The sequence below is a fragment of the Taudactylus pleione genome, unplaced genomic scaffold (assembly GCF_031769625.1).
Source record: "Taudactylus pleione unplaced genomic scaffold, aTauple2 ptg000054l, whole genome shotgun sequence".
Taxonomy (NCBI): domain Eukaryota; kingdom Metazoa; phylum Chordata; class Amphibia; order Anura; family Myobatrachidae; genus Taudactylus; species Taudactylus pleione.
In genome coordinates this window covers 9,061,809-9,133,897 of record NW_028284456.1, presented here as the reverse complement: position 1 = coordinate 9,133,897, position 72,089 = coordinate 9,061,809, and the positions used below count along the sequence as shown (strand labels likewise).

Here is a 72,089-nt window from a genome sequence, read left to right as displayed (position 1 = left end):
TATGGAATGTCAGCTGACCGGAGTCATGGAGGACATCACCGGAGCCCGGATCATGCAGGTAAGTGTAATTAAGGGAGGGGGGTTGCGGGGGAAGCCGCAATAGCAGGGGCGGGGCTTAGTGCCAGGGGCAGGGCTTAGTGCCGAGGGGGGGTAGCAGCGGCGGCCGGTCGGCGCATGCTTGGGCACTTGTCAAGCTCTGTTCCTGCAAAGGATTTGTAATAAATCCCTGTGATTTTGCCTGAATTGGCAATGCTAATTCAGTCGGTAATATCACACTACAATCTGCATTCCCAATGCGGATTGCAGTAAATAGAGCCCTTTGAGAGAAACTTTGCATCTCTCATCCATATAAATATTGTTTTTGCGCAGCCCCCACTGAAACCTATGGAGGCTGCAGGACTGTGCACAGACAGAAAAAAAGGTGGAGAAATCAGTGATTTCTCTTCTCACCTTACTAAATAGAAAGAAGATAGGGGCAATCCAATTAGGAGCTAGTTGGTGATAGCAAGTTTGTTTCATGAAACTCGCAAAGATATATGCAAAAGCCTCAGGGGGTATCTTGTGTAAATAGAAGCTTCCTACAGACTCCTCAGACAGTTGATCCGCTGCTGAATCCTCAGACGCAACTGTGGATCAACCTCGTGAACACCAGACATCTAAATAACCCTCAGGTTACATAGGATGTCCAGATAAAACATGGTGCCATGGCCAGTAAAGATGTATCTGAGGACGCAGCCACTGGCTGAAGGACACCCAGAAAACAGGGCCAGCAATCCACCATTTTCTGGAATACTGTTCGTTGCCACCCCAAAGGCCAGCAGCATGTCAGTCATGTGGTGGCTTTGGGGCACTGTGGGTGACATCGTAGGACCTAAGCTACACATGCGCCGTGCAGTTCCTACACCGATCAATAATCGTCAAACTGTAAAAATATTGTTCCAGCTACAACTATGAATCAGCCCCTGTGTCCTGACATGTTTACCCTAAAGTAAAGTTTCCCTACCATTTCACCTGCTCGGGGTGTGCAAGGAAATGCAAAAAAGAAACCTCTAAAAAACCAATGCGAGTTTGCCGTGAGAACAACTCACAGGACCCAACTCACACCTAATTGAATTGACCTCTATATTTTAGACTTTCTCCAGTTTAAATGCTGGAGAAAAGTCTTTTATTAGTAGACCCCTTATTCTATCGGATTAACTTATTTCCCCTTTGCGCTAGGGACCTGGAAGTGACGTGCAGTGAGGGTGGAAGTGTGGTTCCATGCCCATAAAGTACACCTAGAGAAGGAACTTGTGCCCTCGCGGGCTCGCTTTGCTCGCCACAAGATTGTATTCCCCCTCTATGTCCACGTAGATGGTAGGGAATCTAGACACTACCTTATTCTATAGGGAAGCAACACTGAAATATCAGTCTATGGGGCATAACTAATTAGATGCGAGTTTACCAAAAATCTCGCACCTGCTGGGTTTTTCTCACAGGTGTGAGATTTTTGGTATTGGGTGAGAGATAATAACTAATTAAGCAATTGGAAGTTGCCAATTAGCTTAATTAGACCAATAATTACTTACTTTCTGGCAGCGCTGTCATCCGGTAGAGCATCCCCAACATGCTGTGTATACCTGCAGTAATTCAAAATTAATCGTGGGGTCCGCATATTTTTTTAGGCAAAACCTTGCTACCAATTGAATATACCCCTATGACAGCGGCCCATAAACCAAACATTCCCTTAATTTTAGGGCTGGATGGAGATAGTTATATAATAATATAAAATTTAGATTAGTTCTGAAAATGCTGAAGCAAGAAGCTCTGACAAGTTGAAAAGTGTCTTTGGGCAGAATCAGGAGTAATAAGGAGATAGTAGGTGCCCATATACTGTAGCTGCACCTGTTGCTCAACTTTAGATTACTTTTCAAAACCTTTATCCTTTGAAGGGAAAAAGGATTGCTCTATAGTGGGGCACATTCCTAAAATCAAAATCCTAAAATGATGTAGTTAAAACACAGCTTTTATTATGGATTGTATAGAACGTACAGCACTATTGTAGACAGGAACATGAAGGTATAAACACCTACTAGAGGAAAAAATAAAATAGCAGCAGAATCAGGATCTGTGTTGTGTATGTGGGAATATACAAAAGGTGTGTGTGTATTTGTGTAATAATGATAATCAGTAAGAGCGATCACCTCCCACTTGAGGTGATGAGCTGGAGGCAAAAATATGAACAAGGATATGAGTGAAAAGAGACAAAAAATTAGTAAATTAAAATCAACACCAGTGAACAATCATAAATAATTAATTAGTACTCAATTACACATTAATACTCAATACTCAATAAATGGGGAACGTAATAAATAAGTTAATGGACATCTATATAGTATAAAGTGTACCAGTTAAAATAATCACACTATTGAACACAGAGTTCAACACTTCCAAGTCATCCTGGATTAAAGACTTCACAGATAACAATGAATTAGCACAAATAAAACTGCTATATGTCAAACTAGTAAAAAGTGATAATATTAATATACATCGTTATTGGCTATAATTGGTTTAAATAACCCCCCACAGGACCATCAATGTTGAGCATGTCATCACAATAGCTTCCATAACACAACAGCCCAGTGTTAATGCATTTGGATCATAATTAGCAAACCAACATAATAAGGTAAGTACATAACATTTGTAATCACTGACAGATGAGCTGAAGGAAATAAAGAGCTTGTGCAATTAAGTGGGATGTAATCTACTTTCCCCAGTTTGCCATAGGGCATTGGACTGGGGATAAGAGTTGCTGCACCACAAGCACAATGAACATAGAGAAAACAGCATCTGCTGTCAGCGCTCTTCCTGTTGTTATGTCCTGGTGCTGGATGCAGTGCAGGGCAGTTTAACAGGAGAAACTGATGAGAGTGAAGAGAAACAAGACAAATGACAGGGTACCTGATACAATAATACAGTTCCCACAGGAGCAGGGTGAGCGGTGCTGGGGTTTCCCTGTGAGCACAAGACCACCCCCTTGGAGGATACGATGTACATTTTGCCAGGGCTTGATCACCCTGCTATAGAATGTTCCAAAATGATAGTACATAGTACTTTGTAGTGACATTATTACTTTTGTTGGCATGAGCAATACTAACTAGAACTGTAAATGGGAGACATTGCACAAATATTATATATATTTTACAAGTTTAGAAGTAGCTCATGTCATGAGTTTGTTTCCCACTACGGCCGTATGTGAGTGGAGTTGTATATTCTCCCCATGCTTGTGTGGGTTTCCTGTGGTAGTAAATAATATAGATTATAAGATCCACTGGGATAGGGACTGATGTGAATGGCAGGGGCAGAACTATGGGAGACAACGGAGGCACCTGCCGCCGGGCTCCAGCTCTGAAGGGGGCACCTCCTCCATTGTCCACAACATATTCACCCCACTTGGGCTGTAACTATGTACCTGGAGTGTATCGTCACGGCTGCCCAATACATGGCACCCCTTCCCAGCACCTGAGAAGCCACCATACACTAGTGGAGAGCTCCATCAGCTGCTGCCTTCTTCTATCTATAGTCTGTCTGCATGCATAGTGCTACATTACAGTGTCAGCGGCTGTGATGGGGGGGGGGCGGGGCACCAAATTATAACTTGCCTCCGGGCGTCTGCGATGAACTTACGCCACTGGTGAATGGCCAAAATATTCTCTGTAAAGTGCTGCAAAATATGTATGCACTATATAAATAACTGGCAATAATCTCAGTATGCAAACTGCCATACACAGCATCTGCATGGGTGATTATCACAGCACATAATGCACAGCAGCATTTCTACCAGTCACTGTATGGCCCCTCTGCTGTACTTCACACCAGTCATCAAAAGTGGCATCCTGCTCGGGATCAGTATGTATTACCGCCGGCCACATTCCCCCCCTAGTGCCTAACCCCCCCCCCCCTAAGTGCCTAAACCTACCCCCCCCATCCCCGCAGCCTAAACCTAAGTCTCACCAGGGGGGTGCCTAACCCTAACCTCCCCCCGGGGGTGCCGAACCCTAACCCCCCTTCCCCTAGCCTAACCCTCCCGGGGGGGATGCCTAATCCTAAATCCCCCCCTGGTAGCCCCTAACCTAATGCGACTGTCCGCGCCTGCCGCCCGGCTTACCTTCATTCAGTATGCCGGGAAATGGGCTCCCGGCATAGGATAATGATAATGATAGGCATTGGGATTTCAACACCTATTATTAGACCCCTGCTGGGATTAGACAGTCGGGAAGCCGGTGGTCAGCATTTCGACCGTCGGCTTCCTGACTGCATCCCTCCTGCCCATACTGTTTCTACACTATGATTACTGACCATGACATAGGAGTTCAATGTAAAGTTAACTTACATCAGTTTACAAATATTATAAAGGAACAAACTGCATTTCTGTTGTGTATATAAATAATACAATAATTTATTGGCAAGATATTGATTACCAACTGTTGTAAAACAAAATAAATATATCCACATTCTCCTGGCCTGTGTCATGTCACTGGGGTCCTGTAGATTTGGATTGGGACCCCTGGGGTTAGCTTTTAGTAGGAGAGTAGACAATCAGTGACAGTGGTGTGGTCACATGATCAGCTTCCTCAGCTTCTTATCCGTCAGGCCATTCACTTCCATGATGTGCTCCAGATGTTTCATGTACCGTCCTCGGTCTGTGAGGAACAGAGGAATTCTGGAAGTGTGACAGACGGCAAATCGCTTCAACCGAGTTATATCCTCATAAGACACCTTGGAGAAGAATCACAATATTGTAGTTAGATAAACGTACAGTAAGACTTCATATAAAGGGACTAGAAAGTATTCAGCGAGAGATGTGCCTTTGCGCATCTAGCCTCAATATGCCTTACAGCGTGATATGTCTGGCGTGAGTGAGCCGTCAGGTCCTATGCAGCTCTGCTAGCGTTGGACGTCTTTTTGTGCTGAAAATATGCTTAATTCGCATTTTGATGCTATTAGAAAGCAGCAGGAGACTGTGCTGATTAATTTGATATGTGACGCGCTAGCAGATGCTCACGCGACCAGTCGCGCCACGAGGGGTTGTTTGACACGACTGCAGCAAAGATCAGTGAGGACTAGGGATGTGCAGGCTCGGATAGGTTCGAGTTTGCACGTGGAGTTCGGATTTTTCCCTCCAAAAAAACGGAACTCAGAACGAGGCAAAACGTCATCTTACATGGACGAACATCATCATTCCTGGACAAAAGACCAGGAATGATGATGTTCGTCCATGTAAGATGACGTTTTGCCTCGTTCTGAGTTCCGTTTTTTTGGAGGGAAAAATCCGAACTCCACGTGCAAACTCGAACCTATCCGAGCCTGCACATCCCTAGTGAGGACATGTATATTTTGGTATTTTTCACATTTTAATTTCTTACATCAGAAACTTAATACAAATTTACTCTGAGAGGGGTATTCAATATGAAACATTAACTTCACTGTCGAAGTTAACGTTTCATAACTGAGTTTTTACCTGCGTTATACCCGCATTCAATATAAAATTAACGAAAACGGGAAACTCCGAAGTTGGATTTGCATAAAGTTATGAATTTTTCCTTAAAAAAAATTGTAAGACCCCCCTAAAGTAGTAAAAACATGGGGGAACACTATGGGTACCCCCGTTTTAGCCTTTAATTGAAAGTCGGGGATTTAAATAGCCGCAGCAGGTGTTTTTTTCTGACACTGAAGAAGTGATGCAGAAGAGCACTTAGGTTATTTTTTTCATTTTTTTAAGTGGTCCCATCAAATTTGGGGTACATGAAAATGGGTGCTAGCATATTTTGATGTCCCTAAAGTAAGTTTTTAAAAATTCTGCATTTGTGCACCTGCCGCTATAATTCTATTCTAGAAAACACCTGCCGCATACTTGCAGAATAGCCCTGAACCTATTTCCCTATTGTTAAACAATTTTTTCCCAATTTTTTTTTTTCACCCCAATTTTTAAATACATTTTTTGGGGTGTCCCTATTTTTTTTTAAAACTTTTTTTGACACAGTTCTTTTTTAAATGTCATTCCCAGGGGTGCAGGCTATTTTTTTTAAGCCTGCACCCATAAACCCCAATTCTGCACTTTTTTTCGACACCTATTCACTGGTGAAAACTTATCCCCGTTTTTTATCAAAGACTTTTCAAAACTGCGATAAGTCTTTGAAATTGAATACGGTGTAAAAGTAAAACCTGCGATAATGAGGTCATACCTCCGATATTAACGCAAAAACGATGTTATCGCACCCATATTGAATACCCCTGTGAGATTCTTATCATTACCCAACAAAAAATACTCTGTAATGTAAAAACTCTCCTCTAAAACACTTTCTTAATTACCAGTGAGACAGATCATACATAAAAATTCATCCTCTCTATCAATACTTGGTGCCAGCACTTTCAGTTGTGATTATAGATGTGAGTCTATTCAGACCTGCTTTTTATCGCCAATGGACATGTATAAAAGTAAAAAAAAATGTTAAGACCAACAGTGGATTGGCCACAGACTTAAGCGGGAGTTTTCTCAGTGGGTTGTTGACACCCAGTGCACCAAAGAGCCCCCCTGCGTGCATCAAAGGCACACACATCAGAAAAGGGGGCGTGGCCTTGTGGGGAAGGAAGCGTGACTTCACTTCACACCCCTGATTTTATCACTCTGGGGGCGTGCCCAGCACTCCTGGAGATGCCCCCCAGAAACTCTCCCTGCACTGCCAGCTCCTCCTCAGTGATCAGGAGCCGGGCTCTGTACAATAATATCACAGTGCAACACCCGGCTCCAATTCAGTGAGGAGATGTCGGCATTCTCAGACATCCAAACCGCCTGTGCCCCCCTAGTGATGCCACTACAAGTGGAAGCTTGTTAGCAAATATTTAAGCAGGACAGTTGTGGTACCAGTAAAACTAACAAGGGCCTTAACTAAGGATGTGTGAGCAGTGCCGCCACTCATTACACAAGTACACCATTGCTGACCTATTGGTACCTGCACTTGGCTTACAGGGTTTCCTGTAAAAGCATCTTGCAGCCAAGAGATTAAGGAATCTATTGTTTGAACCTCTAAGGTTTATAGGTAGGATATGCTAATTTGCGTACGCAGTCATACAGTAAATAAAGACTTAAGACCTGGAATCTGTGGTTCCAAAGCACAAAGTATTATTCAGGTAAAAGTACAGTCAGTTACACGCTATTGATCCAGACACAATTCGGCGCAAAGGAATTATACAGAGCCAAGTACAGTATACATACGCAACGCATTCTGGTCAAGATGTTAGGCATCAGCAAGAAACCCCTCAGTCAGCATTCAGCAAGAAGACTAAAAACCCAGTGTTTGAGCACACATATTTATACCCCCCAGAATAGACAGGACAATAGAGAAGTTTGTTGCTTATGCCATTGGTTCCCAGGGGGGAAGCATCTGTTACAGAGCGTTTAACAGGCTGGTTCAAATAGACTCAACCCAGCCTCCAACAACTGGGGGTCTCTGCCCTCCCGCCCCATGCAATCATCCTAACAGTTGTTCATATAATATACATTTTGTTGCTTGAAGTCTCTGCGGTCCATAAGTTGAGAATGCATGATGCGATCTCCACACCGATAATACCGGAATTCTGTTGAAAGAGTACGCATCAGTTCAAAACCAAACACGGCTTACTTAGCATGTATAAAACCCTAGTTACCAAATAATCTTTATTTCACAGCATTTATACTAACTGAACAAACTTAAATATTATAGATTTAAAGCTTATTAAACCTTTTATGTGAATATGTAATGTGTAAGTATGTGGGGTGTGATGTAAAGACGCTAGTTAACTTTTGGCAGATGCGTGCACATGAAGCTAATAAAACAGTGTTTTCATACAAGGTCTTATGCATTCGCTAATATGCGACTAGTTAACAGCGCAATTGTGCGTATTAATGTGTGTATGAGGAATGGTGCACTTAAATCTCACTTACTAAGTGAACACCTAGCAGTGTTGAATGCTGAGCCTTATAGTTCCACATGCCCCCTCTCTCAGCAGCCCCCACCTTTCCCAGGTTCAAAAGAAAAGCCCTTTATTCTCCCAGACTCTTGTGTGAATGCAAATTAGCCCAGCTACAAGACCCAAACCTAAGATGACACTCTTGGCTTTGAAGTTATTTAATTGCAGGAAGCCTGCTAATGTAAGGTGTGTATTCTAGCCGGGCCACCTGGAGTGAGAGAAGATGTTATCCAGGAAGCTTATCTACACAGGCTAGATAAGCCTCACGTGGCCATTTGCTCTGTTCTAGCTAAATGCAATATATCCTTTAGGGGAATTATAATAATATGCACTTTATCCAGAACATCCAAACTACGTAAAGTCGTGAAATGGGCTTTTGGTGAATCGCCGTAACTTATGGCGATGGTCACGGATGCAAATGCATGATGCTAATAGTATTATCGCCACATGTACTAAAGTGTGAGTTTATCTAAAATGGTGCTTAGGCGGCCATTCGCAAAATGGCGTCTTGCGGCCAGTCGCAAGATGGTGTCGCTGTGATTCAATTTTAAACTGATCTTGTCTCAGCCAATAATCCAGTTTCGACAGTCCACCCTTTGATAGCGAACAACATGTTATCACAATCTGCTATTAGAATTTAATTTAGGCTTACAGTTACATATTATTTAGTGTTATTATGGGATGGCACAAGGTGGTTCTTAATCCATCAATAATGTGTCTCTAAGTGGGGACATAAAACTACTATTATACGCACACCGCGGATCTTGGAAGATCATGTGAAAGGTGTGGGGATGCACCAGTCTTATAAAAGCAGTCTTGAAGGGGAATTTAGACTTTACATTATCTGAGGTGTTTTAAAAATAACATTTCAAGAATACATGCTATGCATGTCTAAATATAATAAATTAAATGATGGTATTTCCTAGTTCATGGTTGTAATGCAGTTCTATATTTACCTCGGTATTCATATTGTCATTACTGACCACCATCATAGTTTCGTTCTTTCGTTTTACTCTATTTTAAAATTTTCCACACTTCAACACAATAGGAACACACCGGACGCATATGCCAAATATTATGATGACAATTAGTATAAGGATCAAGAATTTGCCTATGCTGGCGATCACTTCCTGGACCCATTCCCCTAGACCTGAGAACCATTTCACTGGGTTCAGCCATGAAACCCATCCTTCTATCTTCTCCCCTACTTCAGCCACTGAAGCGTTATGGTTCTTACGAAACTCCCATTTTAGCTGCAGAATTTCATCCATCCTCTGGTCTATAACCTCCTTAGGGTCGCTGGTATCATTGGTGACATAGGTGCAACATTTTACTCCAAATTGGATGGCTAACGTTACACAATACCCTCCAGTAACAGCAGTTAAATAATTCAACACTAGCCTGTGTTGCACCAGTTCTTTCTTGTATGCTTGCAATTCTCTCCCTGTATACCTGAATGTGTCATCGTACATCTCGGTGATATTATCTATCAATTTAGCAAGTTCCTGAATATATCTAAAATTTTAATGTACCCCGAGCAATTCTGGTGAGATCCAGTGCGACTAAAACTTGAAAGCCAGTTGTCTCACTTATTAACTGAGTGGTTTTATGCACATCACCAGGTATCATGTTTCTTTTGCCTCTGTGTTCATATTGCGTGTGAAGCTATGGTGATGGTGTGATTTTATGTATACCAAGCATTTCAACATGTGTGAGGGTCATAACTTCTGGAAGTATTCTTCCCAAATAACATAACAATTACAATACTAAGATTGGTCAGACACTCCCCTGGTTTGGTATAGCACTCCTCCTCCTGACTCCACTCAATCAGCTCTGCCATCAGCTCACATTTCCTTTATCGGTCCCCCATCACAGAAACTGGGTATCCCCAAACAGATCATCACGACAGAAACTTCTGAAGAAAGAACTAGGATGACCACAGCAGACCACTCCATTGCTGGAAGCACTGATCTACACATTTCTTTAGCTCAGATATCTCACCGTCACCTTTTTAACCCTTCCGGCACAAGCTCGCAATCGACAGGTCCACGTTATCGGCCTTGTCTCCGCCTTGTGTCTCCACCGGTTGGTTAACCTCCCTATAGTGAGTGGGATGGACCCACATATCTTCCTCGGCCACCCTTTGAGGATGTGGTATCGTCAGATACGGACCTTTCCACTGATCAGTCAAACAACCTGAGCTAAGAAAAATGTGGATCATAACAAATTCTCCAGGTTTGACACCATGAGAGTTTGCATTAGACATGTTAGTTAATAACACTTTCAGTTTCGGTTATTCTCATTCATCTTCGTGAGACCCTGCACAGTAACCTCATTATCATATTTTCACATGAGGCTGCCTGTTTGAACGGTATCTCAAAGGGGGGCAAATAAAGGAAAAGACAGTCTGGGATAATCTTAGTGTTGTTACCCATCACCTTACACATGTTCTTGGAAACGTCACCTGTAAAATAAGTCCCCCCATAATTTTTAATAATTCTAGGCATATAGGCCCTCATTCAGAGGTGGTCGGAGGATGCAAGCGGTCGCTCAGAAACTGGGCGGCCGCTTGCATCCTGACTGGCCACCTCTGTTTCGGTCGTTAGGCTGTGGGTTTACACCCACAGCTCTAACGACCGCTAGGGTGATGGTCACGATGGTCATAGACCATCGCAACCATCGGGGCTTACGACGAGACCTTAGGGTAGGGTCTCACTTGTCGTAAGCCCGGAGAGCTTCTGGCTCTGTCAGAGCCGGAAGCTCTCCACTGACATCACTAGTGATGTCAGTGGGGCCTCCCCCAAACGGCAGGCGTTCCCATGGGAACGCCTCCGTTTGGGCTGCCACCCCCCCGGCCCGCCTTCCAAACGGGGCGAGCTGTCAATCAACATCGACAGCTTTCCCCCTTTGGAAAGAGACCCACTACGACTGGCGCTGTCGGTCGTAGCGGGTCTCACGCATGCGCACGAAGGAGCCGGCTCCCTCGTGCGCATGTGCACTGGACAAACATCGAGGTGGACGTGCGGTCGTAGACCATATGGCCGCCTCTGAATGAAGCCCATAATATCTGCATACAAGTTCCTGCAATTAAATCTTGTTATTAATAGCTACTGCTCTAAATAATGCCTGGGCCACTGGGTTGGATAGTATTCCGAGTATTCGACCTTAGCCTGGCATGGCTGCCATTTATCCTTAGCAACCTTGTGTCCTGTGAGTGGGAGATAAAGCACAACAGTTTAATATCATTTAAACATGACCTAAAATACAACAATAAATCGTCCACATTTTACATTATTACAGATACCTTTTGTCAGATTGAAAAGATTGTAAACAGTCATATAAGGCCTGGGAGAAGATACTGGGGTTGCCTATGAACCCATGGGAAACCCGTGTTCATGTGTGGTGTTCTTCACTTTGCAGAACTTACTTATGTGTCCCACTTGGTTGCAGTTAAAACATGTTTTTGAGCGGGGTGGATGAAAAGATTGTTGTGGGATTTGAGCAAGAGGGAAAGGTGGTGGGTATGGGTAAGGATATGGAGAATAAGGGTATGGTGGGAGGTATGAAGTTTGTGGGTAGCATGAGACCTGTGGTTGTGTATGATATGTGGGGTAAGGATGTGTTTGCTGTGGTGTGGGATTGGTGAGGACGTGTAATTGTTCACGTGCAGGTGTGTGTGTGGGTGCAGGTGTGTCGGTTGGCTGTGATGTTACAGACATTCCTTCCAGAGCTTGGATACTGACAGCCATTAGTTTTTTGCTCTGGGTCTCTCTCTTCTTTGTGATATTTTTATCATGTTCTATGGCAGATTCTATGAGTGTATCTATTATGACTCCCCTCCAGCCAGGTTGTGAGGTCTGAACCCGAGTCTTTAAGTCGTCTTTCAGACCGTCCATGAGTACCGTGACTATCATTCCCCTGTGGTGAGTGCTATCTTTAATATCTTCTATCCCAGTGTACTGGGTGATAGCCTGCAGAGCCCAATCGCAATAATCTTCTGCAGTTTCACTCTCCTTTTTGCTTAATTGTGAAAATTTTGTTCCAGTTAACTACTACTGGAAAATATACACCCAATTGAGTTACAATGCGGGAAATGTTACCTTGGTTTACTTGGTCTGTTAAGGGAACATCGCCATCCAGTACACAATCCGTGATAAATATTGTCACGTCGGTATTGCGTGGCAGACAGGCCCTTAACACCACACGCCAATCTTTATTAGTTGGCTCATGAGAACTACCCAAATTCCTCAAAAATCTTTGACATTTGGCTAGTTCCTTATTTGGATCGGGGAACTCATTTATGATGGAATTTAGTTCTGCTCTTGTCCAGGGACAATGCATTACTACTTCCCTCGTGGGCACTACACCGTTCGCATCTGCATTTCCATTCGGAACAGTTATCATCGGATTGGGATGCAGACCGGCAGCGCTGCTACCTCTAACCTGGTTACCTGGCTGGAGGTTTAATCTGCTGCTGCTACGTATGGTATTAACTATGGGTGCAGAGTGTGTTAACACTTCCCTTGCTGTTACCGATGGAGATGGTGGCACCACCCGTGATTGTGGTGATGCAGCATCTATCATTTGCACAGCATGGGAAATGGCAGACATTACAATAGGCTCATCATCCATATAATAAACATTTTCTTTATGGTTGCTTAAGAGAGGGTACAAATTGCTTGTTACATTTTTATGGGTATTTTTGGTAACTGTACTTGCACCTCCATCCACATAAGGTGGGGAGGTGAGCGTGAACTGCTGGCAATACTCTCCACAACGCTACCTTGCCGCACGTGCGAGCCAATTTGCGGCTCGCCCGTATTGCAATTTAGCGTCGCGGATGTATTTTCTGGCAATGCGCTCGCGACGCTAGTTTGCGTCGCTTGCACATTTTTAAGCCACGCATCCCCCTCATGCTGCCACAGTTTTAAACATTCAAAATATTTAACCTTTTTCTCTCGGGAGCGCATCAAACTGATGTGATCCCGGACATTGTCTAACACATTTTTATCAAAACTACCAATTCTGGGAAATGGTCTAACACTCTTCCTCGTCATATTAAACCATAAATCACAATACCTTATTGCATAAGTACCGTACTTGGTATGCATGATATGACGGGCCGATCCGATCGGCGCCTCCATTAGCAGCACATCATTGCCTAACATCTCTACTGTTTGCGTGGCTCCCATTCTGAGACAACTCCTATGCTTTTCAATAAAGATTTAAACTGGTGAAAGACAATCAAGATACTTTCACTTACCTGTGGACGATTTAAGTCGGTGGCGCCCACACACCTGGATAAGATTTAGTAAGGCAACTTCCACACCTGGATAAGATTTGAAAAAGGCAACTTCCACACCCGGATAAGATTTAGTAAGGCAACTTCCACACCTATGAGAGTTTATATGTCGGCTACTCTCACGCACCTCTCTACAACAAAGACAACATGTAGACCTGCTACTGTGTATAGAACGGTAAAGCTGCTTACCGAGTGGCTAGACTAACCCTTGCACCTAGCCCTTAAGGATCATACGATACCCTTAACTTTGTTCAACAAATATTCACTGTTACACACTTTTTTCCTGCGCAGAAAAATACACGTTAACCCAGATATTAGTAATAGAAAAAAATGTAAACCTTAATGGCTTTGTTTAAACACCATGGCAGCACAACCGGAAGTACGTATACGCTATTGTGTGACCAGCCACATAAAAAAAAATAATGCGACTACCACACAACCGTATAATGACTTTTTAACAGCGTACGCAAAAGTGCGTCTTTTCTGTGCGCAAAACTGCGACTCAGCCGCATACTCAATACTGCGGCACCCCTTTAAACGCTAGGTTCTATCAACAAAGGAAAACAAACTTCTAACTTTCTTGTCCCTGGATTCTAGTCAGCTTCCTTTGCTCACACGAAAACGGATAGCGATTTTTCAGCACAAAGTGGTTGCAGTAAAACCCTGCATGTGGCCACTCCACCCTTTGCTGAGACATCGATAGACGTATGTGCCGTGTGAGTAGGTAAGTGACTTCACTCGATGAGCCCCCATCTGTTAATATTAAAATGAACCTCTATATACCCCTGCCTGTACCTTCTAAAATCCTTCCTATAAACCTCTAAGGATGACGCTAATTTGCGTATGCAGTCATACAATAAATAGAGACTCCAGACTCAGAACAAAGTATTATTCAAGTAAAAGTACAGTCAGTTACACGCTATGATCTGTGTACAATTTAGTGCAAAGGAATTATACAGACCCCAAGTACAGTATACATACGCATGCGCTCTGGAGCAGATCCCGGCATTCAGAAAGAAAACCTCCGTCTATCAGCATTCAGCAAGAAGACTAAAATCCCAGCATTTGAGCACACATATTTATACCCCCCCCAGAATAGACCGGACAATAGAGAAGTTTGTTGCTGATGTCATTGGTTCCCAGGGGAGAAGCATATGTTACAGTGCATTTAACAGGCTGGTTCAAATAGACTCTCCCTGCCTCTAACAGCTGAGGGTCTTTCCCCTCCCTGCCCCCATGCTACATCCTAACAGTTGTTCCTAAAATATACATTTTGTTGCTTGTAGTCTCTGCGATCCATAACTCGAGTTTGCATGATGTGACCTCCCCACCGATAACACCGGAATACTGTAAAAAGAATACGCATAAGTACAAAACCAAACACGACTTGTTTAGCATGTATAATACCTTAGTTATCAAATATCTTCATTTCTCAGCATTTAAACTAACTGAACCAACTTAAATCATACACTTTAAAGCTTATTGAACCTTATGTGTGAATATGTAATGTGTGGGTATTCAGGGTTTGATATAAGGATGCTAGTTAACTTGGGGCAGATGCGTGCGCATAAAGCTAATAAAACAGCGGTTTCATACAAAGTCCTATGCATTCGCTAATATGCGACTAGTTAACAGCGCAATTGTGCGTAATGTGCAGTGTTTATGCATGAGATTCCATCTATGATGGACATATATATATATATATAAATATGTTATGTATATACATACATACACACACATATCATTCCTCACTCACAGTTTCAGACTGCAATGCAAATGTGACTTCCAGCTGTGAGACTAAAACTAAAACCTGTTTGGATTCAGACAAATCCAATTGTGTAGATCAATGCCTGGATTATATTACAATTGCCAACAGGGATTCCCAATTTGTATGTAGAACACTCAGTTTCTGGTGCATTGTCTATTCTATTTAGATTATCAAAAACATTGCCATCTGTTCTTAGCTCGTGAGTTGTAATTTAAAGTGACGCTGGTCACAAAATGGCGTCTTGCAGATTCTTGTTTCTAAAATGGAGTCTAGCTGCCATTCGCAAGATGGCGTCGCGCATTCTTCAATATTAAACTGATCTTGTCTCAGCCAATTATCCAGCTTTGACACCGGGGATCCCTGGGATTCATTCCAACCAATCAACTAATTGGATTGTTGGACAGAAAATCTTTACGTATGTATGCAGCTTTATATTACACTGACACCTTGATTAAAGTAAACAGATAGTTTGTCCACTCATAGCAAATCCAATGGAGAAGAAGTGTGAATAATAAAAGGGCATCTCTCGAGTTGGCATTGAATCTGCCTTTCCACTAAGCATGCAGCCATTTACTACCATCTGTTATGCAAGAAGACATCAATTACAGTGCTTTTCATCTAACTCAATGAGACTGGAAAGTTACTATCACATAAGATTATATAGAAGGAAGTATTCAGTTCTATACCCACTATAAGTTTTTAGGAACTTTATTCATTCTATATAAAGCACATATTGCAGACAAAAGTTGAGACCTGGAGGGCGATCTTCATTAGGGTCGGCCTGGATTCCTGACTGAACTTTCCATTTCCTTTGGCTATGGATTTTGCTATAATCCTAATTCTGCAGAATAGGATGTATACTATGTACGAACAGATACATATATGTATATATATTAATGTCTTGTATGAGTTATAGGGCAAAATTTACTAAGAGGCGGGTTCTAAACCCCGGCGGTTTGGTTTTGCTATATGCAGATTTACTAAAGCCAAAACCTCTGCAAAACCGCCATCAAAACAAGTTTTAGAAAATAATAGAACAGGGCTGTCATTTAGTAACCGTCACTAAACCGCCCGGGGTTTAGAACCCGCCGTCAAATTGCCACTAAACTGATGGGCTTTAGAACCTGGCGCTTAGTTAATTTTGACCATAGTGTCACTTTGTTCAGTTAAACTTGAATTTATCCATTGTAACCTGGATGTAAGTCTTTAAATATGGTGAGTTGAAACTGTATATACCTTGGCATATTCATTCAGATAAAGAGAAAGGTTAAATGGTATGTGAAGTTGTATTGCTTACCTGGGGAGAAATGTAAAGTATCCGAAGGTGGTGGAATCAGCAAAGGATAAAGAACAGGTATATTATTAGAACTACTCCATCTTATTAGGATTATTCAACCACACCCTACATTTTAAAAGCACAGTGGAATTCACCTTAAGGTTTAAGAGGCTTACCCAAGCCAGCCTCTAGGGAATATAGCTTCCCCTATCTGTTCAGCTTGGGTGGAGGCCCTGGAAGAATAATAGAAGGTACATCACTTAGCAATAGTGTAAGGGAGTGTACAATAGCTTACATTGCAGTTAGTCCTGGTGTCCCTTATAGAGAGTAAAGGGGGGTTACACTATGATAGGCTGCCAGCCCACAACCTCATCCCCAAAATAACACATAAAAGGGAACCTCTAACATCTTAAAGGAGCGCCACAGAAACAACCTTGTGGTCTAATTTTGCTCTGGCTTATTTAGACATATGCATCAATTCATACACAATACAGTGCTTGTCCTGACAGTATTGTAAAATAAGTTATAAAGTTACATTCACCAAGAAAAAGGAAAGTGTTTATTAAGTTCAATACATATTCATCACCTCTCCTTTTAAAAGATGAGATAAGCGTAAATAACGTGGACGGATGACTTGTATTCCCTCCCATTCATGCATGATGAAGATGAACGTTTTTATTTATTTGTTATTCTTTGTATGGATATGATATAGCGTGTTGTTTGATACTGTACAATCAGTTCCCTCACTTGTTTCCATGTATGTATTGGAGCAAGAGATTTATGATACAGGACCCTATTGGACCAGTGTTATGGCTACTAAAGAACCTGCTGCAGGCTGATATCTTCACACATTCCAGTAGCGATGTACCCTAAAGCTGGCCACACACTAGACCAACTTACATCCAACCAGCCAACTAGTTGATTGGTTGGAATGAAAATCTGGTAAGGAATGAATCAGCAATTTGCTCCCAAACGCTGGTAAATGGACCAAAACTGTTGTTTGAACAAATTGTTTAGATCAAACATTTAACAAACTTGTCTGACGACCATTTTCATCTGTTTTCTGGCATTTACGAGCAAATTCCTGATCATCATTTATTCCCATACGTTACCAGATTTTCATTCCAACCAATCAACTAGTTGGCTGTTTGGACAGATAATCTTTAGATGTGTGGCCAGCATTAGGCTTTCTTTTTGGTCACACTTGGATTTAGGTCCTTGCGTTATTCCTATTTTACCACTACAGAGGTTCCTCTATATGTTCTGCAGGATGTCACTGAGGGGCCTATTCATCATCACTTCATTTTCACACAAGCAGGTGAAAATGCACATTTTTAATGGCAATTGTAAAAATTAAGTTATCGGGCCATTCATCAAGAGGGTAAAGCAGGGCATATCACAGATATCTCCTACTTACCTTCCTTTTGCGGAATGGCCTGCTGTCCCCATACACTAGTATGGGGACAGAATTCATCAAGCTCCGAAAATATAATATTTTCGGAGCTTGACTGCAGGATCATATGGCATCTTCAGATGGTGAATGCTGCTGCTCCGGGATCGCAAAGAGGGATTCTTTGGGATCCCTCCACCCCTGTCCAGCTCCTTTAGCCAGATGTCGGGGCTCTTGTGCATATGCGTGACCTGTAGGTCGCGCATGCGCAGTCCCGTCACTGCTCGGAGCAGTGAAAAGATTCACTGCTTCAAAAAGGAGCAGTGAAGCCGCTCGCGGGGACAGCTGATTTTGCATCAGCTGTCACCACACCGGAGCAATGATGAATTACTCCAGCAGCCACGGCGAGTAAGAATGTTAATTATCGGGGTCCGTTCGAACCCCGATAATTAACATCATGAATAGGCCCCTAAGGGTGTAATAAATTATTAAGGATTTACTCTATCATATGCCTTTTTTGTTTATATGGACCCATGATTGTAACCAGAAAAATTTGTTATTATATTTTACTTCATTCATCTGAATATTTTTGTATGTGGAAAACCATTTTTGCTCCCAGTGCCCTGGGCTTGTTTTCTCCTTGTGATTACTAGTGTTTCTGAGATTACTATAGTGATGTGAATAGATCACAGTACTAACAGTACTATAGTTTTAACATAAATAACAGGAGTGAATCAGATGCAATGAGCCAATCAGAAGTTGCCACTGATTGTTATCATGTTGTTCATCAAGTTCATATTGTATCAGGGGTCATAAACCTTCAAGTGGTGTGTCTCCAAGCAGCAGCATGGGATGCATTTTGCATGAAGATACCCTTAATTTGGCCAATCTCCAACCACTGTCCCAGCCGGGGGTGGTACGATTAATCAACATTTATCATGTCAACGTGCATCAGGTCGACATTGTTGCACTGTCAACATGCAGCTCCGGGGTCCCAGTGGCCATATAATAAGCACTTCTGGTGGCAATGGGTGATGGAGCTGTGCTTTGGGTGACTATTTCTTCCCTAACCATCCTCCTAGTCCCAAACTCTAACCTACCTCACCAACGGCCTAACCCTAACCCTCCCAGGGGTTCCTAACCCTAACCGTCCTCAGTATATTGACATTTCACATGGTGACATTTCAGATGCCGACATTGTGAACATGTCGACATTCTAGGAATGTTGACTTGGTAACTGTTGACATGCTGACCCATCTTAATATTCTATTGCCAACATTGCGGTGTCAACATTATGAATGTTGACATGGTTACTGTGCTGGATTACTGGGTCACTTAATATAAGACAGGGACCCCAAAACCTATTATTGTTTGTCCTGTAGTGATGGATGCATTACATTTTTCAGGCATTTTTCAAATTTGGAGGGTCTACTTATTAAATACAAATATTATTTCCACCTTTCATGAAAATACTGGTATTGACATTAAATAAATTAACCTAATTACTCTCCAAGTTTGAAATATGCCTGAACAATGTAATGCATGCATTTCCCCCAAACAGACCCAACATTAAAACATCCTTAAAGCCACAGACAGACTGGGTACTGGGAGCTTTTCTTTACCCATCAATCTTCACTTTAAAATGCCTATTTTGTTGTACAATGTATGGTTGATAAAAAACTCACATTTCTATTTGTATTTGTTTCTGATGGTAATAATGACAACACTGTAGGACATTAAAGTGGTGACTTTACTTTTAAAGGCTACGGGTGGCAAGTCATTGTAGTATCTGTATAACTGGCTGTGGCCGGGTCATACTTACAAATAACTGGTTCTATAATTTGTAATACACTTCAAGTTTCACCAACACCAGGATAAATTCAGTCAGATAGTGTCATTAATACACATACTCACTAACATACACACGCTACCAGTACTTACATACTTTCTTACCTTCCTCCAGGGCAGACCCTTTCGGGGACTTTTTCTTTCTGGCTCCAGCTGTCCAGACGGAACACAGTCACATCCAGTGCTGCCAAGAGAAATCCTAGGCCCCGGTACAGCAACCTCCCAGGGCCCCCCCCTGGTGGGGGTGTGGCCACAGCATTTTAGGGACAGGGCTGCACCTCTTTGGGGGCATGTCTAACATGTGAGAAGCACACACCCACAGGAGCATGACCTAGCTACCAGCAGCTGGGACATAAGTATTCACTATTACGATCATACCTCTCAACTTTGGTGATTCAGTGGTCGGGACATCTGCGCGGCCCAAAGAGGGGCGTGGTATTATGGCACGCTCCCGTTACAATTGATGTTGTCCTGAGGTCCCAATAAATCACCCTGGCATAGGGTTCACTTTTTGATTGAAAAGACTCTGAGTGCCGCCTTTCTCCATATATTGCTATATATATATTTATATACAGACATATATTTATACACACACACATATATATATATATATATATATTTATATATATTACATAGACACATAAATTATATAACACACATTTAGATATAACTATTATATAAATATGATATATATATACACACACACATATAAATGTATATATATATATATATATATATATATATGTATACATATATATATATATATATATATATACATATACACACACAAACAGACACAACATATATATATATATATATATATATATATACATATATTGCAACCATACCAATAGTTTTATTAGATATATCATATTATTAATATGATATATCTAATATACACTGATGGTGGTGCATTATATTTATTTATCATATAGCATCCAGATTTCCATTTTGCAACAAGATCTCAGTGTCAAAGTCCACTTACACAGATTCACAGTGTCAGCCTTGCAGCCAGTCAGTGACGCTCTCGCTTGGCTCTTCCCTTCACAGACAGTGACAAGCTTATTTCGACTCACTGTCTGCTCCCATAGGCAAAACTAGCCATTTGATAATGGGTGGTCCCAGTTCCAACACCACAACTTATGTTAACTTTAGTGGAGCAAGTTTGAAAATAAAGGAACATGTAGTGTATGCGCGCCCGTCAAAAAATAGGTGTGGTCACATGTCATTAGAGGTGTGGTCACTGGAAATGGGGGCATGTCATCATGACACTCCACCCATTTCTCGTCACTCTGGGAACATTCCTCTCCATTCTGTTTCAAATACACCTTACCTATATGGTGGTTTCTCTGCAACGTAGAACCTCTGAAGAAATTGATCCTCCCTGGGCAGACGTGGTCTTCAGTCAGTATTCACTCTTCATGTTGGAGATCACATGGTCCCAGAAGATGCCTGTTTGTGTAGGAATATAACCATGTCATCATCGTACAACAGAAGTTCAACCAGACTTGTGCCCTGTATCACCTACTGCCCCCTGTATCCCCTCCATCCCCAGCCCTTTTTTTCTAATACCTATCATTTTTTAAATTACAAATTAATTTGTTAATGTATGCTTTATACAGATATACAGGGGGCGATTCAAATGTTTAGCGTGCCCCCTGCTGGGTGTCTAAACTAATAGGCGTCTATCAGAGCAAATAAATTGTTACTCAAATTAGAAACCCATTAGTATTTACCGCGCCCAAAACAGGGTTTAGCAGCTGAAAGCAGCTAAATATGTCTAAAGTCCTGGTTTGGGTGTCTGAAGTCCTGGTGTGGGTGCCCAAACAATGGACTTTGCACACATTTCTTCTTACATCTCAGGAGGCTCAGGAGGCTGCGAGAAGAAACGTGTCCCCCCACCCCGCAGCTTTAGGCATCCAAACAAATCTACAATTGTATAGACAGCCAGCAGGGGGCACGCAAAACATTTAAATCACCCCACAGATTCAAAAATATCTGTATAAATTAAACATTAAAAAAATTATCTGAAAAAAAGACAACATAAAATAATAATATAGTGTTGGAAAGGGTTGGGTATGGGATCCCGGCGGTCGGGATGCCGGCGGTCAAAATACCGACAGCAGTATCCTCACAGTCAGACCCCAACACCATTAGGTAAGTACCCTAACGCTAACCCTTACCCCTAACCCTCCCCGGTACCTAAACATAATCTCCCCCCTAGTGCCTAAACCTAACCTCCCCCTCCAACCACCCTAAATTTAACCCCCCCGTGCCTAAACCTAACCTCCCCCTAGTGCCTAATCCTAACCTCCCCCTCCCTGCACGCTAAAGCTAACCCTCCCTCCCCATTGCCTGAACCTAACCTCCCCCCTAATGCCTAATCCTAACCCTCCCCCCTTAGTGCCTAACCCTAACATAGTGCATATTCCTAACCTAAAACCTAACCTCCCCCTCCCTGCAACCTAACCCTCCCTCCCTGGTGCCTAAACCTAACCCTCCCCCCCTTCGTGCCTAACCCTAACATAGTGCATATTCCTAACCATAAACCTAACCCTCCCCCTAACCCTAACCCCTGGCGCTCCGGCTTCTGGAGACAGAGGGCCTGACTCAGAGTCCCGACTGCTGACCGGTTTTTTGAACGTCGGCATCCCATCTGCCGGGATGCTGACTACCTCCCTGTTGGAAGATGCAGAGTTTAAAAACATATATTCTTACAAAGTTACATAAAAAAAGGAGAATGACTAAAAATAGGTGTTCCCGCGGTATACAATCGGGAAGCCGGCTGCCTTAATACCGGCAGCCGGCTTCCCGGCTGTAACATCCCGGCGAGGGATGAAATGCCGGGCGTCTAGATGTTAACGCCTGACATTTCCCCGACGCCGGGAGACAGATGCCCGGCATCCCGATCGAAGGGATGCCGGGTGCCGCGAGCGGACAGCCGCCGGGGGGGGGAGGGTTAGGTTTAGGGCAGCCGGGGGGACTTAGGGTTAGGCACCACCCCAGGAGGGGTAGGGTTAGGCTAGGGGGAGGGAGGGTTAGGGTTAGGCACCCCCGGGGGCAGGGGCTGGCTGGCAACTTTTAGCCTGGGGGGCAAATGCATGCAGGCGGCCCTGGCAGAGGAGTAGCGTGTAGCCAGGGTGCCCGGAAAACGTGCGTGCTATGGCGCCCCCCCCTCAAGTGTTCCAGGGAGGAGGCGGGTCCATATGGGATTAATGTAAAGTAAAAATAAAGATTAGGGACAGCCCCGTCATGGTGCCCATATGCAGTGCCCCCCTGTGCCCCAGGAGAGGACCCCCTTATGCAGGCCTCCAGTAGTGCCCCCAGTAGTGATGCCTCCTATGCAGTGCCCCTTATACAGTGCCTCCAGTAATGGTCCCCCCTGTGCAGTGCTCCTTATATAGTGCCCCCAGTAGCAGTCCACACCCCATGCAGTGCCCCTAATAGTGGTAACCCTTATGCAGTGCCCCTTAAATAGTGGCCCCAGTTGTAGTCTCCCCCCTATGCAGTACCCCCAGTATTGCCCTTTTTATAGAGCCCCCAGCAGTGGTCCCTCGATGCAGTGCCCCCAGTGGTAGTCCCCTCCCCCCTATGTAGTGCCCCTAGTAGTAGTCCCCTCCCCCTATGCAGTGCCCCTAGTAGTTGTCCCCTCCCCTTGTAGTGCCCATAGTAGTAGTAGTACCCCCCTTGTAGTGCCCCAGTAGTAGTCCCCCCTTGTAGTAGTAGTCCCCCCTTGTAGTGCCACCAGTAGTAGTCCCCCCCTTGAAGTGCCCCCAGTTATAATCCCCAGTAGTGGTCCCCCCTTGTAGTGCCCCCCTGTAGTGCCCCCAGTAGTGATCTCCCCCTTGTAGTACCCCCAGTAGTGGTCTCCCTCTTGTAGTGCCCCCAGTAGTAGTCCCTCCCTCTTGTAGTGCCCCCAGTAGTGGTTCCCCCTTTGCAGTGCCCCCAGTAGTCCCCCCCCTTGTAGTGCCCCCAGTAGCAGTAGTCCCCCCCTTGTATTGCCCCCATTAGTAGTAGTCCCCCCCTTGCAGTGCCTCCAGTAGTGGTTGCCCCCTTGTGGTGCCCCCAGTAGTGGTCTCCCCCTTGTAGTGCCAGCCCCCCCCAGTAGACACACATAGTAAAAAAAAAAACAACCATTTACCTGAATCCCCGCTCCCGCCGTCGCCATCCGCTCCTCCGTCTGTCCTTCCCGGGCCGGGCCGCTCTGCATTATGGGAGAGACGTCATATGACGTTATGACGCCTCTCCCGTTGCCCACTGCAGGAGCCGGAAGATGGAGCGGCTCCTGCAGTGGGCACAGCAGCAGCTAATGAGATTCTGACAGACTATCATTGGCTGCTGATCAAAACAAACACACAGCTGCCCCTGGTCACACCTCCTGACATTCATGCCTCAGTGGTCAGAAGAGGAGAGGTGAGGAGGGACAGTGCAATCCACAGCTAAAGCAGCAATACTGCTGGTCCCTAGAGAGGCACCAGTCCATCAATGAAGTGATCACCACATTTCGTGCGTGCCAAGTGCTCTCAAGCTCTGTGCCTCTTGACTGAAGACTAATGAGCCTATCCAATTGGCTGAACAGGTAATGTGCAGAGGCACACTCTGCTGATCCAATCAATGGCAGGGGGCCCTCTGATTGAAAAGGGTAAGCCTCTTCTGCCCCCCCTTCCTTAATCCAGCATTGGTCCTACCCGTAGTTGCCTACCCTCCCGATTTGGCCGGGAGCCTCCCGAAAATTGGGTGCTGCTCCCGCCCCCCCGGAAAGGCAGGCAAGCCTCCCAGCCCCAGCAAGCCGGCTGTATTAACCCCGGCAGAGGGGTGGCCGGTGATGCGATTCGCGCTGAATCTGCATGGGACTGGAAGTCTGATACAGAGCCGGACGCTATGAGTGTTTGCTCGCTTGCTAAAAAGGGCCGGCTATTTAAATCATGTACTCGCACTGCGTCGTGTAAAGCCGCCCACTAAGTAATAGCGAGCATTCGCATTATGCGCTCGCACCTGTATACAGGCGCCCCTTTGCCTTTCGCAACACACGTCATCTCCGGCAGTTGAAGGATTAATCAGAACCATCGAGAGCCATCGAAGCTGCTCGCAGTGCTTGTGGTTGCATCTTCCTACCATAACATTGCGAGCAGTTCAGGCTAAAATACAACCTAGTCACGTGTGTAATGACTCTACTTTGCTAATTATGCACACCCATTAAACGCCCTTCTGACGGCGGGCACGCCTGCGTTCGCACAACTACACCCCCGTTTTTAAGTACCTTCCCCTGTTACCACCCACAAACGGCACTATCTGTCACTCAAAATAGCGGCCCAACTGCGGGCTACGGGCGAGCAATTTCCGAACGCATTTACTGGTTCGCGCACGCGCATTGCGACTCGTACGCATGCGCAGATTGCGAAACATCGATCAAAGCGAGTGAGCACAGCATAGCGTCCTGCTCTGAATCAGGCCCTGGATGCATAAGATTATATTATTATGTATGCACAGTTGAAAAAAGTACATTTGCAGGAGAACAATGCACAATTTGTGCTAACGTTTAACTACATGTGCCCTATTGTGTCCACAGTATTTCTCAATATTGCAGAGTCAAATGGCAGTCCTTTTACATGTATAATAAAGTGCCATATGAAGCCATAATCAGTTCTGTTCAACTCACTGCTCCCTCAATCCATTTACCCCTACATTTTTACCTCAGTAGTACATTAATGAGTACCCTCCCACGTCAGTAAATCAGCACATCTACTCCTCATTTCTGCACTAGTTCACTCATCTCCAGTACAACCAGGAACCGATTACTCCTCTCTTAGATATACACCAGTCACTACTCCACATATCTGCACCAATAATTACCCCTTCATGACATGAATCACAATATTTTCTCCTTAAACCTGCATCTTAAAGACACAGGGCCTGATTCAGACCCGCTCGCAAGCGCTATGCGCTCGCAAGCAGGTCGATGGCCGGGCAGTGCGCACGTACGGCGTGCGTCAGCCCCGGAGTGAGAGAGAAATCACTTGCTCCTTCGCTCGCATCCAAAAGATGCGGCTGTCGATGTTGATCGACAGCTCGCTCCGTTTGGTAGGCGGGTCAGGGGGGTGGCTGGCCAAACGGACACGTTCCCGAAGGAACGCCTCCCTTTGGGGGCGACTCCACTGACATCACGTGTGATGTCAGTGGTGAGCTTCCAGCTCTATTAGAGCCGGAAGCTCACTGGGGCTTGCGGCAGACTAGACCCTTCCACAAGGGTCTCGTCGCAAGCCCTGATGGTCGCGATGGTCGAGACCATCGCGACCATCACTTGGCCGCTTGCTAAAGCTGTGGGTGGTCACCCACAGCTTAGCAAGCGGCCAGAAGGCTGGTAAAAAAAAAACGCCCTTCAGACCTGCGAGCGGGTCTGAATCAGGACTAGAGTGAGATATCTCTCTCAACTGTGAACCTGAACAAACCATATGGCAATGCAAGGGTGTAAATACATGCTTGCTTTTTTACATGTGGGGTAAATACTGGCTTATTTTGCATGTAGCCCACAAATACTGCACAGCTTTATTATTACTCTACAATTTAGATGTCAGTTTGGAAACACTCCTCCCAAATCTAAGATGATCAGTTGAGAGAGATATATCACTCTATTCTCAAGTCTGAATAAGCCCCACAGCCCATAACATTAGACCCCATTTTTCCTGCTCAGAATTCCCCACTTGAATTGGATCTTGGTCCCTGTAGTGGCAAACACAGGATTTCTAGAGGGGGGTTTCCAAATGCTTGATTTTAGAGTGGCCTGTCCATGAAGGGGGCATAAATAGCACTTATCCACCTTTAATATGTTTCATACAAAGTTTATTGTGTTGCATAATTCCAGCATATACAGGATCAGCGATCACAGTAATACCCCTTTTACACCAAAATCCCGAGTCCGACCCTGGAATTTGAACACTGGTCAATCCCAGGTCGAACTCTGCTTCAGACCCCGTTTACACTGCAACTCGACCCGCGTTATTCCCGGGTTTGCCCCGTTTACACTGAACCCGGGATGCTTTTCCCTATAGATGTCATTAAAAATGGTCTTTTTTCAGGGCTGACAAAGATGAGGTCACAAAAAGCAACAAAAGAGAGGGGTAGGAACAGGCTGTGGGTCAGGCTGCTGTTATAGCTGTGTGCAGGCTGTGTATCAGCCTGCGTTTTGTGGCAGTTGGTCAGGCTGTGGTGCAGGCTGTGTGCAGGAGGTTAGGCAGGCAAGTGATGGCTGCGTGTGCGTCTCTCTGCAGGGAATTGGTATGAAATACCGTTGGCCGCATAGCCGGCGGTTCGATTCTCATCAGCGGCAGCCCGACAGAAGCAGAGTGCGACGCAGCGGAAGCCCGACAGCGCTGGAAATCCCGATCGTGGATAGGTAAGTATCCACTAACCTAACCCCCCTAACCCTAACCCTCCTTAGGGGTGCCTAACCCTAACTTCCCCCCCAAGTGCCTAACCCTAATCCCCCCTCTAAGTGCCTAACCCTAACCACCCCCTTCCCCGCTGCCTAAACCTAAGTCCCCTGGGGGGGTGCCTAACCCTAAGTCTCCCCCGGGGCTGCCTAACCCTAACCCTCCCTCCCCCTAGCCTAACCCTAACCCTCCCGGGGGGTGCCTAACCCTAAGTCCCCCTCGGGAGCCCTAAACCTAACCCTCCCCCCCCGCGGCTGTCCGCTCGCGGCGCCCGGCATCACTACGATTGTGATGCCGGGCGCCGGTCTCCCGGCGTCGGGGAAATGCGGGCGTCTACATCTAGACGCCCGGCATTTCACCCTTGCCGGGATAAGACAGTCGGGAAGCCGGCTGCCGGTATTTAGGCAGTCGGCTTCCCGATTGCCTCCCCTCTGCAGGGCACTGACAAATGACATAATCTGCCAGTGCCCCAGAAGCTCCAATCAACAATAGCGGAATGTAGCCGGGTCAAATAATCCGGGTAGCACCCGTTCACACTGCCGCATGACACGGGAACAACCCATTTTCAACCCTGCTCTCAACCCGAGTTATACCCCTTTTACACCAACCGAATAACCCGGATTATTGCCGGGTCGATGCTCTGTGTGAACGGCTCCCAGAAAAATTTCCCGGGTTGATTTACCCGGGAATCTTACTCGGGTTGAGAGCAGGGTTGAACACGGGTTGTTCCCGTGTCATGTGGCAGTATGAACGGGTGCTACCCTGCTTATTTGACCCAGCTAGCTCTGAAAGATGCTGATTGGAGCTTCTGGGGCACTGGCAGATGATGTAATTTGTCAGTGCCCTGCAGAGAGATGCACATGAAGCCATCGCTTGCCTGCCTAACCCCCTGCACCACAGCAGCCTGACCAGCAGCCACAAAAGCAGGCAGGCACACAGCCTGCCACAGCCAGAACAGCAACCTGTAGCAATGCTGTAATCAGTCCCCACCCCTCTCTTTTGTTGCCTTTTGTGACCATCTTTGTCAGACCTTAAAACAGACCATTTTTAATGACTTCTATAGAGAAAAGCAGGGATTACCCGGGTTCAGTGTGAACGTGGCAAACCCGGGAATAACCCGGGTCAAGTTGCAGTGTAAACGGGGTCTGAAGCCGAGTTCGACCCGGGATTGACCAGTGTTCAAATTCCAGGGTCGGACCCGGGATTTTGGTGTAAAAGGGGTATAAGATTGCCGGGTAAATCGTCCTGGGATATTTTTCTGGGAGACGTTCACACAGAGCCTCGACCCGGATCGACTCGGCAATAACCCGGGTAATTCAGTTGGTGTAAAAGGGGTATTAGTCATCAGATGCTGCAGTAGGTCCATCCGGTCTGAGCAGAATGTTTTTTTTCAGATGTGGGCACCATTCCTGAGCATTGGAGCAAGTCTGGGAGTCTGGCTGAGCTGCAGAAGAGCTTAGCACTGCCCTGGACATATATGTACATATCAAGGCTCCAGGAATGGAAAGCCTTAGTGGAGAATTTTATTGAATCCTCATATACTATGTTGCCACCTTTAACCCAATTTTATAATGCCTTAATGTCCAATAATTCTATACCTTTAAACTTTAATGTGGCATTGATTCATGTATTACCTAATCCAGGGAGATGTCCAGAAAAACAGGCTTCTTATAGGCCAATATATCTCTTATATTATGACTACAAACTCCTCTTACCAGAGAGACTAAGGGGTAAATTTACTAAAGTGAGAGTTTTTAAAAGTGGAGATGTTGCCCATAGCAACTAGATTCTAGCTATTTTCTTCTAGAAGGTGCTAGTTAAATGTTAAGTAGAATTGTGATGCCCCTAGCTTTGGGGGTACCACTATTGAACCCTAGTATGGGTATCTTCAAACTGTTATGTATGGCAGCCTGAGCCTGTTCTGGATGGTACATGGGCATATTGCACTGATATTTGTGTGCCCTGCACTGAACCCCGAGGGCAATTTGTTTCCCCTGGGAATGTGGACTGTTCCCTCGGCTTGGAGCTATTGATAATGGCGGGACACAAGGCAAGGAATGCCCAATCACGCCGAAATGGGGAGCCCTATACGGGCACGAGCCCTGCTAACCCGCGAGGGACCAGCGGGAAGGGAGCCGGCGCGTGCTGGTTACCCGGAGGAAGGAGATAAAAGGGGCTGCCAGTGTAATGATTGCGCTGGTATGCTGAGGTAGCAGAGGAGTGAGCAGAACCTACGCACTTACCTGAAGGCGGAGTTCGGCGGACGCCAGACAGAGATGAGACCGCGGCGGAGTGCCGGGCACGCTGCGAGAGATGGCGGACCTGCCTAATCAAGAGGCGGGCAGGGGGCGGTAGCCGGAGATTGGAGGAGATACGCAGAGGGGAGGCTTCCAACAGCTGACGCGGTACTGCTGGAGAGGTCTGCAATTAAGCACAAACCACCAGCAAACTGTGTTAATGTACAAACACCCAGCAAGCAGACCCCAGTAATACCTCATTTCCAAGAAAAACCCAGATCCGACCTGGGTTTTTGGACATGGTTCCAACCCTGGTCAGACCCAGGTCAGATCCATTAATACCCCTTTTACACCAGAGCAAAAACCTGGGTTTTTGCTGGGTCTACCCGGGTCACAGCTCAGTGTAAAAGGGTCCCTGAAAAATAACCTGGGTCAAGTGACCCTGCAATCCAACCCAGGTAGCTACCAGGGTTGGACCCAGGATGGACCCAGGTAATGGTGCAGCGTAAACGGTGCAACCCAGGTTATCTGACCTGGATCATGCCTAAAATGAGCGGATTGGTGGTTGTCGAGCTTTCACCTCCCACTTTTTATGACCTCAGAGGTTTAGCAGGGCAGACCTGAGTTCAGTGTGAACAGGGCTGACCTGGGAGTAACCCAGATCAAAGGTGCAGTGTAAATGGGTCTGACCTGGGTCTGACCAGGGTTGGAACCATGCCCAAAAACCCAGGTCGGACCTGGGTTTTTGGTGGAAAAGAGGTATTACACTGCACCTTTGATCTGGGTTATTCCCAGGTCAGCCCTGTTCACTTCACACTGAACTCAGGTCGGCCCTGCTAAACCTGTGAGGTCATAAAAAGTGGGAGGTGAATGCTCCACAACCACCAATCAGCTCATTTTAGGCATGACCCAGGTCAGATAACCCGGGTTGCACCGTTTACACTGCACCATTACCCGGGTCCATCCTGGGTCCAACCCTGGTAGCTACCTGGGTTGGATTGCTGGGTCACTTAACCTGGGTTATATTTCAGGGACCATTTTACACTGAGCTGCGACCCGGGTAGACCCAGAAAAAACCCAGGTTTTTGCTCTGGTGTAAAAGGGGTATTACATACCTAGCCCCAGTAGGAAAGTAACAGCAGTCTAATCTCACCCTTAAGCACAGTGGCAGGCAGCTTTTGCAGATCAGGAAGTCAGATGCTATGGACAGCCACAGTCGCAGACCCTAAAGCATAACTTTACCCCAGAACTTACTGGCAGCCTCTGCTCAGTGATCCGCTAATTTAGTGTCTCACTTAAAGTAAAGCTATTAGACGCAGCTGGCACCCCCAACACTCTTCAGGCAGCATATCGTCCTGGTGCAAATCATAAATCCCCAAATTGCGTGCACAGAAGGATTATCCCTCTTGGTCTCCACGCTGTCAGCATTTAAAGACCCCTGTTGAGCCCCTATAGATTACCTAGTCCCATTTCTCTGCAGGAGGGAAGACACCTCAATTCATCCACATACGTCATTCTACCGCCTGTGCAGAAACGATAATTAATATTTAAGGAGACATTTAGCAACAGTGTTGCCAATCTAGCACAGGAGTGTAAACAGTGACTACATTGACAGCATTCAGCAAAAGGAGCCAGTGTCTTGCTGTGTAGGCAGATTGCAGAGGAAAAAATAGACAAGTGCTGCAGAGAATAGTAGGATTTATGCAATTTATTGACTCTAGTTACCTTTACTATTGAAAGAATAATAAACTTTCACAGAGACAAAGGACCTCATTCAGAGTCGGTCGAAGCGGCCGCACGGTCGTACGGGAAAAGGGGCCGGATATTCAAATGATTCCCTCGCAAGTTGCGTCCCTAAGTTCGGATCGGTAGTTGGCCGACCAAGGGGAGGAAGCGGTCGGAAGACAAAAAAATACGCCCCATTCTCGTACGCATTGCATGTCATCTCCGGGCATATAAGGATTAATTGAGACCACCGGGAACCATCGGAACTGGTCATAGAGCTTAAGGTTGACCATACCTTCTCTTAAGCTCTACAATCATGTCAGTGTAAAAACCTCCCATGTCACATGTGCCATGACGCTACTTTGTTAATTATGCACTCCCATAATCCGTATGCACTCCCATAAAACGCTGTTCGCATAATGAGGCACGCCTGCATTCGGATCTCCACCCCGTTTTCAAGCACCTTCCCCTGTTACCACCCACAAACACCTCCATCTGTCACTCAAACTACCGACCTGGCTGTGTTCAAGGAGAGAGAAATTTCTGATCGTAGCAGCTAGTTTGCGCACGCGCATTGCGAACTTTACGCATGCGCAGTATAGCGAACATCGGTGGCGTACGACCGTGCGACCGCAACGACCGACTCTGAATGAGGTCCAAATTGTGCACCAACGATTTAATATTAAGCTGGCCAGCCGTTTCTTTATAATATGATCTAGTAACTGTTGAGTTATTTATAATGTTTGCCATAGGATAGTTCTTATTGATTGAGGCATTTTGTTGTTGAGCTTTTGCAAGGGCTATTGTAAATGTAATTTGTATTGCAGTGCATTGCTTTAACCAAATTTCTTTCACAGATAGACGACAGGGCCACTGTTCTAGGTTCCAGAGAAATAAAATACTCTCTTTTTCTGTGTCATTTACCTGAAGTGCACTTAGGTACAATTGTTGATTGCAGTAATATAGCACAGTATTAATTTGTGACTGTTAGCACAGTTTTCATTTGTGACCATGCATATTTGTCAATAAACATTAATAACTTGCTGAATACCAATTGGTGTGATACTTTGGTGAGTTGTCAAAGAAAGTTACAAGTAAAACTACAGCCAAGAACCACCACCAACGCTGACAAAACGTATCCTCAGGTTGAGGGTGTTACAGAATCTGATTGGTTGCTATGGGTAACATCTACACTTCTTTTTTTTTATAGATATTATTTATTAGAAGAATCACATAAAAAATTACAGATAACAGAGACCATAGTAATCAGTAATCTCAAAATGATCACTTAAAAAAAGATCTGTGTCTCATAAAATAAAAATAGATATTGTGATCCATTTTTCAATTTAACACCAAACAAAAACTAAACATATAAATCGAACATTACTAAATAAAGAAAAAGAAGATACAAAAATAATAATAATAATAATAATAATAATAATAATAATAAAAAAAAAAATTAAATAAAAATAAATAAATAGAAAAATAAATAAAAAATAAAGAAATAGAAAAAATCCCTGGGGTGGGACCCAAAAACCAAAAATAAACATACACATATGGATATACAGATCTTATAAATACATATAGAAACTCATACATATGCTAATATAAATAACGTCACAGAGCAAAAGGGGAGGGAGCAGAATGAGAAACTAACCATGGGCCCCAAATTTTATCAAAAGATTTAGAGGAATGGTTAATGATACTAGTCATATACTCCATACGATAAATATACCAAATACGGGATAAAATGGACTGCAGGGAGGGAGAATCAAGCTTTTTCCAATCTGAAGCTAGCAGACATTTTGTTGCATTAACAATATGGCGCATCAATTTGGTGCCTAGTCAGCGTGGGAAGATCTAAAGGGAGAAGAATATATTTAGGGTCATAAGAGATGGGTATATTGAGCAAGCGATGTACAGGGCCAATGACTTCCTTACAAAGACCTACTATCTTAGGGCAAGCCCACCAGATGTGAAAAAAGGTGCCCTCAGTGGTACAAACTCTCCAGCACCTATCTGACGTATCAGGATACATTCTGCACAATCGAGAGGGAACTCAATACCATCTATATAATAACTTGTATGTATTCTCTTTAATTTTAACACATATGGAGCTAGACGCAGCATTATCCCAGATCTCGACCCATTCCTCATCATCTAAGGAGATACCCAAGTCCACTTCTCAAGCCCTTCATGAGAATCACGTTGTGGAGACAGCTCCCACACAAGCATTGTATAAAGGGAAGAAATTAGACCTCTAGTTGAGGAGCGTCCCAAACATAAAACCTCTAAGTTGGAAAGGGGTCTATTAATTAGACGGTTTCACCTTTGAGTGGAAATGCCTAAATTGTAGAAATTGGATGAAAAAATTGGAGGTAAGAGCTATATCCTCCTGAATCTGAGAAAATTGGGGAAAGCTTGAATCTCTTGTGATATCATTTAAATAGAGAATGTTCCTCTCCCTCCATGGATAAAAAGAAGTCTTGTTTTTACCCAGAGGGAAATCAGGATTATAAAAAATTGGGATAATAGGAGAAGGACTGGGGGCCAGACCAAATTTCCTATTCGCATAATCCCAAACAAATAGCGAACGGGAAACAATCGGATGAGAAGTGACGTTCTTAGGTCTACGTGGCCTTGGGAGCCAGAGGAGAAAGGAGACCGTGGAAAGACCCAATTCAGCAGCCTCAATAGCAACTCAGACCTTCCCAGCACTAGGATTACACCACTGCACACATTGGGCAAGTTGCGCGGCTAAATAATATTGTTTGAAGTCAGGTTTACCCAACCCTCCACTATGTGTGGGACGTTGCAAAAATTTCAATCGCACCCAAGGATGTTTGTTTGCCCAAATGAATCGTGAGGTATGGAACTGTAAATATTTGAAAACATAGGGAGGGATGAATCATCTACACTTCTAAAATCTCTCACCTTAGTAAATTTACCCCTAAAGATTATCCTGCCTGATATCAGTCATAAAGACCAGACGGGCTTCACTTGGGGGTGGAACTCAGTGACAAATGTTAGAAAAGTGTTAAGGTTGATACACCATTTACAATCAGGGACTCAACCCCTGGAGTTCACTTGCCTTTAGATCAGTGGCGGAAGTACGGGAGACAATGGAGGCGCCTGCCGCCGGACACTAGCCCTGAAGGGGGCACCTCCTCCATTGCTCCAACAGCCAAAAGTATGTGCTTACTGCTGACCACAAGTTAGCCAGCCCATACACTAATAGCCTGTCCGGTGGTAGTGGTGGGGGGTGAGGGCTTGGATAGATCACCTGCTGAGCCGGTGAACCACAATCAAAGATCAGTGCATCCAGACAGGGGGCGTGGTGTGGGTGGAGCGGCACGTTCAGAGCCCCTGTCCCTGCATGTGCCGGACAGTACATACCGGCACTATGATCGCATTTTGCAATGCGATCATGGGCGCCTGCATGTGCCGGACGGTACATCCCGGCGTCCAGATCACATTGCAATTAAGATCATTAATAAATAGGGTCCTTGGTCTGCAAATAGGTATCATGATTAAGCATCCCACAACTCATCGCAATCATAGGGGTGTTTACTAATGCCATATGCTTGAACAATTGCGGCTAAAATTGCAGAAGACAGCTCTCCTGAAAAGTGCCATCCTTTGCGATAGAGGGACTTCAGAGTTTATGACTTAGAAGTACCTCTGTGCATGCATCATATGACCTGCGCGCCAAGGGGGACACTGGGAGAGATCCATATTTATTATCAGGTCCTAGTCCTGATAATTAATTATAATTCCTTATTGCCGCTATTTGGGCGTGTGTGTATATATAGATGGATATATATGCACCATATTTATTTTCCTTTTTTTCGGGTGGGGGCTCATAACTCTAACTTGCCTCTCGGCGACTGGGATGAATTTATGCCACTGCTGTAGATGCTGAAACAGCTTTTGGCATAGTAACATGGGACCATTTTTTTGAGACTCATGGGCAGTTTGTGTTACTGGATGACTTTATCAATCTGCTGAAAACCTTTGAATTTGAATCCGTATACACAAGTTCTTGCAAATGGTTATTTTTTGTCTACTTTATTTGTTGTCCAACGAGACAGGGATGTTCTTTATCCCCTATCATTTGCCCTAGCATTGTAGTCATTGGCCATAACTTTACGTGACTGCCCTGAGTAACCTGGTTTACAATTGGGTGCTCAAGAGTGCAATGCCCTTTTCGCAGATGACATGTTACTACTAATTTCTCGCTCCGAAGTGTTGATCACAGCTATTCTCCAGCATAACTTCCCCATTATACCCTGCCCTTTACTGTTGTTACTTGCCTTCTTCAGGTGAAATAGATCCTAACATTTCCTTAAAACCAATAATTATAAAATTAAGTTTTTATATACTAATCTCGCTCGAGTTATATAATCTGACCCCTGGCTAAACACATGTGCAGTGTGGGGTACCTTGATTCTGTACCTCACTACCTCTGAGGTACTATTAAAATATCATGATATGACTTTAAAAATGTAAATTATATTCCCCTACCCTATTCTAAATTCATATTAAGGGGTCTATTCATGAAGCAGTGAAAAGAGTGGAGTAGTGTGCCAGTGGAGAAGTTTCCCATGGCAACCAATCAGCATTGAGGTTGCATTTATCAAGTACATTCTTTAAAATAATAGGTAGGAGCTGATTGGTTTTTCATCCCCAGTATCTCCTGGCCTCCCCTATCTCTTCCCTGGCCCTTCCTCATGAGGTAATTCCCCCTTTTTGGGTGTATTATGTCCCTTTGAAAAATGAGGGGGTCGCCAATGCTCTTTCTGGCACAGGGCACCAAAAAGTCTAGCTACGGCTCTGAACATAACTGTTAATCATTAGTAAAACCGCCAGTGTCAAGAGAGAGACTGGACTCGAGTGGAGTCTGAAGGAAAGGACAGGTAACCATGTTCCACACAAAATTAGAACAGGTATAAGCCAGCACCCAGTGGCGTGTCTATGGAGGGTGTGCTTGTAATGGGGCCAAGCAATCCAATGCTCCGTGTAACCTTTCCCCCCCTCCCCCACTGTTTATTAAAACTCTGTGGCAGTAGAGCGGGCTGCCGTGCAGTGGTGGGGAAGGGGGGGCTCTTAAAGACACTATGCTTCCACCCCTGTCCCTCGACGTGCCACTGAAGAGCTACTGGGAAGGTCTTGCAAGATGACTAAATCATAATCTCATGAGTCTCTATCCTCTTGGCGGTGGCCAGGGACTGGGAGAGGATTGTGTGGTGCAGCAGCACTGCAGTAAGCGAGGAGCGGCGTCGAGACAGTGCGTTAGTGACTGTCTGTCACTGTCAGTCTGTGAGTGAAAAACTGGTGCTGCAACCTGCTCATTCTTTATAAATATATTATGCCCATTAGTATTTATACAGTAATGTAAATTATGCACTTGGAGGAACAGGTCTTTGTGGGAATTGTTTTAGGGTGCAGATGATGGAGGGAACACTACAACACACAAAACAGCAATATATACGCCGCGTCACTCGTCAGAACACACACTTTGTGAAATATTCAATATAATTTTTACATTTCATTAGAAAAAATGCAGGGTTTTTAGACAACAGGAAAAAAATTTGTTTGCAATTTTTTTTACATATAAAGTATAACTGGGAAAAAACAAAACAAAGAGGTCTAGGGGTGCAGCAGCGTCAGACACAGTAGAGGTGTGTATATATATAATAATCTGCATTGATATATTTCTTAGGAAAAAAAGTGCAGGCTCACTTTAACAAAGAAAAAACAATCCACCACACACAGACAGTAGCTTGTTTGTTTGGACTGCAGTGTGTGAGTATGCATTTAGTGAGTGTGACAGATTAAACAAGTACACTGACAGGGTTGGACTGGCCCACAGGTGTACTGGGGAAATCCCTTGTGGGCCCCACTGCCTGGAGGCCCCACCCCTCCTCTAGGGGTCAATAACTTGGAGCAGGATTATGGAAGAACTTGGGTGCTTGGTTTGTTTCTATGAAAACTACACCAAGATTAGCCCTCCTGTCAATCAAAGTGGGTAGCCCTGACACTACCCTGTCCCATCCTTTATAAAGGGCTCGGTTCTTTGCATGTCCTGGCTAAAAGTTGGCCAAGTCCCTCAGTGGTGGCATGGGCCCCCACCACTGCATTACCTGGTGGACCCTTCATACCCCAGACAACACTGCACACTGACAATGAGGATGCCTGAGTCATCCTGTCCCTTTCTACAGGTACCTACTCCAGCTACTTAAAAAACGATTTGCACTCCTACCTACTCCACCCTGATGGAGTGCTAATGGTTTTTTATATAACAGTGCTCAAGCCTACAGTCCCAAACCACCTCCCTCCATTCTCCTCTGTGAAATGGCGCCCGATCACGAGGGAGGGACTTTATATGCAATCCAAAACATGTGAGATCCGACACCAGGAAGATGGCGTTTTGTCTCGTTTTGGTATCTGAATTTGGCGGGAAGACCCGAGCCGGGACTCGGAAACACTCGTAACCCATAAGTTCAGGTGTGTTCGGTTTCCAGGAAAACTAAACCGCTTATCTCTAAATAACAGTAATTGAGTTATGTAAGAGGGAAACTGAATTACTATTATTATAACTTTTGCATGCATTTGCATTATAAAATACAAATAGTTAATTACAAGATTTAATTAAAAAAAATAAGGTAAAAATAATATATTATTTTGTCAACTTCAGTGTAATATGTTCTGCTGTTGGTTTTTCCACTAATTTTCCAAATTTATAAAAATGGTCTGCATTAATTATATTATATAAGCAAAAACCTTCACCCGAGGTTATCATCTCGGGATGATGTGCAAACATTTAAGAAGTATTACAGTCAGTGCACAATTACTATCCAACCAGATGAGGGCGCTGTTTGTACCCAGTACCCGGATGTATTACTTTCGTCCTTCTGCAATACGAGTGGGAGTTTTCCGATTTGTCTAAATGACTGCAGCCATTTTAGTGACGCCAAATATCAGAGGTCATATTGGTTTTCTGTCTTCAAGAAAATGGCCACTGCTATACATATCTTTATATAGGATAGGGGACACGTTTGTAATGGTCGGTTGGTTCATATTTCATTTTGGTATCTTGTTTTTGTGGGGGACGTGTATTGTTGGGTAGCACAACATCCGCAGCGGAGAGGTCTGTGTGGTGACTGGTGAGGTGATGTGTGGCTACTGAGCACAGCCGCCTGTAAGAAGACATTCTTATCTTTATATGACGCTGTTAGCTGTACTGCATGGCCATCGGTCACTGCTGTGATGGGACATGGAGTTATTACCTAGAACCCTCACATACGTAATCAGTGTTGAGGTCATAGCAAGTGTTTTTAAATATGTTTTTATGGTTACATTTTTGCAGATATTAATATGTAGGGGTTCGTTGTCACTATTCTCCCTATTGACTTTGACACTTTAGTTAAATACATCAGTTTTCCTACTCATTATTCTACCTGGCTCTATTAAAAAAATATTTCTTATCCATTATATTTCCCATAAAATAAAATAAAAAAATCAAAGTAATGTGTTAAATCAAGTTATGACGGTGCCATCAAAATAATTTTGTCTTATTGTGATATATTTTTTTTTTTAATCTAATATTTAATTGTGAAAAACCTTACCCGAAGGCCCCCATACATCAGAGATTGATTGCAGCAATTGTGCAATTTGCAATCAATTGTGTATAAAAATCTTTCCCTTTATCAATCGATTGCAGAATTGCCACAATCGATTTATAAAGGGAAAGATTTTTATACACAATCGGTTTCAAATTGCACGATTGCTGCAATCAATCTCTGATGTATGTGGGCCTTAATGTGTGGGGGTTGATGAAATGATTTATATATTACAGGGTAAAAATTAATATTGCGCTATGGATAAAAAAATCTTATTTAGCTGTACAGTATAGCTAGGCTAGGAATATAATCATTCTTAATGTCCGTGGTTTCCGAACTTTCTTGAATCACTGCGCCATGAGTATCCACATTTTTTTCACGGCACCCCTAGGTCAAAAGTTCTTTATACCAGTTTCACATATAAATTCCCGGCTTCAACCCGGCTCAGACCTGGGACATCGAGCACAGGTTGATGCCGGGCGACTACCCAAGTTATTCCCAGGTCGTCACCCTTCACACCGGAACCAGGTCTTCTAGCATTCCATGGGCACTTTGAGATGATCTCATGTCCAAGCGCCACTGTCCCAGCCAAACAATTTGCTAGCGAGCAGGGTCGCAAACCTAGGACTGTCATCCCGGGTCGCACCTTTCAGACATATTCTTGACCCTGGTTCATGCGCGTGGACCACCAGCCCATGGCACCCACTTTTGGGAGCCGCTGTTTTATGAAATGTTTGATTGGCTAGATACCTGTTCACCCACTCCCCCTTTTCCATTGGCAGTTATGTTTTACAAATAAACTACACATTGCATAGAGACAGTCTCATTGCCACACTTTATACTGAGGCATATATGGCTGGAAACAAGGATGTATCTGTCCAAAAGTACAGCTGGCAATGGGAATGTGTCTGTGCAAAAGTATTGCTGGCGATGAGAACTGTACAATACTTCATTCCATTGCCAGGCTTTACATTACACATATAGTAGCTACCCTTTCTGCATTACTTGCCATAGGCCTACATTGCATGAATATACCTCTATCACCAGTAATATTTTGCACAGAGATTGACTTAATACCAGCCATATAGTACACAGTTAATTGTATTGTTAGATACTTATTGAATATTCATAAAGTTAATTGCCAATCACATACTGAACAAAAATAAACCACACTGCTGACCGTATGCTGCACATATATCTCTCTCCCATGGGGAATACAGATGTGTCCTTATACACATCCATTTTGCGGCATAAGGCACGATTCCAGCGCTTTGCAGTTACTCAATTTTGCATCTTAGGGCCATATTCAATTAGAAGAGAAAACCCGTTTACTGCTGAAAAGTATCGCGGATCGGGGTTTTTCGCGTGGTTGGAACTTATCTCCAAATTCAATTCCAGCCGTTTTTCGCCTACGCGGAAAGTCAATACAATGTAATAGGCGAAAAGAAGTGCAAATTTTTTATTTTGGTGGGCAAACCACTCAGAATCCTTGGGACAGTCCCCCACAGGACAACTGTGTAATAAAAAAAAAAAACGGGGAAAAACATAACACCCCAAAAAAGTGCTTAAATTTTGGGGGCGAAAAAGTACAAAGTGGGGGGGAGAAGAATATAAACTATCGAAATAGACTTCTTGGGGTGCTGTAAGGAGGGGCCAAGTGTTTTTGGGATTGCAGGTGCATGTATGAGGGTGGTTTTTCACTTTTTTGAAAAGTTCACTTTAGAGACATTAAAATATGCTAGCACCCATTTTTCAAGTACCCCAAATTTGATGGGGCTACTTATTTTCACCAAAAAATACGGCTTAATGCCATTCTTCACCACTTGTGCAAAGACGCTAATAAGAAGCTACTGAAACAACTTAAGTACACAAACAGTTTTATTAGGGCTATTCGAACACGTCTACATTGATCCCCAATGTTAGTGCATCTTTTTGGGGGGTTCAGGCTGATTTCCCCAATTCTGACAGCACTTTCCGCCTGTTCTAATTTCGCCTCTTGCCGTTTTCGCCTGTTTTGTAATTGAATACGGCGAATAGCGGGGACGCGCACGATAAGTTTCTGCGTCCAAAACATGCATTGTCGGCGTAAAGTCGGGCAGGCAAAACTTTTCTGCTCGTGCAAAACTAATTGAATACCGCCCTATGTTCGCATATAGTGTACAAGGTACTTAGGATTCTTTTTTGTTTTAAAGAAATTAGTATAAAGTCGCAGCTGAAGTATAAGGATGCATGGCGCAGGTAGCACTATCAGACTTTCCTTTTGCCTTTTTACAGACTGCATACTTTTTCTTCAATTTTGTGTCTTACTTTGTTTATAGTGTACTAGATACTTAGGATTAGTACTTTTGTAGCAAAGTAATTGTTATAAAGTCACAGATTAAGCACAACAATGCATGGCATGGGTCACTGGTATTGGACCTGTCTTTTTCCTTTTTTACCCTAGATTGTGTACTCTTTCCTCCACTGTGCTACGGTTTCCTCAGTTTTGCTATTTTTTCCTAAATTTTGCATCTTATGACAATTATAGTGTCTTTACCAGCCCAGTAAACGTGGAGGCCTTAAAAGCCACAGTTAAATCCACGCTGCTAATTTATAATCAAGAGGACACTCTTCAGCTCAAGTCCTTCAGCTCCACGTTTGGCTCTTCAATTGGTGCGAATCCAGTCTTGTGCCTTCTCAGCACATGCTACACTTGGGGGCTCTGTTGGATACACATTCCCGGAGGGTCTTCCTTCCCCGGAACAAGATGGTTTCCCTGCAAACCCTGGTACAGTCACTTCTACAGTTGTAACATGTGTCAGTACACCTTTGCATGAGGGTTCTCTGCAAGCTCCATCGACCTGGTGGAGTTTGCAAAGTTCCACTCCAGGGCCTTACAGTTGGAAATCTTGGCAAGGTGGAACAAGTCACACTCAGATTCAGTTCCAGGTCCTGACTTTAATGCTGGATGCACGTTACACCCTACTGTGGTGGCTAAAGACCTCTCACTTAGATAAGGGTCATCCATTCCTGACTCAGGATTGGACTCTACTTATAACAGACACCAGCCTCAGGGGAGCAGTTATTCTCGCCTCAATTAACCAGGGCTGATGGACAGTACAGGAGTCCCAGCTTCCCATAAACATCTTGGAGCTCACAGCGATTTAACTGGCCTTGTGCCAGACAAGAACCCTTCTGCAAGACCATCCAGTAAAGGTCTGTTCAGACGCCATGGCGGTAGCCTACATCAACCATCAAGGTGGGTTAAAAAATGGGAACTTACCTCTTTTGAGAAACTCTGCGACTCCCCCTCCAACACGATATTTGTCCTTTACTAAATGCTATTATCCGAACAAAACACACAAGATGTATGGGAGGTAGTCTAATTAACAGTAATTTTATACTTGATTAGGCTGCTGCTCCCTCCAGGAGGAATTGCTACCCTCCAATAATACAATCTGACAACACAAGTGGAAACGAAAGAATCGTTTCACCAAGGAAGCACTGCTAAATCAATAATAAATGTAATCACATAATATAAACCATAGAAAGATAAATTACAATAGTAATTAGTGGATCCACAATAATTAAAATCTATAACTTAATGATTTGTTCAGTCCCATTGAAGAGTACTAATGCAATTTCACCAAGGAGCTATATTCAAACATGATCCAGCATTCATTAGTGCTGTGTATTAGAATACAGTCTAACTATTGTAATGTAATTTATCTTTCTATGGTTTATATGTTTTATATTATGTGATTAAATTTATTATTGATTTATCAGAACAGGCGCCCTCCCTCCCTCCATGGCATTCGGTATAGCATCCCAGCTGCCGCATGACCGGCAGTTCAATTCCCGGCTGCGGCAGCCCGACTAAACAGCAAAGCCCGGCAGCGGAAACCCGACAGCGCTGGAAATCCCGATCGTCCCTAAGGTAAGTATAAACTAACCTAACCAACCCCCCTAACCTTCTTTAGGGGTGCCTAACCCTAACCTCCCCCCCCCCCAAGTGCTTAACCCTAACCCCCCCTTCCCCGCTACCTAAACCTAAGTCCCCCGGGGGGGTGCCTAACCCTCCCTCCCCCTAGCCTAACCCTCCCGGGGGTGTGCCTAACCCTAATTCCCCCCCGGGTGCCCCAAACCTAACCCTCCTTCCCCTGCGGCTGTCCGCTCGCCGCTCCCAGCATCCCTTTGATCGGGATGCCGGGCGCCTGTCTCCCGGCGTCGGGAAAATGACAGGCGTCTAGATTTTAGACGCCTGTCATTTAACCCTAGGCGGGATAGAGGATTTGGGAAGCTGGCAGTCGGGATTGCGGCCGCCGGCTTCCTAAACGTATCCCCCTCCATGGACAAGACGTGGGAAAAAGATTAAGGCCTCTTCCTTTCAGGATTGTCAGAATATTTTCATTAAGGCCCATTCCAGCTCTATCTGTACTACTCTAAGGGAAACACAATATAAGATTCTAATGCTATTGTACCTCCCTGCTTCATGCCATGTTCCCATCTATCTTCAACACCTGCTGGAGGTGCTCCTCGGATTTAGAATCTTTGCAGCATATTTGGTAGGACTATCCTCGCTTATCGACTTTCTGGTCTGATGTTATTTCTATTTCCCAATTAATTTTAGGCTGCCCAATGCCAACAGATCCTGCTTTTTGGCTACTTAATCACTTCCCAACCCCACTTTCCAAAATGTAAAAAAATCTCTACTTCGTCACCTTCTTAATGCAGCACGTTCCGTTATTCCAATGCTGTGGAATTCTGATTAATCCCCCTCTCTCACAAAGACTGGTTCCATAAAATCGATTATTTTAGGTCTATGGAAGATATCTTAAGCTCTTCACTAGACAAATCTTCTGACTTCACCAGTATCTGGTTTCTCTGGCTAGAGTACAAGTCCTTGGACAATTTTAAGAAATTACATGTCATCTTTACAGCCTACTACATAACTTATTACCCTCATTTTCCTTATTTTTGAGATTTCTAGGTACCCACCTGGCACATACGTGATGCATTTTTAGTTCAAATGAGATGCCAAGTGAAGCTGAAAGTTTGTGTAAAGTTAACCTTTTATTATTTTGCAACAACTCCACAGCATTGGAATGTTGACATCTGTAACCGCGGTGGATGGTCTCCCAGAACACTCTTCGTTAGTCACTCGCGTATTACCCTCTTTGAAGTGCTTCCACCACCGAAATACTGCAGCACGGCTACTTGTCTATCCACCATATGCTTGCCGAAATATGAGTTTTATTTACACTTTTTTCAAGATTGACACAAACATCAATCGCGCATCCTTGATGTAATCTCAAAGACACGTCTTCCTCATCCGCCATGACGAAACTTACAAAGATCTTCCACTCTCTGTGACCAAATAAAGAAGACTACGGCAGTCCAACTGCTTGTCCAGACACATTAATGTATGAGCTCCACAATAACCAGGGTAAGATTGCAACGTCTACCTATGGGACAGAAAAACAGAGACAATCTCGTTACTTTTCAGTTAGCACTCTTTTATAATGATAAAACCCTGTATACGTCACGTGAGAATATTGTTAACATACATTCGTAGCATCAGGACTGTATGCTTTGAGGGACTGTATACATGGGACTGTCATAGTGAATATATATTAGCGGATGGAAGGGGAGTTGTCTGCACAAAAATTACATGTTATTAAGTTTCCCTAATCTTGTTTCCTATGTCTCAGTGTTGTGAGTTGTAGTGGTATCTAAGAAGATACAGAGATGTCTCATAGAGAGAGACCAGAGAAATCTCAGGAGAGGCACAAGCATCACAGGAGGAATGAGGATGACTCTTTGAGTCCAAGAGAGGGCAGCAGTAGCCGTCATCAGGGAAAAGATCACAGTGATAGGAAGAGAAGAAGAAGCAGCAGTAGTAGTAATCATACTACACAGGAAATTCAGAAGATCAAACATGTTGAAATCTTGTAAGTATATGCAGCCAAAACACTACTGTTCTAGCTACACCATGTATGTAAAATTGCTGCTGTCTTTTGAACTGTGTCTTTATGAACTTTGGGCCTGATTTAGCAGGTCATGCGTTCCCGGAAACAGGGGGGGCGACCCCCCCCATTTTGCCGGAAGTGGCAAGGCCGGGAACTGCGTCCATGGATCCAGATTCCCGGCCTCGCATGCTGGCCAGCCTCTGAAAGTTGAGGCTTACTCAGCTGGCCGTGGTCAGCACTGCCCAACATCGTGACCGATGGTCGCAAAGGTGATTCCAGACTGCGACCTCAGTCGCAGCGCTGGGATCACAGATGCAACAGGAGGCGTCGGACACCTCCTACTGCATTTGCATTTTAGCAAGAACGGAATGGCAAAGCTGCTTTTGTGTGGCTTTGCAGTATTGTCCTCTGCTGAATCAGGCCCTTTATACAGATCTGGTTATAAAAATAAGATTTGCTGGAGAGGAGACTGCAATTAACCAGTAAGAAATTGATGAAGATTTAGGGTAATTTAATAAGGTAAAATGTAATCATTATCACATTAAAACAAATGTGGATAACATCAGGAACAGAAGAAATTCATCACATTAATTATTATGCAGCAATATTCATAAACGGAGTCCCATAGCTTCCAACCTTCACTTTATATTGCACTTAGGGCCTGATTCTGCAAGGATCCTAATTGCAAAGCTGCACGCATATATGCAGATATGGTAATGCAGAAGGAGGCATCACGCCTACTGTGCATTACCGTATATACTCGAGTATAAGCAGAGTTTTTCAGCACATTTTTTGTGCTGAAAAAGCACCCCCTCGGCTTATACTCGAGTGATGCCCTCATGGTATGCAGCTGAGTAGCGTACCATGCGGGCCGCGGTGCAGACTGTGTCTCTGTGACACAGCTGCACCGCGTGTGTAGCGCTGACCGGACGAAGTTCGGTCAGCACTACACAGTGCCAAACACACAACCGCCGGAGACGGCAGCTGTGTGTTTGTTGTAATCAGCAGCCGATGAGAGTTTGTCAGACTCTCATCGGCTGCTGCTGTTCCCACTGCGGGAGCCATCTTCCGGCTCCCGCAGTGGGTAATGGTAGAGACGTCATGACGACGTCTCTCCCATAATGCAAAGCGGCCGGAGAAGCTGATAGCAGCGGCAGGACCAGAAGCGGGGTTTCAGGTAAGTGTTTTTTTTTATTTTTATAAGGACAACTGGGGGCACTACAAGGGGGGGATTACTTCTGGGGGCACTACCAGGGGGGGATTACTTCTGGGGGCACTACCAGGGGGGGGATTACTTCTGGGGGCACTACCAGGGGGGGGATTACTTCTGGGGGCACTACCAGGGGGGGATTACTACTGGGGGCACTACCAGGGGGGGATTACTTCTGGGGGCACTACCAGGGGAGGATTACTTCTGGGGGCACTACCAGGGGGGGATTACTACTGGGGGCACAACCAGGGGGGGATTACTACTGGAGGCACTACCAGCTGCTGCATTTCCCACCCAAGGCTTATACTCGAGTCAATAAGTTTTCCCAGTTTTTTGTGGTAAAATTAGGTACCTCGGCTTATATTCGGGTCGACTTATATTCGAGTATATACGGTACTTATCCGAGCTGCGTTGTCAAACGCAGCATCGGATATTCTGCGCAACATCGGCCGGCTGCGGTGACCCATGGGGTCCTGCAGCCGGCCGCTGCAGTTTAGAGGAAGAGGCCAGGAAATCTCCGTCAGTCGACGGAGATTCTGGCTTCTTCCCTCCCCCGCTACGGCGGTGACATGCCTGTTTCGGCAAAACGGAGGGCATCGCCGCCCCCTCCACAAACAGCAGCAGACTGTCAATCACTGATAGTCTGTGAGCGTGTTAGCAGGACCCATTCTGCACACTCGCAGAATGGGGCCTGCGCAGATTCTGGAACATCAGGAATCTGCGTTCAGCATTGTACTTGTGTGACTCAGGCCCTTAATCCAGAATTGGCAGATAGCATCATCTTTTGCCAATCCTAGACTCTCCTTATCCAATTCGGAACTCCTAGTCCTTGTGTGGCCTTCTCCAACCAATATTCTGAGTCCCATAAGATGTCAGTTAAATACCCATCGTATGCAAACGTTAAGGATATTCAGTTGGTTCATAACCAACTTGCAGTGTTTTCTATATTAAATAGTAAAACCCCAGCAGTTGAGGTACCTGTATGCACTATGCATCGCTGTAATCTCAGTCAGACACAGCTGGTGTTCGGACACCTGCAAGTGAGTGCAACATCCTTAGATATACAGGTTACAGAGGGTTTAGCAATTGATTCCTATTGACAAGTAGGAGGGATTCAACTGTGAAATGCTGCTCTGCTGGTGATAGTCCGTAGGCTGCTGCCTTTCATCCACTATGCACACTTTTCGCATCTATACACATAAGATTGCAAATACAAGCAAGCAGTATCAGAGAATTATGTTTATAGTTTATTTAACGCCCTTAACCCTTATAATGTCAGTTTATAATATTTTTTTTTTTCCTTTCAGTTATGAGAAACCTCCCCCGGGGTTAATTAAGGTACGAAAATAATATATATTGTGGCCCTATATGGTTCACACATTTATGTGCCACACACATCTGTACTTTCTGTAAACTCTACTCATTATCCACCTACATTACCTTACATCAATAATTTATACACACTCTATTCATTCACCTGCACCAAATCTATGCTTCATAGATACTACGAGGCTGGTTCAATAAATAAGGTAACAAGACCTCTCATTGCGTAAATTTATTCAACTCGTACATACAATCAATAATATGGCCTTTGTACATATCTACATAGATCCCATATTTGTCTAATTATTTGTTCCAACGGTACACCAAGGCATCTATTCTGGCATAGAAGAAACTGAAACTGAAAGCAAATAAGCCAGCAAAAATATCTAAATCCTATACAGATTATTATATTGAATTCAGTGCTAGATGGGTTATGTAGCTGAAAGACACAGCCTATGTCTCATAAATACAGAATCAATATATAATTGTGCTAGTCACCAATAACTATAAATCGGTAAAAATAAATTACTTGTTATATGACTAGATGAGGGATTGAATACCTTTAGTCTGGTGAGACTGGATGTGCTGGAGACAGGTGCTAACGTGTCCATTGTGCTGCTATGTCACAGCAGACTGAGAGATGTGCGTTTCGCCTAGTCGGCTTGGTCACATGATCGTTTCTGGGAACACATGCCGGTGCCACCAACTCCCCGCCCCCAAACATGACATGCTGCGACTTGGGGTTACTGCGTACTAACACGCAGGGCTCTCTCTGCACATGCACAGGACGGGGCCTGTGCAAACCCACAAAAATCGAATATGTACCGGGTTTGGAAATATACAATAGTAAAGCACCTCTGGCACTAGTGACGTAAAGAAATAAATTATACTGTACTTGTCTAATAAACCTGTACCAGAGTTCCGTGGAAAATAGGCGTTGTGTTGTAAACAGGAGGTTCCTGAATTACCCATGTGTGGCTAACAGTTTGTGGTGACTCTGGATCGGGTTTCTTCCAAGAGCATGCAGCAGTCCTTAACACAACTCCATAACGGACACCTTTTATTCATTCTTTCATATGAATGTTGTGCTATCACAGCCTACATTCATTTACATGCCTTCTTACCACTGCCGGCTAGACAAGTACAGTGTCATTTATTTCTTTATGTCACTAGCACCAGAGGTGCTTTACTATTGTATATTTGTAGGTTCTTATTTATTGGGGCACGGTAGACCCTCAAGATTAGCACTTCCGGGCTGCTTGTATATTTTGCACACCTGAATTATTTAGCATATTTGCCTTTTACATGTACCGGGTTTGATTCAGGCCCATAACTCATAATATTTCACCTATGACACATTCATACAACACACACACTTTCACACAATTCATAGGGAAATATAAGTACATAATTGGCATGTTTTAAGCCTGGCTATAAAGTACAGTCAGATCTTTGTATTTTTCCATCTCTAGGAAGATGAGCCAAAACCAGAAGACTGTATACCAGATTTGCCTGGGAATGAGCATGCCAGGGATTTTCTTGCCCATGCTCCAACAAGGGGACTGTGGATGCCATTAGGAAAGGAAGTGAAGGTTATGCAGTGTAAGTTAGATATTAACTATTTGTAATATTTCTACTTCAGGGTCCATAGGGGGTCCACAGGGTTGACCTTGGGGTATAGGTTGGGAACCAAATCCGGGCACCACGCAGTTAAAGCTTTTAGCTCCCAGGATGCACTGGGTCCACTCTCCCTATAACCCCACCCCCAAGCCAGAGGCACCTCAGTTTAAGTTGGTGCCCGGCCGGAGTCGGGTCACCGTTAGCGCAGGGGGAGCTGATTAGCAGCCCCTAAGCTTATTTTATTTTTTTAGGGACAAAGTTTTTTCCATGGACTTTGGACTCTTCAGAGCGGCAGCGTCGGACTGTCCATAGGACGTCTAAGCTGCCGCTCCGTCACCCCGCTGGCGCTGAGACGCCAGTACAGATCTGGGGATCTCAGCGGGACCCCAGAGTCTGTACTAGCCGGACTCTGTGGGCGCCCAGGACTGCTGCCGGATCCACGGGGAGCAGGTAAGGTCGCGGATCACCGCTTGCGGTGATCCGCGCATTTCAAATGCAGTCCTGTGCCTCCGGTCTCAGGGGACAGACCGGAGGCGCCGGCAGTGGCGGCGGGCCCCCCATACCCCGTGTGTCCACTAGACCACCAGGGACTTAACGATCGGTGCAGGGAGCCGGCGTCCCGGGGGTTAATAGCCGGCCAGGGGAGGCAGCCTTCCCTGTTACAGCGGCTCCTCCCCTCAGCTCAGCGCGCCTTTCAGTATCCATAGTCTGGCGTCGCTGAGCTGCTTCCTCCGCGGGCCACGCTTCCTCTGAGGTCTCCAGCGGCCATTTTATCTCTGTGGTGCAGCAGAAATCTCGCAGGATGGCAGTTGGTCCAGTCCCCCTGCGTACCTCACCATCAGGTCAGTGTACACAGCGCTGTAGCCTTCCCAGACACTGAATCTGGGCAGTTGAATGCAGTGTAATAGTGCAGTATATTATATGACATGTTTATGTATATATGTATATATCTGCATTGTATGTGACTTATGCTAGTGCTGACTGTACTTTATTCTCTCACCTGTCAGTGTATATCTATCCCTTTTCTTTATCTGCCCTAATACAGCTGTACTTAGGGTGGTTCTGAGACCTCACATTTATATACTTGTTAATATTTGTGTGGTTTGTCACATACTGTTGCGTGCTGCACGTTGCCATATTTTAGATGGAACTGTGTGTTGCATACGCTGAAAATGGGTCCCTGCAGCTAATTTTTGGCATCAGTCAGGACCAGTATAGTGCTGCTTAATATTTCCGCCAAGATTGGTCAGATATGTCTGACCAGGAGATAGAGCGTTATACTGCACCCATTTTTACTATCCTGCAAGTCATGTGCTGCAGGTGTTAGTGCGGAGGATTTGACTCATAAAGGGTTCTGTATGTGGCGTCATCTGGTGCTGGCCTCTTTCACGACCCCCTTGGGCGGTTTGTTTTCTCGGGATCCTCTCAATTGCGGATCGCCGGGCGGGCCACATTGTTGTACCTCACTTGGGGTTACTTCACCATACTGCCCTTTTCATCTCAGGGTATCTCGCAGCTTCTTGCACTCTTCCCCTGTGACACAGACTACCGCTCCCTGCAGGGGTTTTTCGCAGTATATGAATTCCCCCTGGTGCCACAATAGTCTGTCATTCCCCTTGCAGGGATTACCACAACAGCCACCCTGGGTGGATGTCGTTTTCTACGAAACGCTAATTGGCATGGTTGACGCCCTGTGGTTACTTCCCAGTTGGCTCTGCCGTGAACTGGGTACTGTTCGGGGCTCTTTCCCTCTTACACGGGGGGAAGCCTATTTCAGGTATTATTATCCCTGCTTTAGGGCTGGTAGCAGGTCCATTCTGGTTAGAGTGAATGTTGACCTGCACCTGTATCATACACCCTCAGTATTGCGTGCCTTCGGGTTCCCTGTTGCTGACTAGCGGGTGGATCGCATAGCGGGACTCTGGCTGTTGCCAGATAGGAGGTGTTACAACAGTGTTTGGCCTCCTGTCCCAAATTCCCTGAGGGTCATCACGAGCCCCTCCTGGGGGGGATGGGCGTGTTACTCGTCTGATTACAGACGTTACTACGCCTCCCATTCCTGCGTGGTCGGATTCTTCGGATCCGTAGGTGGTAACTCTGCCTGAAATCAGTATACTTGCTTTCAGGAGTTGTTACCCATCCTACCATGGCTATAGCATGGTTGGTTAATACTATTGCATATTGGGTTGATGCATTTGTAACGTTTTTTCCCCTCCAACACGTCGGGGGTTCAAATGTATTTGGTCGCTCACGTAATATATGCTGTTGTCATAGGTGGAAATTGCCTATATTGGATACCAGTCTCCTAACTTTCAGAGTTCCGGCTGCGACTGTATCCTCCGTAATACCCTATGGCTGCGCTCTGGGAATGCAGAGGTGCAGATACCATCTTTAGGGTTGATATTGTTTGGTCCTGACCTTGACAAGATTGTAGTAACATTGGCAGTATTACTAACGACAAGTTTACCGCTTTCAGCTATGCCCACTACAAGGCCTCAGACTAAGTCTGTTAAGTCTTTTTTGTCCTCTGGGTCAGCCTAAAGGTCTGTTTCTTCGTAGACTGTCGGCATCTACAAGGGCCGACATATCCAGTACCGAGCAGGCCTGGACTGCCAGCCGATCCTGCTTCTGAACCTACGGATATCTCTTCAGCCTGACGGGACAGGCCTACAACTGGGAGATACCGATTTTCTCAGTTCGCCCGGTATTAGTGTCAAGTTGCCGCGGCTACGTGGGTAGGAGGGTATGCCCTCTTTACAAGGGCCTTACAGATCCAGAAAGCTATGCAGTTGTTGCGGTAAGCGGAGCTAATTAGGCCATCCCCACTATCTCAGTGAGGGACTGGTTGTTCTGTTTTCTTTCTGGTGCGGTGGCTGAATGGTCCTCTTTGGCCTATTCTCTGTCTCAATTCCCTGAACCAGTTCCTAAAGCTACCTGGGCTCAGGAGGAAATCCCTATGCTCCATCATACGATGTTTGGAACCTGGGGACTTTATGGTATCACTGGATATACAGGACGCGTGCCTACGGGTACTTACAGAGACCTTTCCTCAGCATGGGCTGAGGTTTGCTGTATCACAGCAACACTTACAATTTTTCGGGCTCTGCCTGTTGGGACTGTCCTCAGCCCCACAGGGGTTTACCAGCGTTTTGGATTTTCTGACAGTTCTTCTGTTCAGTATATCCCAATGCTCCTGTACCTGGACGGCCTCCTGCTCTTAGCGGGATCACCGGGGTACTTTACGGCCAGATCAGGATGACTGTGGCTTCTTCAGGGTGCAGACGTTTAATCAACGGGGAAAAAGTCCTCCCTGCATCCCTCTCTGGGTATTCTTCATCTAGGATCCCTGCTGGATTCTCAGAATCTGAGAATTCTTCTGGCGTAAGACGGAATCTCCTCTCTTCCATTAGGAGTACATGGTTGTCTGCGCAGTCGACAGATGTCTTTACACTCTGGGATGCATGGTGGAATGGGCTCAGTTCCATTCCAGGCCTTTCCATAATTGGCTCATCTCCAGATGGAACGAGTTTTTTCTGTCGGATAACTGTTCAAACGATGATGCTCTCTCCGGAGGCAAGTCGGTCCCTGTCTGGGTGGCTATGGCCATCTCGTCCAGGGTTTTCTTTGCTATGGACAGTGTCTGGATCGAATCCTTTTCAGGCAGTTGGACGTCTGTCGATTCCACCCTGTCAATTAACTTACTCTGGCATAACTCTTGTTTCCCGGTGAACTTGAAAAGGTTCAGTCCGACAGGGTCAGGACAGTGGCTTCCTTTTTAGCAACACTGTTCGTTGAGTGGCAATGACAGGTATGTCACATATTCGGACATAGTCCGAGGGTCTCCTCCCGACCATCTCGGCAGCGTTCATTTCAGGAGCTCTCCATTGGGAAGCGGGAGTCCTCAGCCATCACGACGTGCATCCCGGGGACTAGTCTCTTCCCCAAGAGAGGTTTCATCTCCTGGTGAGCAGGGGGGGCCCCCTGAGGTGACCCTCATGGCCTTCTGACTTTATCACACTATGGTGTTACAGTTCAGCTCTGGGGATTCTGAAGCAACCTTCAGCGACTCTTTGTCGGTGAAGTGGTCCTTCCACTTTGTGTACCTGTGTTCTCCGGTCTCCCTTCTTCCTCGAGGTCTTTGGAAGTGTTTTCAATCGAGACGGAGATGCTTTCCTGCTGGTGGCTCCTGATTGCCCCAGATGTCAGGGGTACTTGGATCTTCGGAGTCTCTACATCGATACTCCATCCCTGATGCTTCACTGCCCGGACCTGTTGTCTCAGGGTCCTTGGTTTTGCCTTGGACCTGGGTCGTTTGTCTTTGACTGTGTCCTTACAGTGGTCTTACGGCTTCCCTGGCTTTGTCATCGTTGGAATGATTAGAGCACATGGATCAGCTTTTGCTGGGACCTACCACAAACTGTGGCAGCCATAAATCTTATGGTATTGTACCTGTCGATACAATCCTCCGGTGTCCAGGATTTCCAGATATTCTGGCATTCCTTCCGGCTGGCTTGGGTTTCACACTTGGCCTGGTCTTCCTGACAGTGCGGATCTCTACACTGTCAGTATGGTTAAGATATGGAATTGCTCCACTCTGGTATCCAGTTCATCCTTTGGAGTGTTTTCTTGATTATGCCTCCATTTGTCCTCCCTAGGGACTCCTTGGGAGTAAGTAGTGGTTCTTCGTTACCTCCGGGGACAGTCAATGGAACCGCTGGTTGTGATAGCCATTACATGGTCTATTGCTTAGGCTCTCTCTTTCTCTCAGGGTGTTTATATCAACCAGGAGAGTGTCTGAATTGGGAGCGTTCTCATGTGGCTCCCTCTTCTGGAGGGCATCATGTCAGGGTGGGAGTTGCTCTCGCCCTGTGTTTCTTCTTAGTGGTTTTCAGGTTCCATATTATTCTGGAACTTATGGTACGGCCATTCTGTCCCCAGTCCTCTCGGCTGGTGTGGCCTCATTGACTGTGGTCTGGCCTCTTTGGATTTATGTGATCCGTTCAGGTTCCTTACGGAAATCGGACTCCTTATTGGTGGTCTGAGATTTCTGGTTTTCACAGGAAAGGATGGCCGGCCTATAACCAAATGTTGGCTGGATGGCCTCGTAGGTCTTCCTCAGGGGCCTACCCATGGGTAGGCCTTCCTGTTGTTGATGCTTGTTTTTTCTCGGGCCATGTGACCCTCGTGTGCGGCTCGCTGTGGCGCCTCGGCTGTTTTGCCTTACTAGGTGGCCACGTGGTCTTCTGTCCACACCTTTTTAAGGTTCTAGGCATTGGTTTCCTTTGCCTCTCAGGATGCTTCCTTTTTGGCGACGGATTCTCCTCTCAGCACAGGAGCGTCCCCACCCTTGGTTGAACTGCTTTGGGACATCCCCAAGGTCAACCCTGTGGACCCCCTATGGACCCTGAAGTAGAAAACAAGAGATATGGTAAGAACTTACCTTTGTTATCTCTGTTTCTACGAAGTCCATAGGGTCCACAGGGCGCCCGCCCTGACGCACCTGGCTTCATATGGGCTGTGTGGCTGGTCACCGGTTTTCCGTCTCCCATTTCGGTGAGTATGGTTATTGAGTGTTCCAGTTTTCTCTCTCTTTTTCTCTCCTCCTCCGGCCTTTGGCTACTTACAAACTGAGGTGCCTCTGGCTTGGGGGTGGGGTTACAGGGAGAGTGGACCCAGTGCATCCTGGGAGCTAAAAGCTTTAACTGCGTGGTGCCCGGATTTGGTTCCCAACCTATACCCCAAGGTCAACCCTGTGGACCCTATGGACTTCGTAGAAACAGAGATAACAAAGGTAAGTTCTTACCATATCTCTTGTTTTTCTGCAGTTTTTTTTATTTTCATATAGTAATATTTATCCCTAAGTATTGCATGATATTGCTGCTTATTAAAGTACATATTAAACCAATTCATGCCATATATCAATGTAAAGGATTATGAGAAGATATTTACCTATCGGCTATACAGTCTGATAGTTCACTAGGAACCAATGACATCACAGAGACACTTGTGCCTTATAGATGTGTCCTTTTCCATCTTCGCCGCATCAACGGCAAACGTGCCCGCGGGTCGTGGCATGCGAATTGGCCCGCACCCTCAGCTCAGTACGCCAAGCTGCGGCATGGATTGCACCATGCGATCCTGTGGGAATGCTGGTGTGAACACCGCATAGGCTAGCTGGCACTTATTTGCAGCATTTCTACCGTGGCATGCTGCAGCACCGGCCAAGATGGAAAAGGACACATCTGTACTTGTGTACTATATAATCACCATAGAGTGTTGCATTTACATGTGTACCACTCTTAAATTGTACAGAAGGTATAAAAGTCAATACCTCCATATATGAACTGGTATACCTCGTGTTCCAAAGTAGTATCTTATGGGGAAGTTGTCTTTAACCAGTTTTCTGATGTAGTAGCATCAGATGCAATCACGCCAAGCTGGTCCTTTCATGACACTGTCGCATCTGCTCAGATGGTGACAGAGACACCTGCCGGCAGGTGCTGGTAGGTAATCTTCTACAGCCGCCGGACTCGGCACACCCAGCCAGGACCTCTGTTGCTGTGGCAACCCCCAAGTCTTCTCCTCCACGCAGCTGCAGGAAGTCTACCTTCAACTCAAGCTTTGGGGGCTCAGGGAAGCTGCGGATCCAACCTCTACTCGGGTTGGCTGCAATCAGCGATCCTTATAGGATCACCTACCAGTCTGTGTTGACTGCACTGCAACAGCCCCGCCTCCCTCGGGTTTCTTCCCCTGTCCCAGGCAGGAGTGATGAGCGATCTTCAGGAATGCTGCTGGCTGCTCTTCTTGCAGGACTGTCAGTAAAATGTTATTTTCATGTTGAACCTGGGGGGGTGTGGTGGGGGAAAGCCGACTTCAGTTGCGGACTACTGGCATCAAACAACAACAGATGCCTGGGTCTGAGAAGTGGTCTCTCAGGGGTGTGCCCTCACTTTCAGAGGCATCCTCCACAGACGTTTTTTGCACTACACCCCCATTGGATTCTATCAAGACATTGGCTCTACAGGAGGCCATTTACTCGCTGCTGCAGGCAGGGGTGATGATCACTGTTCCTGTGTTTCAACAAGGAAGGGGTTATTATTTTTTGTTCAGAAACCGAATGGGTCTCATGGTCCTATTCTATATCTGAAAACCCTAAACAAGTTTATCTGTGACCCTAGTTTCGTATAGAAACTCGTCAATTATTTTGGGGATGGAACCTGGGGATTTTATGGCTTCCCTGGACATTCAGGATGCGTATTTGCACGTGCTTATTACGCCATCCCACCAACAATTTCTACGGTTGCTGTCCTACAACAACATTACCAATTTAAGGCAATGCCATTTGGTCTATCAACGGCCCCTCGGGTCTTCACCAAAATAATGGCGGTTATGATGGCCTACCTCAGGCATCAGGGAATCTGAATACTACCATACCTGGACGACCTTTTGATATTGGCACAGTCTCCAGCTGTTCTAGAACATCATCTCCAACTGAACATTGCCTGCCTACAGACGCATGGCTGGATCATCAATTGGAAGAAATCCTCTCTTTCTTCAACACAGCGGATGGTACATATGGGGGGCACTTCTGGATTCTCAAGCACAAAGAGTGTTTCTGCCAGAGGACAAAATTGTGGCCCTATCGTTGCGAGTACGCAATCTAAGGGTATCCATTCTATCAGCCATGCAATTCCTGGGGTCAATGGTATCCACCTTCGATTAAGTATGACTATCTCTCAGGCTTACACGCAGGCTGATTCCCCTGTTCCAAACACGGTGACAGCACATTCTACCCGGTCTTTGAGACCATCGTGGGCGTTTCATTATGTTGCCTCTGCTGAGCAATTATGCATGGTAGCCACTTGGTCTTCTGTCCACAGTTTTCATAGGTTTTTCTACGCCTTTTGATACTTTTGCCTGTCAGGATGCTTCCTACCCTAGGGGGACTGCTTTAGGACATCCCCATGGTATCCCTGTGGATCACTATGAACCCTGAAGACGATAATAGGAGTTATGGTAGACTTACCTTTTGATAACTCTCTTTCTTTGAAGTCCACAGGGCACCCACCCTGACGCACATGGTTGCATTGGGTAATTTTTCATTTGGTCACGGATTCCCTAATTTCTGAGTGTTTCTGGTGTAAGATTGTTCTTCCTTCTCTTTTCTTCTCCTGCCATGGGCTTCTTTTACAAAACTGAATGCCTGTGGAAAGGGGCGGAGTATATGTGGAGGAGGACCTGGGGCATACTGGGAGCTGAAAGCTTAACTGGTTGGTGCCTGGATCACTCCAATCACATTATCCCCTTGGTATCTATGTGGACTCTATGGACTTCGAAGTCATGACTCGGTCTCCAATATCCACTCCCACAAGAGACTTCACTTATTCCAACTTTTACATTAATTATGCAAAATACTACATTAGGGTTTGTCATTTGTGGGGCTTTGAAGGTTTATGAATAAATATTAAAGAACCCTGCATACATCAGTGAGACGCCTGGGAACATAAACCACACATTTAGGAGCCTATGTACTAATAATATTGGACCAGCCGCAATTATTATCTATCCATATCGCCGGGAATAGTTTAATTTTTAATGACAATAATTCTGCTTTGATGTACAAGTGGGAACTCGCATAGACAGCGGTTGTGGAAATCGCTGTCCCTGAGAGTTATATCCCCGTCAAATTGTAGAAGTCTTTTACAGCAGACTGGCGGGGGGCTGCGGGGGAGTGATCGAAAGATCTCTCCCCTGCCCCTGGAGCACCCATAGGCTTGTACTAGTTTACACCATCTGAAGATGGTTTAAACTACCGGGGCTAAACTCAGAAAAGCTTAGCTTTTTGGAGATTAGTACATAGGGGTCAGATCTAGTCCTCATTGATAATAATGGGAACTGCAATATGCAGCGCTAATTAGCACTTTGCCAGAGATTTCTGTTAAATCTCCTGCATTGTGCTTTTAGTACAATACATACAATTATGCAGAAACTACAGTTTCTGCATAATTTTCTGTAAAAACAGTTTGATACATATGCCCCTTAGTGATATCGGATCCACTCACATGGCCTAGTGATTTGTATACATACATTTTATGTCAGAATAGGCACTTGACATTTTGCTTGTCTTGCAGGTTGGAGATGTAAGCAGTACGGTCACAGAACTGGCGACCGCGAGTGTCCCTACTTTATAAAAGGCAATCATAAGATTGAGCAGTTCAGAGTGGTAAGCCAAGTCTATCGATCGAGATACAGTATATACACACACACATTGTGGTCAAAGTGGAAATTAGAAGAGGTGATATGCAATTTAAAATTGGCATTGTGGAAACTTTGTATGGCATATTTTGCTATATCTGCCTACTTGGAGCAGTGTACTACATAGTGCAAATATATAAACAGTAGAAATGGTATGCCCACAGTTTAGTTACACTACAAATAATTTTCTACCAAAACAAAAATTTTCTACCAAAACAAAGTTCGAGTCTGGTAATATCAGTTACTTTATTATGTCTGGTTGTCTCCATCCATTCTTTTTTTTTTTTTTTTATTATAAATTCTTTATTTTCATATTTGTTTTTCAATAAACATATACAATAGCAGAAAAGCGAAAAAGAAATACTGAACAAAGTATGCCATTCGATATAATAAACAAGATACACAAAAAGATACCAGTGCGACATCCAATTTGCATATATCCATAAAACTGCAAAAAATAATACAATCAAAAACATAGACATAATGCGAGACAAACAACATACACAAGGGAAAAAAGGAGGAAGGGGGGGGGGGCATAATGAATAATATATAGCAGAACACAGATATCCAATATATAATAAAAATAAACAAAAGTATGTGGCCATTCGAGGTCTAGTTGGAAAATGTATAACCAAAGCTAAATATTATAGCTTATGAAAACAGTTACTTATAATTGGTCTCGGGGTATCAAATCCCTGTAGGAAGAAGAATATTTAAAGTCCATCCAACCAGACCATAGTGTCACATAATCAGAATGCTTTTTGGGGGTCGAATAAAAAATGTAATCCATTGACATAAAAAAATCTATGCGTTGGAACCAATCATAGGGTGAGGGAGGTACAGAATAGCGCCAACGGACTGGTATCACCGCTCTGGCTGCATTATTCAGATGTTTGAGTAAAGACTTTTTATATTTAGAAGTGCGATGAGCCAAAAATCTGGCCCAGAATCTCTGATGCCAAGGCTATAAACTTTCTCCAAAACGGGACAATCAGTGGGCAGTCCCACCATATGTGGAATAACGAACACCTATCCTGGTGACATCGCCAGCAGAGCGGAGACACTCCTGGAGAAAATTTATGTAATGTAACCGGGCAACGATACCACCTCCACAATACATTATATTGTGTTTTCACAACTTCCAGACTTGAAGAACAGGTACTAGTAGTCTGATACACTTTCTCCCAATTAATCTGTATACCACTAGAATGAAACTCCCGTTCCCAAACATCTTGGAATGCCGGACTATCAGGTAGATGGGATGTCAGAAGTATTTGATATATGCCGGAAATTACATGAACAGGAGCATTAGGATGAGAACACATGGGGCCAAATGTAATAGGGTGTGAGTTTAGAAAATTTGAGAGTTTAGCAGTAAACTCTCACATTGGTTGAGTTTTATCTTCAAAATGGGAAAACATCTGAATGAGATTTTAAATCGGGAGAGTTTTTTAAGTCTAAAAAAACATGCAAGTTCGCGCTGTTACTTTGTTTTTGGACTCTATTACATTGGCAAAGTTTAAAAACTGTCAGAAACTCTCACTTTTCTAAACTCTCACCCTATTACATTTGGCCCATAGTCTCAAAAGGAGTCATGTCTATTGAATTTAGCAAGACCTCCCAGAGAAGAAGCAAAGTGGCGGATCTGTAGGTAGAATCAATAATCGTGAGTGCCTAAATTTGATTCAGCCAGCAAATCTCTAAAAGACTTAAACACACCACTCAAAATCAAGTGGCCCATTCTAGTAATACCTGCCTTTGACCACGTCTGGAAATCCCAGGGGTAAAAAGGGGGTTATGTACAATGGGTGTAAGTGGAGACACAACCGAGGAAACACCAGGTTTTGCGCGCAGCGTCCTCCACAGTGATAGAGAGGACCCACTGTTGGATGGTCCGAGTGAGACACCTTAGAACACCACGGTAGAATTTGTAATTGGAGATTTGTGGAAAAAAACTCCAAATCCACCCACTGTTTTTCCCCAGGACTCCTGGTCCAGTCCAGGATTCTGCTTAACATTGTCGCTTGATGGTAAGCAGAGATCATAGGAAGCAGTCTGCCACCCTGGGATTTCTGTCGAAAGAGAATCTGGTGTTTAAACCTAGGTCGTCTGCCACCCCATACAAACTCACGAATAACATTATGTACAGTACATTGGACAGAAAGCGAGGTGGGAGCTCTATAGGAATTGTTGCAAACAGATAAAGGAGTCTGGGGGGCACATTCATTTTAATTATGTTAATCCGACCTAACCATGAAAATGGGAGCCATTGGGTCAAGTCCCTGCGAAGCTTGCTAAGCATGGGGGTGTGGTTTAAAACAAACAGCTGATTAAGTCTGTTTGGTATCTGTACACCTAAATACTGTATATGGGAGGGCACCATTTGAAAGGAAAATAGGAGCTAAGAGCTGAAACAGTCTCCGCGGAGGCTGTGATATTAAGAGCCATCGATTTTGAATAATTTATTTTAAAATTAGACAGCTGACTAAATATTTGTTCTGTTTACTCTATTTATATACCCAGATTTTGCTGTTTACTACCCAAGCATGTACAGCCATGGCCAAAAGTTTTGAGAATGACACAAGTATTGGTTTTCACAAAGTCTGCTGCTTCAATTTTTATGATGGCAATTTGCATATACTCCAGAATGTCATGAATTGTGATCAGATGAATTGCAGATAATTTCCATGTCCCTCTTTGCCATGACAATGAACTTAAGCCCCAAAGCATTTCCACAGCATTTCAGCCCTGCCACAAAAGGACCAGGTGACATCATGTCAGTGATTCTCTCATTAACACAGGTGAGAGTGTTGACGAGGACAAGGCTGGAGATCACTATGTCATGCTGATTGAGTTAGAATAACAGACTGGAAGCTTTAAAAGGAGGGTGGAGCTTGAAATCATTGTTCTTCCTCTGTTAACCATAGCTACCTGCAAGGAAACACGTGCAGTCATCATTGCTTTGCACATAAAGGAATTCAAAGACAAGGATATTGCTGCTGGTAAGATTGCACCTAAATCAACCATTTATCATATCATCAAGAACTTCAAGGAGAGAGGTTCAATAGTTGTGAAGAAGGCTTCAGGCACCCAAGAACGTCCAGCAAGCGCCAGCACCGTCTCCTAAAGTTGACTCAGCTGCGGGATCGGGGCATCACCAGTACAGAGCTTGCTCAGGAATGGCTGCAGGCAGGTTTGAGTGCATCTTCACGCACAGTGAGGTTAACACTTTTGGAAGATGGCCTGGTGTCAAGAAGGGCAGTAAAGAAGCCGCTTCTCTCCAGGAAAAACATTAGGGACAAACTGATATTCAGCAAAACGTACAGGGATTGGACTGCTGAGGACTGGAGACAAGTTATTTTCTCTGATGAATCCCCTTTCAGATTTGTTTGGGGCATCTGGAAAAACGCTTGTCCGGAAAAGGAAAGGCGAGCGCTACCATCAGTCCTGTGTCATGCCAACAGTAAAGCATTCATGTGTGGTTGCTTCTCAGCCAAGGGAGTGGGATCACTCACAAATTTGCCTAAGAACACAGACCTGAATAAAGAATGGTACCAAAACATCTTCCAAGAGCAACTTCTACCAACTATCCAAGAACAGTTTGGTGATCAACAATTGCTTTTTCAACATGATGGAGCACCTTGCCATAAGGCAAAAGTGATAACCAAGTGGCTTGGGGAACAAAACATCGCAATTTTGGGTCCATGGCCAGGAAACTCCCCAGACCTTAATCCCATTGAAAATTTGTGGTCAATCCTCAAGAGTCGGGTGGACAAACAAAAATCCACAAATTCTGACAAACTCCAAGCATTGTTTTGGCAAGAATGGCCGGCCATCCGTCAGTATGTGGCTCAGAATTTGATTGACAGCATGCCAGGGTGAATTGTAGGGGTCTTGAAAAAGAAGGGTCAACACTGCAAATATTCTCTCTTTGCATAAACTTTATGTAATTGTCAATAAAAGCCTTTGACACTTATGAAATGCTTGTAATTTTACTTCAGTATACAGTACCATAGTAACATCTGACAAATAGGCCTAACAGCACTGAAGCAGCAAACTTGTGAAAACCAATACTTGTGTCATTCTCAAAACTTTTGGCCATGGCTGTACTATTTATATATTTTGCTTTAAGATGGGACATTTGGTTATTGACTGTTGTTGTATGGGTTTATTGTTTTTGTAGGCTCATGAAGACCCAATGTATGGCTTAATAAAACAGAAAGAGATTCAAGAAAAACAAATGAGGTAATACAATATTTTGTTACATTTTGGGGAAAGGTGAACTATACTGTATAGGATTTGTTATAATGTTAGGAATACTCTTAAGAAGTTTATTACATACTGTCACACAGTCCATACTGTCTACCTATTTAGACTTCTACCAGATTTATGTAACAATGATAATGTTTGGTTTCAGCTTCTTGTGTTTTGTATAATATGTGTGATGCAGCAAAGGTTTGTGCAGTGTCCCTTCCCATTTGGTTTTCAACCGGCACTTTGTGCATTTGTTTACTGCCTGATGTATGTACACCACCAACAACTATTCAGTTTTATTTTTTTTATATAAAGTCTCTCAGCTGTTAGCATGCTACTCAAAAACAGTCATTGTGCATTTCTCATATGCACCAAGCCCTGAATGCATCACATGGAAGCGGTGGGTAACGCCATCTTCAGATGGCGATACCCTATAGAAGCCTATGGGCTTCTATAGGCACAAAATGTGAGGGGGATGCAACCGGATCCCTCCCATCTCTCCTCGCGACACGCGTGCAGAAGGACGCCAGGGGGACTTCTGGGTCATAGACCCGTAAGTAACTTACTCGCAAACGACAGCTCTTACCGAAAGTACCAGCATAATTAATGCCAGCATGCTTGCGATGAGTGGCAGGATGCATCGTATGCATATAGCGATGCGTCATGCATCTCGCCCGCAAAGCTGAACTAACTAAATATCTGAAAATAGATTGTACTTAGAAATAGACATTAGGTATGGTAGAAAATGTTGACTTTTAGTATGTTGACATTGCCAGAATGTTGACCATGCAACCTAAACCTAACCCTAAAATCAAAAAAATTGAATGTTGACATTGTGTCTGTCGACAGTCACAATGTTGACACTATGGCCCTGATTCAGAGGTGGACGCTAAGCAGTAGCAGCTGCACCTTCTGTCGCAGCCACTACTGCAAAATTATGCGAATGCTGCAGCCAATGGGCTGTCTGCAGAAATGCCCACGGAACTCCATGCATTTCCCATCTGTGTCCGACGGCTTTAACCATCGGGACTCATGCGCATTGCATCTCGGAAGCATGTGCAGTGTTTCTGTGACGCATGCACATAAGTAAAATGTTGGGCACTTGTGCCTGATGTTTTACTTGCGTCCACCCCAGGCCCTATCTCACGTGTGGATGTTAACATGTTCATTGTCGAACTCCCGTCAATGTCGATCATCTAGACATCTCATTATTGTGGAGTAAGGTAACTTGAGGGCCTAAAGCTGGGGACACACTTAACAATATTTTGAGTGATTTACCCGATTCCGACGGATCAGAACGACAAATCGTTCAAATCGTCTAGTGTGTACCCACTATGTCGGCCGTGGCGCACTTCCGCGGGATCGTCAGCCACATCGTCATGTTGTCCCTACATGCAGCTCAATCCGACGATCGAACTGATGACTCCATGCAGCGGGATGCGGCAGGGGCCGATATATCGGGCACCAGATCGTCTATTGTGTACTGGACACCCGATATGTCGGACCATCGGCGGGAAGGGGGGGGGGGGCTTGTCAGTCGGATCGCTGGGTACACACATTGTTTAGTGTGTACCCAGCTTTGCACAATTCCAAAACTGTTTTTAGTCTAGAGCAAGGCCACCAAACTTGTAACCTGTCACCCATTGAGTTTCGACATCTCTAGTGGGCTGATTTTCCTTTCCGGAGTTTACAGTACACCAAATTAAGGAATGATTCTGAATCTGATTGTGAACAACTTTATATGGATCATATATTATAGCAAGCAACAGGAAGATATTTCTACTGACTAAGCAAATGCAAATTGCATGTTAAGCAACTCTGTGGGCTTGCTAAATGGCAATTAATAAGAAAAATGTTTTCTTCTTCAGGGTCCATAGGGCTCCACAGGGAGACATTGGGATGTAGGTGGGACCTGGAGACCGGACACCAACAGCAAAGCTTTTCAATCTAAGGATGCTCCGGTCCTTCCCCCTATACCCCGCCCACAGCCTGAGGTCACTACAGTTTTGTTGGTGTCCGGCAAGGAGCTGGACCACCATTATAACGGGGCTGACTTATGCAGCCGAAGCTTTTATTTTTTTTATTTGATTTATTGCTGGACGTCTGTGCTGCCACCCCATCACCCCTCCGCGGTGCTGTGACACCAAGCATGCGCTAGGTACTCCCGGCGGGGATCTGTTGGGGACTAGCTAGCAGGCTCCCCGGCCCCCCTGACTGCAGCCCGGAATCCAGGGGACAGGCAAGGCGGAACCCCGTTCGCAGGGACCCGCGTATTAGTGCAATCTTGTCTCAGGAGACAGACCGGAGGCGCTGATGTGGACACTGGCTCGCCCACTACTCCACTAGACCACCGGGGCATTAACATACTGGCGCAGAGGCATATTATTAAGGCCAGAGGACCCAGTGGTTAAAGTCTGCCAGGGGATACGGCTCTCTCCCTGCAGCCCCTCTCCCAGCTCAGGGCGCCATTCCACTGCGGTCCTGGTGTACCCTGGGCTGCTCCTCCCCCACCCTCCGCCCACTCAGAGACGCGCGGCAGCCATTTTAGGCAAGCAGTCACACAGCCCCAGGTCCCTCAGCCCTGGTGTCTCTCCCTCAGGAACCACCCTGGGTGGCCTTTTCACAGATGCTGGCAAAAATTACAGAACAGAGAGCGGTCCCCGTAGTGGCTCCCCCTGTGGGATGGCCACAGCAGGTACTCCCTGCAAATCCTTTGCCTCCCCTATGGGCAGACATGCTGTCTACCTCAGTACAGAGTTTGGCTACTACCTCTACAGCCTTGCCGCAAATGCTAAAAAGGGAAAAGCCTTTACCTACTAAATCCTCTAAACGTACTCCGTTATCCTCCCAGTCCACTCAGTTATCTGATTCTGACATCTCATCTGGGGAGGCAGAAGACAGACCTCTCTCACTCTGACTCCGTCTCCGGAGAAGAGGGGCTACCCCTAAGCTAGAGATACCTGCTCTTGTCAGAGCTGTAAAATCTATTTTGCAAATAGAAGAGGATGAACCCGCTCCTAAGAATGCACTTTTTAAATGACAAAAGGTAGTTTTACCAGAGTTCCCTCAATCCAGACCAGCTATCTGATCACATGAGTGAAGCATGGATCATGCCTGGAAAAAGGTATCAAATTCCAAAACGGTTCAGTTCCTTTTACCCTCTTCCAGCTATTGATTGCGCTAAATGGGAAGTTCCCCCGGCAGTGGATTCTCATGTAACTCGTTTGGTTAAAAATGCCACGTTACCCATTCATACTGCTAACTCCTTGAAGGAGGCTACAGATAGACATATAGAAGCTTATCATAAATCTATTTAGTCTCTTTCAGGAGCTATTACTCGTTCCTGCTAGGGCTACGGCCTGGGTGGCAAAAGCCATTGAGAGTTGGGCAGAGGCCCTAGAAGAAACACTTCACCCTGATGCTTCAAGGGAGCAACTATCCTATGTATCTCACACTAGGGATGTAGCCTCCTACTTAGGCGATGTAGCCTCCTCTTCAACTTCCTCTACGAGTAGACCTGTTGTCTCAGGGTCCATGTCTACATCTGGACCTAGCCGGTCTGTCTTTAACGGCTTGGCCCTTGAGACATCCCTCCTAACGGCTAAGGGATTCTCCAGCTCTGTGGTCCAGACTATGCTCAGAGCACGTAAACCGGCCTCAGCCAGGATTTACCACAGAATTTGGCATTCATATTTCCAATGGTGTGCTCCACGCAACTATGACTCTCAGGTCTTTAAAGTTTTTTTAATTGTTCCTTTCTTTAGGCTGGACTGGATCTAGGCCTCCGCTTAGCATCTCTCAAAAGTGCAAGTGTGTCTATTTGGTTTCAGTGCAAGATTGCTTCTATACCGGATGTCCACACCTTCATGAAATGTTTTTTATGAATACAACCTCCCTTTGTCCCTCCTGTGGCTCCATGAGATTTGTCAGTGGTGCTCAAAGCACTTCAGGAACCTCCATTTAAACCTCTGGAATCTGTGGATATCAATTTGCTCACTGCGAATACTTTGTTTCTTATGGCTATAGCATCTGCCCGTAGGGTATCACATTTAGGGCCACTTTCATGCCACTCCCCCTTTTTGATATTTCATCAGGATAGGGCTGTTCTTCGAACACGCCCAAGCTTCCTTCCCAAGGTGGTTTCTTGCTTCCACCTGAATGCAGAAATTGTAATTCCAGCCTTTAATTCACCAGACCTCTTGGCAGGTGAGGCATCTTTGGATGTGGTCTGTGCTCTAAAGATCTATGTGGCCCGTACTGCTTCCATCAGGAAATCGGACTCCCTCTTTGTCCTATATGTGTTCCACAAGAAGGGATGGCCAGCTAACTAACAAACTCTGGCCAAATGGATTCGAATCACTACCTCACAGGCTTATATGCAGACTGGCCTTCCTGTGCCGACTACAGTCTCTGCTCTGTGGATTCCTCGTGGGCAGCCTGAAGTGGCGCCTCAGCTGAACAGCTATGCAAGGCGGCCACCTGGACTTCTGTCCACACCTTTCTTAGGTTTTATGCCTTTGATACATTTGCCTCTCAGGATGCTTCCTACGGGCGTAGGGTTCTCCTATCGCCGCAGGAGCATTCCCGCCCTTGAAATACTGCTTTAGAACATCCCCAATGTCTCCCTGTGGAGCCCTATGGACCCTGAAGAAGAAAATTAGTGTTATAGTAAAACTTACCTTTGTTAACTCTCTTCGAAGTCCATATGGTCCACAGGGCACCCGCCCTGATGTACCTGGGTTCTTTGGGTTTCTTCTCTTGGTCACTTGTTTCCTTCTCTGTGTGAGAGTGTGATTCTTCAGTGTACCAGTCTTCCTTCTCTCCTGTCCTGTTCCTGCCTTGGGCTCGTTAACAAAACTGAAGTGCCCTCAGGCTGTGGGCGGGGTATAGGGGGAAGAACGGAGCATCCTGGGATTGAAAAGCTTTGCTGTTTGTGTCCGGTCCTCCAGGTCCCACCTACACCCCAATGTCTCCCTGTGGACCCTATGGGCTTCAAAGAAAGAGTTAATAAAAGTAACTTTTACCATAACTCTCTCATTTTTGTTGCTCTTTCAGAGATCAGGTTTACAGCTATAGCTTTTATCTTTTTTGTATGCGCTCAATTATAATTCTCATTCACTTTTCAGGATTGAGCAACTGAAAAAACTCCTTGAAGATTCAACATCTGAAGACAGCAGCGACTACTCACATGATTCCCGAGGAAAGCATAAGAAAAAGAAAAAGAAGAAAGACAAAAAGAAGAAGAAGAAAAAGCGCAAATCTTCCCATAGAGACTCTGCTTCAGACTAAACACCAGCAAAGGAAGCTTGCAGTGTAAATATTCTTCTAGGCAAAGCATTATGCTGTCTTAATACATTGAGAAGTGGCCATTAGTGCTGTCGCCAGCAGAAGATTAAGCTAAAATGTTATGAAAGTAAACAGGACTAACAGTAGCTGGCACATGTGGTACGTTCAGTGAAATTGCTATTTCAGTAATATTTTGTTTCTTGACCAGATCTGTGTACAGCAGAATTAAAGAGCAACTTACCTCCAAAGGACTTGGAGTCCCGGCTAAGTAGTTTAGTCCATGAAAGTGATAATGGTCAATGGTTTTTAACCATTGGTAGAGAACCATCGAAGACTGGATGCTGCAGATGTGCAGAATGAAGCCACACGTGCAACCATCAATGGTCGGAGGCCATTCCTAATGCTACGTTTGGACAGCCCATTCATTACATTAATTGTTAGGCCAGGGATAAAACTTTTCTCTAAAAATCTGTTGTAAAGTTTTTGTTTCCTCAGTTCTAAATACTTTAAGCATTACATGCATGATTTAAATGTATTTGTAACTATGCCTATCAATGTGAACTTTGTACAATTTGGAAAATACTGTTTATAAGTTTTGGGAACTTCTAGAAATTTGTGTTCCAAAACTGAAACACTTTTCCCTGTTTTGTTTATATGAAGCCTATTGTATTTATTAAATTCTATAAAACAGTATAAACCTGTATTGTAAACCGTTTCAACATTGTTTTTAGAAAGTTACCATAGCAGGACCACATTAAAATAGTACAGATTTTTTTTCACCCTCCCAACAATATTTATCAAAACAGAAAAAGCTTCTTCACTTGGGTATCTCTCCCCCTTCCCACCTTATTTGCCTTCCTACCTCCCTCCTTATTGTTTTATGACATCTAGTTTTTCTTATGTTTGGTATTTTGAAATTCAATAAATACTAATTTTAAAAAAGAATATAAAAAGGAGTAATATCCATACAATAATAAGATGAAAACACAAAATTCTGCTTTAAATTCCACTCGTCACTTAAAACTGATCTCGCCTAACACACAAACAAAATACCTTGTTACTTGTTTTCTTACCCCTGGATTCATCTCTGTAGGTGCCCCTTGCATTATGTTTTTTTTTATTTTAAAGAACAGTGGTAATACAGCTTGAGGTCCATCCTTTTGCTAACAAAGTGGGTTAAAATAGTGGCTATTTTTCCATTGTTCCTGGCCTTCATTTGAACGAACCTGTCACAACTCACGGATAGATAGTGGATGCTTGCCTGTACTTTAAGATTGGCTAATACCCAGTACAGAGGCGTGGAGTCTAATGTGTCGGTGGTATTCACCAGGGACCCACGCAATGAGGTTTGGACTTAGCTGCGCCTGACACGCAGGTCGCGGCCCCTTAGACTAGGTTCCCTACTACAGATGTTGGTGTACACTGGAGTGTAGTGGGGAGTACGTAGGAGGAGTACAAAGTGTAGTTGACAAGCCGGGTCAGAACCAAACACGATACGGTACCAGGGATCAGAGGGAAACGGGTCGCTGAGAATAGCCAAGTCAATCTGGAATTACCAAGTGCAGTATTAGTGCTCTGCTGCGTCTAAACTCCTTTCAATTACATCATTCATAGGTCTGTTCCAGACAGGCTGCCATGCAGACAGGGATACAGAGAATGTCATAGGCAGAGGCGAGTCAGTGGGGAGACATAGGCTGGCACGCAGAGGGAGAGAGGGGTGACTGGGGCTGTCACAAGCAGATGGGATGGAGACAGAGGCTGTCAACTGCAGAGGGAAGGAGAGGAGACGTATATACATGCGGATCTGTATAAATAATAAAGTAATAAAATATTAAAAGTACATAATATAAATAATAATACAAATAAAAGTAATTGTGCTATCTATATCAGAAGGGTATGTAGTTTGTCTCAATACTGACATCCGAATCCTGACAAGGGACTAAAGATAGGCGTTGAAATACCGACGCCTATCTTAATCCTTACGCTGGAACGGCAGCCAGAACGAGGTAAGTCCAGGGCACCCTTAGTGTTAGCCACGGGGGGAGGGTTAAGGTTTTTTTGAGGGCGAGGTTAGGGTTAGGCACAACTAAGGGATGGTTAGGGGGGGAGAGGGGTAGGGATAGGGTACTTACCTGCCCTGTCGGGATCTTCCCCCTCCGGGCTGCCGGCGTCGAGATATGAACCCGTGGCTATTCAGCTGCCGGGACTTCATACCCATTCCATCAGAAGATATAATCTTCGGTCATCGGAACCATAAAGATATAATTTTTTCAACAGACTGTAGAAATAAAGTAAAACATGTGCACACAAAATATTAGAATGATATTACCATCCAATAGAATATCCAGCCCTGTGTGGAAAGTTAAATTTAGCAGGAGAAGAGGGAACTTCTGTGGTGACTTTAGCAAAGGTCTTTGCAATAGATAAAGATGTTCATTGGGTCTTCCAGCTGGTTTGAAAATATGTCCATAATGACTGTTTTGTGAGGGATGGAGTTTGTCCTATGTTCGCAGTGTCCAAGACAGATACAGTCTCAAAAAGTGCTTGCTTCACACACCTTCTTCAGATGAAAGTGCTCAGCGTTTGCACTAAATACCTAAAGGTAATCATGGGCACCAGCTGACGCAGCTCGCATAATTAATATTAACACATTTGTGTGCAGTGTTCAATAAAAGGATATAAGAAAATGTAGGAGGTAAACCTCATAAAATTAGCATGTTCCCACATAAGGATATACATATGAGGAATATAACCATAAACACCTCATTAGGGTGTTAAACACTATGTGGGCATATATACAAACATAAATCATGTGACCGATAAGCTCCAATAGAAAATTCTGTATGATTGACAAACAAATCTAAGGAATCCGCATCATGTGATCTATTGTAGATCTGTATATAAACAAAGAGCACATGACTTTTGAACTCCAATAAAAAATAATAGGAGTGCTGAAAAAATGTAAGCAAAATACATGACTCCCGAGGTGAGGGAGGGAAATGTGTTACTCCAGAGCTGGTATTTCAAATCTATGTTCTCTATGGTATCGCAACTTGGTTTGAGATGAACACTATATATCAATAACATCTATATTAAGATACAGGTTGAGTCTCCCATATCCAAAATGCTTGGGACCAGGGGTATTTTGGATAACGGAATATTCCGTATTTTGGAATATTTGCATATCATAATTAAATATTTTGGGAATGGGACTTCAATATACACACAGAATGCATTTATGTGTTATATACACCTTATACACACAGCCTGCAGGTCATTTTATACAATTTTTTAAATAATTTTGTGGCTCAAGCAAAGTTTGTGTACATACATGAAATTCATTTGTTTCATATAAACCTTATACACAAAGCCTGAAGGTAATGTTATACAATATTTGTAATAATTTGTGCATTAGATAAAGTTTGTGTACATTGAACCTTCAAAAATCAAAGGTTTCATTATCTAAGTCATTCTAAAAATATTCCTTATTTTGGAATATGTTGTTATGGGGAACTCAACCTGTATAATGATATTATTGTTTACAAAAAGGGGCTCATATTAGTTCACTTTTTTTCTTTCACAATACAGTATATTAAACTGCAGACTTGCACCACGTTAGATATATTGGGATAAATGTATGAAGCAGTGAAAAGAGTGGAGTAGTGCGCCAGTGAAAGAAGTTGCACATGGCAACCAATCAGCTTTGAGGTTGCATATATCCAGTACATTCTATAAAATTATAGGTAGAAGCTGATTGGTTGCCATGGGTAACTTCTCCACTGACACACTTCTCTCCTTTTTTCATTGCTTCATACATCTACCCCATTGTTAGATGACACAGGATTATATTATATATCTTATAAAATAAAGCTAATTAAAGATAAAAGAATAGGGACGATCGGACGTCTCGACCAGGTATACTCCAATTTGGGGAAATGCAAACTTTGAACTAGAGCTGCAAAACTAAATTTTTCTTGAGTGGAGAGAAGCAGGAATAGCTCAGATTAAGGATGTATTTGATCCAGGGGGTGTGTTATATTCATTCCAACAAATTCAAGATAAATACGCTATACCACGCACACACTTCTTTATGTATTTACAAGTCCGACATTACGCTCTCACTTTCACTTCGACACTTAATCACTTGCCACCTTCGGATGATATAGAAATGTTACTTCATTATCTTAAAACTAACCCATACAGAATCAAACTGTTATATGTTGATCTCGCATTGACTGATCAAGCCAAAGTATAGTCCACTACTTACGTAGCATGGACACCCTACTCAGAGGGACATTATCCATCTGACTATGTCTTAAAATACTATCCCAATACGTTGAAATATCTATGTGGCTCTTTAATGCAGGAAACCCACATCAAATTCATCAACAAAGCGTATATATCTCCTGCACAGAGAAGCCAATTTGTCCCAGATGCAGTGGGGGACTGTCTGAAATGCAAGGCACAGAGGCCCTGATTCAGAGCCGGACGCTCTGACCAGAGCGCTCGCTCTGAATCAGGGCCCACCTCCATTAAAATGGAGCGTCCTCCTGGACGCTCGTATAGCTGTGGGTCACCACCCACAGCATATACGAGCGTCCAACAA

The 72,089-nt window shown here is 44.6% G+C and overlaps 1 protein-coding gene across 4 annotated transcripts; it reads left to right on the top strand.

Moving 5' to 3' along the window:
- The first annotated feature begins 38,024 nt into the window (after positions 1–38,024).
- Positions 38,025–68,184, top strand: RP9 (RP9 pre-mRNA splicing factor). Of its 4 annotated transcripts, none has more exons than XM_088464352.1 (8): positions 38,025–38,166; positions 44,278–44,517; positions 47,053–47,083; positions 48,541–48,670; positions 57,820–57,911; positions 62,127–62,188; positions 67,324–67,510; positions 67,692–68,184. In XM_088464352.1, exons 2-7 carry the CDS (start codon positions 44,315–44,317, stop codon positions 67,484–67,486), a joined length of 681 nt encoding a protein of 226 aa, XP_088320478.1. In that variant the 5' UTR covers positions 38,025–38,166; positions 44,278–44,314; the 3' UTR covers positions 67,487–67,510; positions 67,692–68,184. The 4 variants fall into 4 exon arrangements, with proteins under 4 accessions (XP_088320478.1, XP_088320471.1, XP_088320464.1 ...); XM_088464345.1 differs by adding an exon at positions 43,840–44,012 and having other exon boundaries at positions 67,324–68,184; XM_088464338.1 differs by adding an exon at positions 43,665–44,012 and having other exon boundaries at positions 67,324–68,184.
- The last annotated feature ends 3,905 nt before the right edge of the window (positions 68,185–72,089 follow it).

Bases quoted from the DNA above. Each gene is read 5' to 3' on its own strand.
- RP9 (XM_088464352.1), top strand. From the start codon at position 44,315: ATGTCTCATAGAGAGAGACCAGAGAAATCTCAGGAGAGGCACAAGCAT. The intron at 48,671-57,819 runs GTAAGTTAGATA...CTTGTCTTGCAG, and splicing joins GGAAGTGAAGGTTATGCAGT to GTTGGAGATGTAAGCAGTAC. The intron at 62,189-67,323 runs GTAATACAATAT...TTCACTTTTCAG, and splicing joins ATTCAAGAAAAACAAATGAG to GATTGAGCAACTGAAAAAAC.